A 70786-nucleotide genomic window follows, 5' to 3' on the forward strand; every position below is an offset into this window, starting at 1 on the left:
TCACTGTAACCTCCTCCAGCCCTACAACCCTCCTTATCTCTGTAACCTCCTCCAGCCCTACAACCCTCCCTATCACTGTAACCTCCTCCAGCCCCTACAACCCTGCCTATCGCTGTAATCTCCTCCAGCCCCACAACCCTCCCTATCTCTGTAACCTCCTCCAGCCCTACAACCCTCCCTATCTCTGTAACCTCCTCCAGCCCTACAACCCTCCCTATCTCTGTAACCTCCTCCAGCCCTACAACCCTCCCTATCTCTGTAACCTCCTCCAGCCCCTACACCCCTCCCTATCTCTGTAACCTCCTCCAGCCCTACAACCCTCCCTATCTCTGTAACCTCCTCCAGCCCCTACAACTCTCCCTATCTCTGTAACCTCCTCCAGCCCTACAACCCTCCCTATCTCTGTAACCTCCTCCAGCCACTACAACCCTCCCTATCTCTGTAACCTCCTCCAGCCACTACAACCCTCCCTATCTCTGTAACCTCCTCCAGCCCTACAATCCTCCCTATATCTGTAACCTCCTCCAGCCCTACAACCCTCCCTATCTCTGTAACTTACTCCAGCCCTACAACCCTCCCTATCTCTGTAACCTCCTCCAGCCCCTAGAACCCTCCCTATCTCTGTAACCTCCTCCAGCCCCTGCAACTCTCCATATCTCTGTAACCTCCTCCAGCCCCTCCAACCTTCCCTATCTCTGTAACCTTCTCCAGCCCTATAACCCTCCCTATCTCTGTAATGCCCTCCAGCCCCTACAACCCTCCCTATCTCTGTAACCTTCCCCAGCCCCTACAACCCTCCCTATCTCTGTAACCTCCTCCAGCCCTACAACCCTCCCTATCTCTGTAACCTCCTCCAGCCCTACAACCCTCCCTATCTCTGTAACCTCCTCCAGCCCCTACAACCCTCCCTATCTCTGTACCTCCTCCAGCCCCTACAACCCTCCGAGATCTCTGCGCTCCTCTAATTCTGGCCTCTTGAGCATCCCCCGATTTCCATTGCTCCACCATTGACGGCCGTGCCTTCAGCCGCCTGGGCCCCGAGCTCTGGAATTCCCTCCCTAAACCTCTCCGCCTCTCTCTCCTCCTTTAAGACGCTCCTTAAAACCGACCTCTTTGGCCAAGCTTTGGTCGCCTGTCCCAATATCACTTCATGTGGCTCGGTGTCAATTTTCTGTCTGTTTTACACTGCTGTGAAGCATCTTAAGACGTTTTTAAAAACGTTAAATACAAGTTGTTGTGTCTTGTCGCCGTCTGATTCTGGATTCCCCGATTACAGAGCAGCCTCCGTCGAAGCTGGGCCGGCCCGGTTTAAAACCCCGGTGAAGCAAGGCAGCACGAGCCTGTTGCTGCAAGCAAATCCCACCGGGCGCGCGCCTCCCGCCACGAGGAGAAGTGCGGCAGGAACACGGGGAGGCTCCCCTCGCGGCCCGCCGTTCCGTCACACGCGCAGAGGTCAAAGGTCCTCCTCCGCCTTTGACGCGCAGTCAGATATGGCCGCTTGGCTGATGGTTCCGTGGGAATAGAAACATAGAAGATAGGAGCATGAGTAGGCCATTCGGCCCCTCGAGCCTGCTCCGCCATTCAATGAGATCGTGGCTGATCATCCAAGTTCAGTACCCGGTCCCTGCCTTCTCCCCATATCCCTTGATCCCTTTAGCCTTAAGAAATATATCCAACTCCTTCTTGAATATATTTAATGAATTGGCCTCCACTGCCTTCTGTGGTAGAGAATTCCACAGGTTCACCACTCTCTGGGTGAAGAAATTCCTCCTCATCTCAGTCCTAAATGGCTTACCCCTTATCCTTAGACTGTGAACCCTGGTTCTGGACTCCCCCGCCATCGGGAACATCCTTCCTGCATCTAGTCTGTCTAGTCCTGTTAGAATTTTATAAGTTTCAATGAGGTCCCCTCTCATTCTTCTAAACTCTAGCGAATACAAGCCCAATCGACCCAATCTCTCCTCATATGTCATTCCTGCCATCCCAGGTATCAGTCTGGTGAATCTTCGCTGCACTCCCTCCATGGCAAGAACATCCTTCCTCAGATAAGACGACCAAAACTGCACACAATACTCAAGGTGTGGTCTCACCAAGGCCCTGTACAACTGCAGCAAGACATCCTTGTTCCTGTACTCAAACCCTCTCGCTATGAAGGCCAACATACCGGCGGCGGACCTGTGTGGAGCGAGGCGGCGGCGGTGATATAAAGAGGCGAGGAGCAGGTAGGTTTACCAATCTCCGAGCTCAGAGGGAGGGAGAGAAGTAAAAAGTAATCGAAGTGTGACGTCACCAGAAAGCAGGTAAGTGACTGGTTGGTGAGTATTTCTCTCTCCTTTTTTCCAAACTTAAATTTTGTGGTTTATAGTTTCTAGGGTCTCTGTGGTGTAGCAGGGACTGCTGGTAAACAAGGGCCCTTAAGTATATTATTTAATTGTAGTGTAATTGGTGGGATTGATTTGATTTAACTTAATTTGAATTAATTAAAGGGTAAGTCATGGCAGGAGAGCTCGGCCCCGTGGTATGCTCCTCCTGCGCTATGTGGGAAATCAGGGACACTTTCAGTGTCCCTGACGACTATGTGTGCGGGACGTGTATCCAGCTGCAGCTACTGACAGACCGCATTGCGGCACTGGAGCTGCGAGTGGATACATACTGGAGCATTCGCGATGCTGAGGACGTCGTGGATAACACGTTTAGGGAGTTGGTCACACTGCAGGTAAAGGCTGCACAGGCAGGAAGAGAATGGGTGACCACCAGGCAGAGTAGTAGGCACAGGCAGGTAGTGCAGGGGTCCTCTGTGACCATCCCCCTCTCAAACAGATATACCACTTTGGATATTGTTGGGGAGGATGGCTTATCAGAGGAAGGCAGCAGCAGCCAACTTCCTGGCACCATGGGTGGTTCTGCTGCACAGGATGGGAGGAAAAAGAGTGGGAGAGCTATAGTGATAGGGGATTCTATTGTAAGGGGAATAGATAGGCATTTCTGTGGCTGCAAACGTGACTCCAGGATGGTATGTTGCCTCCCTGGTGCAAGGGTCAAGGATGTCTCAGGACGGTTGCAGAACATTTTGGAAGGGGAGGGTGAACAGCCAATTGTCATGGTGCATATAGGTACCAACGATATAGGTAAAAAATGGGATGAGGTCCTAAAAGCTGAATATAGGGAGTTAGGAGGTAAATTAAAAAATAGGACCTCAAAGGTAGTAATCTCAGGATTGCTACCAGTGCCAGGTGCTAGTCAGAGTAGAAATAGAAGGATATTTCAGATGAATACGTGGCTAGAGGAATGGTGCAAGGGGGAGGGATTCAAATTCCTGGGACATTGGAACCGGTTCTGGGGGAGGTAGGACCAGTACAAACCGGACGGTTTGCACCTGGGCAGGACTGGGACCGATGTCCTAGGGGGAGTGTTTGCTAGTGCTCTGGGGGAGGGTTTAAACTAAAATGGCAGGGGGTTGGGAACCTGAGCAGGGAGACAGAGGAAAGGGAAACAAGGATAGAAGCAAAAGACAGGAAGGAGAAAAACAAAGGTGGCAGTCAGAGAAATCAAGGGTTTAAATCAAACATGGCCACAGTAAATAATAATTCTAAAAGGTGTAACAGTGTTAAAAAAACAAGCCTGAAGGCCTTGCGAGGAGCATTCATAATAAGGTGGATGAATTAGCTGCGCAAATAGAGGTAAATGGATATGATATGATTGGGATTATGGAAACATGGCACCAGGGTGACCAAGGCTGGGAACTCAACATCCAGGGGTATTCAATATTCAGGAAAGATAGGCAAAAAAGGAAAAGGAGGTGGGATAGCATTGCTGGTTAAAGAGGGGATCAACACAATTGAAAGGAAGGATATTAGCTCTGATGATGTGGAATCTGTATGGGTAGAACTGAGAAATACCAAGGGGCAGAAAACGTTAGTGGGAGTGGTATACAGACCTCCAAACAGTAATGCGGAGGTTGGGGATGGCATTAAACGGGAAATTAGAGATGCGTGCAATAAGGGCACAGCAGTTATCATGGATGACTTTAATCTACATATAGATTGGGCTAACCAAATTAGTAACAATACTGTGGAGGAGGAATTCCTGGAGTGTATACGAGATGGTTTCCTGGACCAATATGCCGAGGAACCAACTAGAGATCAGGCCATTTTAGACTGGGTATTATGTAATGAGAAAGGATTAATTAGCAATCTTGTTGTGCGAGGCCCCTTGGGTCGGAGCGATCATAATATGATAGAAATCTTCATTAAGATGGAGAGTGAAGTGGTTGACTCAGAGACTAGGGTAATGAATTTAAATAAAGGAGACTACGATGGTCTGAGGTGCGAGTTGGGTAGGATTGATTGGGGAATGTTACTCAAAGGGTTGATGGTGGATAGGCAATTGCAAACATTCAAAGATCGCATGGATGAACTACAGAATTTGTTAATCCCTGTTTGGCATAAAAATAAAACAAAAAAGGTGACTCAACCGTGGCTAACAAGGGAAATTAGGGATAGCATAAGATCCAAGGAGAGGACATATAAATTGGCCAGAAAAAGCAGCAAACCGGAGGATTGGGAGCAGTTTAGGATTCAGCAAAGGAGGACAAAGGGATTAATTAAGAGGGGGAAAATAGAGTATGAGAGAAAGCTAGCAGGGAACATAAAAACTGACTGTAAAAGCTTTTATAGATATGTGAAGAGAAAAAGATTGGTGAAGTCAAATGTAGGTCCCTTGCAGTCAGAATCAGGGGAATTTATAATGGGGAACAAAGAAATGGCAGACCAATTAAATACATACTTTGGTTCTGTCTTCACAAAGGAGGACACAAATAACCTCCCAGAGATGTCAGGTCTAATGAGAGGGAGGAACTGAAAGAAATCAGTATTTGTCGGGAAATGGTGTTAGGGAAATTGACGGGATTGAAGGCCGATAAATCCCCAGGGCCTGATAATCTACATCCTAGGGTACTTAAGGAAGTGGCCCTAGAAATAGTAGATGCATTGCTGGTCATCTTCCAAAATTCGATAGACTCTGGAACAGTTCCCATGGATTGGAGGGTAGCTAATGTTACCCCACTATTCAAAAGGTGGTAGAGAGAAAACGGGGAATTATAGACCGGTAAACCTGACATCGGTAGTGGGGAAAATGCTAGAGTCCATTATAAAAGATGTAATAGCAGAGCACTTGGAAAACAGTGACAGCGTCGGACAAAGTCAACATGGATTTACAAAAGGTAAAACCGTCGCGTTCTCTCTTTCCACCTGGCCGTTCCCCCGGGGGTTGTAGCTGGTGGTTCTGCTTGTTGCAATACCTCTCGTGAGCAGGTACTGACGGAGTTCGTCCCTCATAAAGGATGAGCCCCGGTCGCTATGGATATAGCTAGGGAAGCCGAACAAGGCGAAAAGGTCATTCAGACATTTAATGACCGTGGTACTGGTCATGTCTGGGCAAGGGATGGCAAACGGGAAACGGGAGTACTCATCAATTATGTTGAGGAAGTACACGTTGCGGTCAGAGGAGGGGAGGGGCCCTTTAAAATCGACGCTCAGGCGCTCGAAGGGGCGAGTGGCCTTGATCAGGCTTGCTCTGTCTGGCCTATAAAAATGCGGTTTGCACTCGGCACAGATCTGGCAGTTCTTGGTCATGGTCCTGACCTCCTCGATGGAGTAGGGCAGGTTACGGGATTTGATGAAATGGAAGAACCTAGTGACCCCCGGGTGGCAGAGGTCATTGTGGAGGGTCTGCAGTCTATCAACCTGCGCGTTGGCGCATGTACCATGTGATAGGGCATCTGGGAGCTCATTGAGTTTCCCGGGCTGGTACAAGATATCGTAATTGTAGGTGGAGAGTTCAATTCTCCACCTCAAGATCTTGTCGTTCTTGATTTTGCCCCTCTGCTTATTGTTAAACATAAAAGCTACTGAACGCTGGTCAATGAGCAGGGTAAATCGTTTTCCGGCCAGGTAATGCCTCCAATGTCGCACCGCTTCCACAATGGCCTGGGCCTCCTTTTCGACAGAGGAGTGTCGAATCTCGGGGCCTTGGAGGGTCCTTGAGAAAAAGGCCACGGGTCTCCCCGCCTGGTTAAGGGTTGCAGCTAGGGCAAAGTCGGATCCGTCGCTCTCCACTTGGAAAGGGATGGACTCATCCACTGCGTGCATTGTGGCCTTCGCAATATCTCTTTTTATGAGAGTGAAGGCTGCACATGCCTCTGCTGTCAGTGGGAAGGAGGTGGACTTGATGAGGGGTCTGGCTTTGTCCGCATAGTTGGGCACCCACTGAGCATCGTAAGAGAAAAACCCTAGGCATCTCTTCAGTGCTTTTTGGCAGTGGGGGAGGGGGAGCTCCATAAGGGGGCGCATTCTGTCGGGGTCGGGGCCGATGACTCCATTCTCCACTACGCAGCCAAGAATGGCGAGGCGCGTGGTGCGAAACATACATTTGTCCTTGTTGTATGTTAGATTCAGCCGCTGGGCCGTACGGAGGAATTTCTCTAGGTTAACGTCATGGTCCTGCTGGTCGTGGCAGCAGATGGTGACGTTGTCTAGATAGGGGAAGGTGGCCTGCAGCGCGTTCTGGTCAACCATTCGGTCCATCTCCCTTTGGAAGACCGAAACCCCATTGGTGACGCCGAAGGGGACTCGGAGGAAGTGGTAGAGACGACCGTCAGCTTCAAAAGCTGTGTACTGGCGGTCCTCAGCCCTGATGGGGAGCTGGTGGTATGCCGACTTCAGATCAATCGTCGAGAACACCCGGTATTGTGCTATCTGATTGACCATGTCAGATATGCGGGGGAGTGGGTATGCATCTAACTGGGTGTAGCGGTTGATCGTCTGGCTGTAGTCAATAACTAGGCGCTGTTTTTCGCCAGTCTTCACTACCACCACTTGTGCTCGCCATGGGCTAGTGCTACCCTCAATAATCCCTTCCTTCAGAAGTCTTGCTACTTCGGATTTAATGAAGCTCCTATCCCCGGCACTGTACCGCCTGCTTTTGGTAGCGATGGGCTTACAGTCGCGGGTGAGGTTAGCGAACAAGGGGGGGGGAGACTTTAAGCGTGGAGAGGCTGCAAATGGTGCGCGGCGGGCGATTTAAAAGCTGCTGGCTGCAGACTGTGAGTGGGGGGAGGGGTCCGCCGTACGCTAATGTGACACTTTTAAGGTGGCACTGAAAATCCAACCCCAGTAGAACGGCAGCGCAGAGATGGGGCAGGACAAGAAGTTTAAAATTTTTGTATTCTGTGCCCCTTACTGAAAGGGTCACTACACAGTAGCCACCGACGTCTGCTGAATGGGATTTGGAAGCCATAGAGATCCGATGGCGCATTGGCCGGACCGGGAGAGAGTAACTGCGCACCGTGTCGGGGTGGATAAAGCTCTCCGTGCTCCCGCTGTCGAAAAGGCAGGTAGTGGCGCGGCCGTTTACCGTAATGTCCATCATGGACCTGGACAGTTGGTGAGGGAGAGATTGGTCCAGCGTCACGGAGGCCAGCGTATGGTCGAGCGAGTCGCTGTGGTCGTCAGACGAGGCGGTGGTTGAGTCCGGGTCACCTGCGATTGGAGTTGGAGGCGTCCAAGATGGCGGACAAAATGGCTGCGCCCATGATCCCGATCCGCACGCGGCTGGAGGTGTCCAAGATGGCGGACAAGATGGCTGCCCCCATGGTTCACACGCGGCGCTGCTGGCGTTAGCGGTTTTACCTTTGCAGGCGCTGACGTAGTGTCCTTTCTTCCCGCAGCCAGAGCAGGTAGCGTTTTTCGCCGGGCAGCGTGCTCTGGGGTGTTTTGCCTGGCCACAAAAGTAACATTTCGGGCCCTTGGACATCGCTGCAGCAGTTGGTGCCGGGGGTGGCGGTCCCATGACCCAAGGTTGCGGCGTCCACGGTGCGGAGCGGTTAGGGGAGAAAGCGTCCATATTCCGGTGGGCCGCGTCTAGCGAGAGCGCGAGGGACACTGCCTTCTTCAGGTCGATTTCGCCCTTCTCCAGCAGTCTCTGCCGGGAGTAGTCGGACTTGAGGCCCGCAACGAAAGCATCTCGGATAAGTCCCTCCGTGTGTGTCGCGGCCGATACCTCTTTACAATCGCAGGCTCGGCCGAGTATCTGTAGTGCCCGTAGGAATGCCTCCACCGATTCCCCGGACTGCTGTTTGCAGGATCTCAGGAGGTGTCTGGCATAAACCGTATTTACCGGGCGTGTGTATTGTCCTTTTAGCAGATCGATAGCCGCTGCGTAGGTAGTCGCGTCCTGGATGAGCGTGTAGACTTGGTGGCCCACCTTGGAGGCCAGGATTTTTAGTTTGTTTCCATCTAGTTTCACAGCTGAGGCTTCCAGGTAAGCTTCGAAGCAACGCAGCCATTGTGCGAACTTGGTAGACGAACCCGCCTCTTGAGGGTCTAGGTCCAGGCATGTTGGTCTGAGGGCATGCAGCAGCGCCTGCTGCTCAGCGTTTGGTGCCGTCATTTGCTGCAGCGCCTGCTGCTCAGCGTTTGGTGCCGACATTTTGTTTTTGTTAATAAAATTGATGCGCTATTAATTACTCATAAAAGACGGAGAGTTAGGAGAGTAACTAAAAGGCTTTTATTAACAAAGAACAGAGCATGCCTCTCGTGGTTGACTGGTTTCCAAGAAGGCAGGGGGCTGCAGAGCAGTCACCTTTATACCTGGGCATGTGGGTGGAGCCAGGGGCGGAGCCAGCTGAGGCATGCATAGATACAACAGTGTGCAACAACAACAACAACAGTGAACAACAATAACAGTGGTTTACCACACTCATCGAAACTTATAAAATTCTAACAGGACTAGACAGACTAGATGCAGGAAGGATGTTACATAGATACATAGATACATAGAGATAGGAACAGGAGTAGGCCATTCGGCCCTTCGAGCCTGCTCCGCCATTCAATGAGATCATGGCTGATCTTACCAGTTCAGTACCCCGTCCCCGCCTTTTCTCCGTAACCCTTAATCCCCTTAGCCTTCAGAAATATATCCAATTCTCTCTTGAAAATATTTATTGAATTAGCCTTCACAGCCCTCTGTGGCAGGGAATTCCACAGGCTCACCACTCTTTGAGTGAAGAAATTCTTCCTCATCTCTGTTTTAAATGATTTGCCCGCTATTTTTAGACTGTGGCCCCTGGTTCTGTGCTCCCCGGCCATTGGAAACATTCTCTCTGAATTCAGCCTGTCCAGGCCTGCCATAATTTTATATGTTTCGATGAGATCCCCTCTCAATCTTCTAAACTCCAGTGAGTACAAGCCCAAACTATTTAATCTCTCTTCGTAGGTCATTCCCGCCATTCCAGGTATCAGCCTGGTGAATCGCCGTTGCACTCTTTCCATGGCAAGAACATCCTTCCGCAGATGGGGCGACCAAAACTGTACACAATACTCCAGGTGCGGTCTCACCAGCACCTTGTACAGCTGTAGTAAGGTATCCCTATTCCTATACTCGAACCCCCTTGATATGAAGGCCAACATGTTCCCGATGGCCGGGGAGTCCAGAACCAGGGGTCACAGTCTAAGGATAAGGGGTAAGCCATTTAGGACTGAGATGAGGAGGAATTTCTTCACCCAGAGAGTGGTGAACCTGTCGAATTCTCTACCACAGAAGGCAGTTGAGGTCAATTCATTAAATATATTCAAGAAGGAGTTGGATATATTTCTTAAGGCTAAAGGGATCAAGGGATATGGGGAGAAGGCAGGGACAGGGTACTGAATTTGGAAGATCAGCCATGACCTCATTGAATGGCAGAGCAGGCTCGAGGGGCCGAATGGCCTACTCCTGCTCATATCTTCTATGTATCTATGTATTTGCCTTCTTAACCGCCTGCTGCACCTGCATGCTTACCTTCAGCGACTGGTGCACAGTCGAATCCTCCCATTCCCTCTGTGAAGGGGACGAGAGGGAAAGGACGCGGGCTGCCAGTACGGTGTCTCGGGAGTCCTGCGTCCCGTGGTCGCGGCGCGTTTGCCTCCGGTATTTCTGTTGCCGTGCCTTTAGTAATAAAGACAGGAAGCGTCCAAAAACCGCTCAAGTGGGAGGGGGCCCTACCTTAAAATATTCCATCAGGTTTCTGCAGCTGACTTTGGATCCGCCGATCTCCTTCTCGACCAGGTTTGGAGGACTGAGCAGGAGGTGTACCAGGCTTTCCAGGTGAATCTTGAACTCTTCGTCGATATCTGAGAAGAGTTCAGAGTTCAGCACCACGGGCGGGGAGGGGCACGAGGGCAGGGCCACAGGAGCGGGAGACGGCGGGTTATTATGACCTCCTTTTCCCCACAGCTGGCAGACTGGCGGGGTGGGTTGGGGGTCACAGACAGCAGAGAGGGCGAGGGAGCGGTAGGGTGGGGGGGGTGTGTTTAAATTGGCAGTTGCAGTCAAACACAATGGTGGGCACCTGGACTCCACCTGAGCTGTTTCTGTGGGACTCGCTGATGAACAGCAAGCTCTCTGCAAGCACCAGGCTCCAGTCATCGGGACAGGAGGGGGCCATTCAGCCCCTCGAGCCTGTTCCGCCATTCAATTAGATTGGGGCTGATCTGCGACCTAGCTCCATCTACCCGCCTTGCTTCCATGTCGCTTTTCTAACAAGAATCTATCGACCTCTGTATCTAACCCGTGCTGTACCTGCCCTGGGAGTGTTTGATGGGACAGTGTAGAGGGAGCTTTACTCTGTATCTAACCTGTGCTGTACCTGCCCTGGGAGTGTTTGATGGGACAGTGTAGAGGGAGCTTTACTCTGTATCTAACCCGTGCTGTACCTGCCCTTGGAGTGTTTGATGGGACAGTGTAGAGGGAGCTTTACTCTGTATCTAACCCGTGCTGTACCTGCCCTGGGAGTGTTTGATGGGACAGTGTAGAGGGAGCTTTACTCTGTATCTAACTCGTGCTGTACCTGCCCTTGGAGTGTTTGATGAGTCAGTACTGAGGGAGTGTCGCACTGTTGGAGGGGCAGTACTGAGGGAGCGCCGCACTGTCAGAGGGGCAGTACCGAGGGAGCGCTGCACTGTCGGAGGGGCAGTACTGAGGGAGCGCCGCACTGTTGGAGGGGTAGTACCGAGGGAGCGCTGCACTGTCGGAGGGGCAGTACTGAGGGAGCGCCGCACTGTCGGAGGGGCGGTACTGAGGGAGTGCCGCACTGTCAGAGGGGCAGTACTGAGGGAGCGCTGCACTGTCAGAGGGGCAGTACCGAGGGAGCGCCGCACTGTCGGAGGGGCAGTACTGAGGGAGCGCTGCACTGTCGGAGGGGCAGTACTGAGGGAGCGCCGCACTGTCAGAGGGGCAGTACTGAGGGAGCGCTGCACTGTCGGAGGGGCGGTACTGAGGGAGCGCCGCACTGTCGGAGGGGCGGTACTGAGGGAGCACTGCACCATCGGAGGGGCAGTACTGAGGGAGCGCTGTACTGTCGGAGGGGCAGTACTGAGGGAGCGCCGCACTGTCGGAGGGGCAGTACTGAGGAAGCGCCGTACTGTCGGAGGGGCAGTACTGAGGGAGCGCTGCACTGTCGGAGGGGCCGTCTTTCAGATGAGACGTTAAACCGAGGCCCCGTCTGCTCTCTCAGGTGGACATAAAAGATCCTACGGCCACTATTGGAAGAAGAGCAGGGGGAGTTCTCCCTGGTGTCCTGGAGCCAATATTTATCCCTCAACCAACATCACTAAAACAGATGATCTGGTCATTATCACATTGCTGTTTGTGGGAGCTTGCTGTGCGCAAATTGGTGGCTGGGTTTCCCACATTACAACAGTGACCACACTTCAAAAACAAATTACTTCATTGGCTGTGAAGGGCTTTGGGACGTCCTGAGGGACAGTATAAATTGTTCGCACAAGATACCCGGTGCGAATACTGGAGCTTCCCTTCGATGCCGGCACCTACCTCGCAGCTTGCCGTCGAAGGTGGGGTTGGTGGCCACCTTGAGCCCCGGGTGGGGCATGACGAAGCAGTAGATGTTGCTGAAGCAGGAGTGGATGTGCCTCCGCACCAGCTGCAGCTCCTCGTGCTGGTGGGCTCTGACCTGAGGGCGATAAAGGAGCATGCAGCGTGTCAGCGACCGGGCGGGCGAGGTCCCACCTATCCCGCCCCACATCGCGGGCGGGGTCCCACCCATCCCCCGCCCCACATCCCGCCCACCCACACCGCCCCACATCGCGGGCGGGGTCCCGCCCCACATCCCGCCCACCCCGCCCCACATCGCGGGCGGGGTCCCACCCATCCCGTCCCACATCCCGCCCACCCACCCTGCCCCACATCCCGCCCACACATCCCGCCCCACATCCCGCCCACCCACACCGCGGGCAGGTTCCCCACCCATCCCGCCCCACATCCAGCCCCACATCACGGGCGGGGTCCCACCCATCCTGCCCCCACATCCCGCCCCACATCGCGGGCAGGGTTCCACCCATCCCGCCCCACATCCCAACCTCCCCCCGCTATGGACTGGCTCGTGGAGGACACTCGCTAACTGAGCTCTCCCAGGTTCCACTTCCTACCACGAGCTGATCAAACTCACTGACGTAAGAAAACTACTAGGCACTTGGTCTAAGCGTTAAACAAAGCTTTAATCAACTGTTTTACAACATGGAGGTCTAGTTGTGTCCTTCACTAGTTCCTGTTAAGAATGTCCTGAGCAAGCTGGGCCTGTGCCCGAGTATTTATACTCTCCCTGGACAGCGCCACCAGCAGGCCACCCAGTATTATTTCATAAGTCATTCTTTCATGAATGACTGATTCATATAACTTAGTTTTGACATTTTCAATTGATCCCACCCTCCCACCCCCGCCCAGCCTCCACAGCTCTTTGCGGGGGGAGAGAGCTCCAGGTTTCCAATCCCCTTTGTGTGACGTTATCCCTGAACAGCCTGGCTCTAATTTTAAGGTTTATTAAGGTTAACCTAGTACACTGTATTCGCTGCTCACGATGCAGTCTCCTCTACATTGGGGAGACCAAACGCAGATTGGGTGACCGCTTTGCGGAACACCTCCGTTCAGTCCGTAAGGGTGACCCTGAGCTTCCGGTTGCTCATCACTTTAATTCTCCGCTCCACTCCCACTCTGATCTCTCCGTCCTCGGCCTCTTACACTGTTCCAATGAAGCTCAGTGTAAGCTCGAGGAACAGCACCTCATCTTTCGATTAGGCACTTTACAGCCTTCTGGACTCAACATCGAGTTCAACAATTTCAGGCCATAACCTCTGCCCCTATCTTGTTTTCATTTTCTTTCTCTCTCTCACATGGCAGCTGTCGATCATTCTGCCATTGCCATTTACATTTCATCTAGAGTCATCTTTTGTTTCTTAACTTGTCCCATTACCATCTCCTTTTGCCTCACACCATCATCCCTTTTGTCTCTTAATCTCTCCTGCCTTCCACCCTATCACAGACCTTCCCTTTTGTTCTTTCCTCCCCTCCCCCCTCTCCCGGCCCCTACACTTGCTTAAAAACCTGTTCCATCTCCAACTTTTTCCAGTTCTGACGATGAAACGTTAACTCTGTTTCTCTCCCCACAGATGCTGCCTGACCTGCTGAGTATGTCCAGCATTTTCTGTTTTTAGTTCAGATTTCCAGCATGCGCAGTATTTTGCTTTTGTATTAAGGTTCTGCCCCCTTGTTCTGGACTCCCCCCACGAGAGGAAATAGTTTCTCTCTATCGACCCGATCGAGTCCTTTAATCAGTTCAAACGGGCTTGGAGGCTGGTAGCTGTCTGCACCGGACAATCAGGTGGGAAGAGCAGAATGTAGGGAATGAATGTATCTGATCCTTACCTCTAGTCGCCTCTCCAGGAATCTCTTGCCTCCTTCCAATCCGTACGGAAACTCGTAGGGAAAGCTCCAATCCCGCACCAGGAACAGCAGCGTCTACAGGACAGAGTGAGCGCCGCGTTAAAATGGCTTCAGATGTCAGCCGTGGCTCAATGGATTGCACTCTCTCCCTCTCTCTTGCTTCAGACTCAGAAGGTCGTGGGTTCAATCCCCCACTCCAGAGACTTGAGCACATAATCCAGGCCGACACTCCCGGTGCCAGTACTGAGGGAGCGCCACACTGTCGGAGGGGCGGTACTGAGGGAGCGCCGCACTGTCGGAGGGGCAGTACTGAGGGAGCGCCGCACTGTCAGAGGGGCAGTACTGAGGGAGCGCCGCACTGTCGGAGGGGCAGTACTGAGGGAGCACTGCACTGTCAGAGGGGCAGTACTGAGGGAACGCCGCGCAGTCGGAGGGGCGGTACTGAGGGAGCGCTGCACTGTCGGAGGTGCCGTCTTTCGGATGAGACGTTAAACCGAGGCCCCGTCTGCTCTCTCGGGCGGATGTAAAAGATCCCACAGCCACTATTGGAAGAAGAGCAGGGGAGTTCTCCCCTGGTGTCCTGGGATCAATATTTATCCTTCAACCCACATCATGAAAACAGATGATCTGGTCATTATCACATTGCTGTTTGTGGGAGCTTGCTGTGCGCAAATTGGCTGCCGCGTTTCCTACATTACAACAGTGAGCACACTTCAAAAAGTACTTCATTGGCTGTAAAACGGCTTTGGGACGTCCTGAGGTGGTGAAAGGTGCGGGAGAAATGGGAGTTCCTTCTTTCTTTACTGGCCACACATCTCTTGATGCTGAGAGGACAACCTGTCGCCAAACCTCCCTAAACCAAAGCCACTGAAGGGAGTGATCAAACCCAGGGAAGAGCCTTGTTAACACCTCTGCCCAACTGGCTCTGCACTCGACCCGAGGGACAGAGCGCTGAAAACCTAAAGTGGGGGGGAGAAATTAGGAACATTAACACTGCCTGCAAACATAAACGAGGGAGTGACTGGGGATTGAGGTAACTGAAGGTTGGTTTTTGCTGTTTATTGTCCCTGAGGCTGCGGTCCTCTTACCTGGAAAGGTTTTAGCGATGTCTCATCCAAGGCCAGGCGCCCGTACTCCGTGAAGAGCTGGAACAGAAGAGGAGACGGAGGTTACAGCTTTACCGTGACCAGCACCTGCTGTCTGAGAGAAAATGGGAGTGGTGGTGAATGTCTCAAGTTGTTAAGCTTCCTACATAGGCCCTTTACAGCCTTCCAGTCTCGTTATCACCCTCTTTTGCCTTGTACAGTGGGTGGTAGTCTCGCCTCTGAGTCAGACGGTTGTGGACTCAAGTCCCACTCCAAGAGACTTGAGCCCATAATCCAGGCTGACAGTCACAGTGCAGTACTGAGGGAGCGCCGCACTGTCGGAGGGGCAGTACTGAGGGAGCGCCGCACTGTTGGAGGGGCGGTACTGAGGGAGCGCCGCACTGTCGGAGGGGCAGTACTGAGGGAGCACCGCACTGTCGGAGGGGCGGTACTGAGGGAGCGCCGCACTGTCAGAGGGGTGGTACTGAGGGAGCGCCGCACTGTCGGACGGGCGGTACTGAGGGAGCGCCGCACTGTCGGAGGGGCAGTACTGAGGGAGCGCCGCACTGTCGGAGGGGCGGTACTGAGGGAGCGCCGCACTGTCGGAGGGTCAGTACTGAGGGAGCGCCGCACTGTCAGAGGGGCAGTACTGAGGGAGCGCCGCACTGTCGGAGGGGCAGTACTGAGGGAGCGCCGCACTGTCGGAGGGGCAGTACTGAGGGAGCGCCGCACTGTCGGAGGGGCAGTACTGAGGGAGCGCCGCACTGTTGGAGGGGTGGTACTGAGGGAGCGCCGCACTGTCGGAGGGGCAGTACTGAGGGAGCACCGCACTGTCGGAGAGGTGGTACTGAGGGAGCGCCGCACTGTCGGAGGGGCGGTACTGAGGGAGCGCCGCACTGTCGGAGGGGCGGTACTGAGGGAGCGTCGCACTGTCGGAGGGGCAGTACTGAGGGAGCGCCGCACTGTCGGAGGGGCGGTACTGAGGGAGCGCCGCACTGTCGGAGGGTCAGTACTGAGGGAGCGCCGCACTGTCGGAGGGGCAGTACTGAGGGAGCGCTGCACTGTCGGAGGTGCCGTCTTAGGCATGAGACATTAAACCAAGGCCCCGCCTGCCCTCTCAGGTGGACATAAAAGATCCCACGGCCACTATTGGAAGAAGAGCAGGGGAGTTCTCCTCGGTGTCCTGGGCCCAATATTTATCCTTCAGAGATGATCTGGTCTTTTACACATTGCTGTTTGTGGGATTTTGCTGTGCTCAAATTAGCTGCCGTGTTTCCTACATTACAACAGTGAGCACCATTCAACAAAAGTACTTCATTGGCTGTAAAGCGCTTTGGGAAGTCCTGAGGCCGTGAAAGGCGCGGGAGAAATGCAAGTCTTTCTGTGCACCATCATCCCTTGTGTCATTTAATCACTCCTGCCCTCCACCCTATCACAGACCTTTTGTTCTTTCCCTGCACCAGCCCCCCCTTTCCCTGCCTCTGTACTCACTTCAAAACTGTTAAATCTCTACCATCTTCCAGTTCCGACGAAAGGTCATCGAGCTGAAACGTTAACTCTGTTCCTCTCTCCGCAGATGCTGCCTGACCCGTCCTTTTCCGTATGTTCGTAAAGGGGGGATCCCGTACATTTCAGGTCAGTCGAATCAGCTGGGAATGTGAGCGCTCCGGGGTGATGTTCCTGCTAAGGCACACGCACGCCCGGCCGCACGGTGATCTCAAAGGTCCCGCACAGGCCGCTCACCGGCTTTTGCACTGTAAATACCGGGCGGGCGCAGAAATTTAAAGGGACCGCGCACTAAAAGAAACAGGCCGCCCGCAGCAAAGCGCAGCTCACAGGAAACGGTCTGGGGGCAGAAGGTTACAAACAGGACACCTGTTACACATAAGAACATAAGAAATAGGAGCAGGAATAGGCCACTTGGATCCTCGCGCCTGCTCCACCATTCAATAAGATCATGGCTGATCTTGGGCTCAAAGCCACTTCCCTGCCCGCTCCCCATAACCCTTCACTTCCTTATCTTGCAAAAATCTGCCTATCTCCACCTTAAATGTATTTAATGACCCAGCCTCCACGGCTCTCTGGGGCAGAGAATTCCACAGATTTACGACCCTCTGAGAGAAGAAATTCCTCCTCATCTCAGTTCTAAAAGGGCGACCCTTTATTCTGAAACTGTGCCCCCGAGTTCTAGATTTCCCCACGAGGGGAAACATCCTCTCTGCATCTACCCTGTCAATCCCCCTCAGTATCTTATATGTTTCAATAAGATCACCTCTCATTCTTCTAAACTCCGAGTACAGGCCCAACCTGCTCAACCTTTCTTCATAAGACAACCCTCTCATCTCTGGAATTAACCTCGTGAATCGTCTCTGAACTGCCTCCAATGCAAGTATATCCTTCCTTAAATAAGGAGACCAAAACTGTACGCAGTCCTCCAGGTGTGGTCTCACCGATACCCTGTACAGTTGTAGCAGGACTTCCCTGCTTTTATACTCCATCCCCCTTGAAATAAAGGCCAACACTCCATTTGCCTTTTTGATTACTTGCTGTACCTGCATGCTAGCTTTTTGTGTTTCGTGCACAAGGACCCCCAGGTCCCTCTGAACTGTAGCATTTTGTAATCTCTCCATTTAAATAAAAATTTGCTTTTTTATTTTTCCTGCCAAAGTGGATAACCTCGCACTTTCCTACATTATACTCCATCTGCCAAATGTTTGCCCACTCACTCAGCCTGTCTATATCCCTTTGCAGATTCTTTGAGTCCTCTGCACAACTTGCTTTCCCGCCCATCTTTGTATCATCCGCAAACTCGGCTACATTACACACGAGCCATACTGACCCACCTGAAGATGCTGTAGATCATCCTCCTGAATGTTGTTTGTTAAATTATAGACCTGAAATAAAGCGGAAAGACCTGTTAGCAAAATTAAATCCCTCGGGAATAAAGGGACAGCGGCAGCGTGGATACGAAACTGGCTCAGGGACGGAAAGCAGAGAGTAGTGGTGGTGAACGGTTGTTCTTCAGACTGGTGGGAGGTGTGCAAGTGGTGTCCTCCAGGGGTCGGTGTTGGGAACACTGCACTTTTAAACATATATTAATGATGTGGACTTGGGTGTACAGGGCACCATTTCAAAGTTTGCAGATGATACGAAACTCGGAAATGTAGTAAAAAGTGAGGAGGATAGCAACAGACAGTGAACTGGGCAGACACATGGCAGATACAGTTTAACGCAGTGAAGGGTGAAGTATTTCATTTTGGTAGGAAGAATGCGGAGAGGCAATATAAACTAAATGGAACAATTTTAAAGGGGGTGCAGGAACAGAGAGACCTGGGGGTGTACGTACACGAGTCTTTGAAGGTGGCAGGACACATTGAGAAGGCTGTTAAAAAGCACACGGGATCCTTGGCAAGGAAGTTATGCTAAACATAAGAACATAAGGAATCGGAGCAGGAGCAGGCCATTCGGCCCCTCGAGCCTGCTCCGCCATTTAATGAGATCGTGGCTGTTGTGTATGTAATATGTGTGCTACTTTGAATCTATGGACAGGACTGCACTACTTGTTGGGCGTAGTGATACGCAGTACCACTCCTGGCCATAGGGGTATAAATAGTACTGTGGGTACTGATCTCCCCTCAGTTCCCGCCTGTGGGCATGAAGTAAAGACCTATGTATAGTCCCTACCTCCAACCAGTAAAGACCTGTTTGAGTTATACGTTTAAGTCTTTGTGTTAATTGTTCAATACAATACACATACTTAACACTGGCGACGAGTCAGGTTCTTACCCTGCGGCAGTTGAAGAGAGGTTTCAAACATCACCACCCCACTAGAAGCGACAGGCTTTAGGACTCTGAAGCCTCCATCAGCGACTGAGCACTGGAGTGCAGCAAACATCCTGACAGCTTCCAGCGACTGACAGAAGTCTTTCTGCAGTTTCCTTGTTCAACCTAGGTGGTGGGGTAAGCCGTGCAGTGTTGGCTGCAAAGACAGGGCTGGGGAAGTTGGAGAAGATAAGGGCGATCGCAATCCCTGATAAGAGCCGCGGTGAAACGCGCGAGCGGGTAAGCCAGAGCCCGGGAGGGAGCGAGCAAGAGCCGCGCGAGCGGGTGAGCCAGAGGCCGGGAGCCGCTTCAAGTGCGAGGCGCAGCGCGGGCCAGCGATCGGAACCAAAGATAAGGGCCGCACTCGGGGGCTGAAGGGAGACGGCGTCGGGGGACGGGTGAAGACCGCCAAGCGCGGGAAAACCGCCATTTTGTGGGCGGAGGACGACGGCAAGAGCGGGAAGCCGCCATCTTTGATAACAAGTAAACAAAATAAAATCTGAGAAATTGCAAATCTACAATGCCTAAACACGGGAATATTAGCACCTTTGATAGTGACCTCGAAGATTGGGCCATATATGTTGAAAGAGTAAAAAATTATTGTAAGGCCAATAAAATTCATGACCAAGATAAAGCTCTAACATTATTAAATTTAATGGGTGCGAAGACATACGGGCAATTGAAACACCTGTTATCACCAGATGAACCGGCGGATAAGACGTTCGATGAGATTGTTACTGTCCTGAAAGATCATCTAAACCCCACGCCGCTGATGCTAGCGGAACGATTTAAATTTTACGACATCGGCAGCTACAGCATGAAAGCAATGCTGATTATTTGCTGGAATTGCGTAAATTAGCGAAATATTGCCAGTTTGGAACGGGACTGACAGAGGCACTTCGAGACAAATTTGTGTGTGGTTTATTTAAACAGGATACACAAAAGCGACTGCTCGAGGAGAATGAGCTGACGCTTGAGAAGGCGGTCACTATGGCAGCAGCATACGAAGCCGCAGCGAGAGGCACGGCAGTAATGCAGCTACGGTCACCGGAGCTCAGTGCACACAAATTGGGTGTGAGTTCTGGCAAATGTTATCGTTGTGGAAAGACAACGCATGATCAGAACCAGTGTTGGTTTAAAAACCAAGAATGTAGAACTTGTGGTAGGCTTGGACATATAGCTAGAGTATGCAGGTCAGGGAAGAAGACCAGCAACAAGAAGTCACCGCAAGGAAAATACGCAAAGGTACACAAGGTGACCGAACAGGAGTCCGATTCAGACGCTAGCAGTAATGAACTGGCTAGCTTAAGCTGTAATGAACTGGCTAGCTTAAGAGTACTCAACGCTGGTAAGGGTGCAGACCTCCAGACAATTTGGGTCACTCTTCAGATAGAAGGAGTCCAAGTAAAACTGGAATTGGACACTGGATCGGCATTGACGGTCATAAATAAGAAAGATTACGGAAAGTTATTCCAACATATTCCCCTACAGGATACGGGGATTATATTGAAAACATACACGGGGCAAAGAGTGTACCCCATCAGGAAAATAGAGGTTGCAGTGGTCCACAAGGGCGAAGACAGTCAAATAATGGACTTATATGTGATATCTGAAGGAGGTTCTCCACTACTAGGACGGGAGTGGATTAGGAAAATGAATATGGACTGGCATTTCCTACAAACAATAACGAGTGAGAACTCGGTGAAGATAGTCGGCCCAGACTCTGGAACGGATGATGGTAAGCCCAACTCAGGTGCAAAAGACAAAGTTTCAGCACAGAATTCCACTGAGCAACAACAACATAGTTTAACTGTGGATTCTGAGTCTGGCAAGTCTACTGATGTGCCCATTTCTGAGGGACACCGGGCTCGAACTCAACTCCATTTCAAACTACAACAGCAATTAGAACAAATGCTTCGCCGTTGTGAGCAAGAGTTGAATGCAACGAAAGAGTTCTTTGATATAGAGTTGGAGAATCTGGAAAGACAACAGAAGCAGCTGATGGAGAAAATGGAGCAGGAGCACACAAAACGTCTGATGTCAGAGGAGTTAACGGTCAGCCAACTCCTGCATATGCTGAAGGACAGGACTCTGAAATGGGAAAAACTTGAACACGAACTTCAATATTCAAACGAAAGGGGTTCGGAGCTCTCAAAGGTTATTGGAAGAGCTGAGGTGGCAACACAGACTGAGATGACTGCAACAGAGCAGCCCTTGGATGCCAAAGGTACGCTGACTCACGTCAACGTAGAACAACAGACCGCTGAAACAGCTGCTCCGGTAGAGGGATTGAATAGTCCGATCAATCAATCTCCAAAAGAAGTTGAAGTAGTAAAATCTCAAATGAGGTCATTAGTAAACGACTTGCTGAAAGCCCAGAAAAAGCTGGATGAAGAGGTACGCATGAAGAAGTCTCTTCAGGAAAGATGTCTGGACTTGGAACAAAAGCTGGCTAACGCCCAGCTGGGTATGGAGGAAATAGAAGACCCTCTCGCTGGCCTAGATCAGGACGACACCGAATATTACTATGTCCTGTCCTGCCCAACTTGTAACTTCGACTCCCACCATACAGAAATCATGGAGGAGCACCGAAAGTCTACGGAACATCGGGAGAAGGTGGCTCTACTACGGAAAAAGGAGGGAGAGAAGGAGGAACTGCGCATGCAGCTGGCAGCTGACAGTGGAGCCCAGAGAGTCTCCAAGAAGCAAAAAAGGAAAAGTCGAAACAGAAGATGACCCATCTGAACCATTATTACCTCTACCAGATCACACACGTGGTCCCTCCGAACGGAGCCAATTCAGTTCGGAAGTTCAAACTGTTAAATCCATGGAAGGACTATTGAATGAGTCACTCCAGCAACGTGAACCGACTCCACCACAGAGATTGAATCTGTGAACTGTTTTCCGCAGAGACTGAATCTGTGATCTGTTTTGACATGACGTTATCTATGTATCTATGTTATTCTGTTATGTAAACCTGAAGTTATATATGTATATATGTTATTACGTTATGTTAAATGGGGAGATGACTGTAAAGCTAGGAAGGGAGGAATGTTGTGTATGTAATATGTGTGCTACTTTGAACCTATGGACAGGACTGCACTACTTGTTGGGCGTAGTGATACGCAGTACCACTCCTGGCCATAGGGGTATAAATAGTACTGTGGGTACTGATCTCCCCTCAGTTCCCGCCTGTGGGCATGAAGTAAAGACCTATGTATAGTCCCTACCTCCAACCAGTAAAGACCTGTTTGAGTTATACGTTTAAGTCTTTGTGTTAATTGTTCAATACAATACACATACTTAACAGTGGCTGATCTGATCTTGGCCTCAACTCCACTTCCTCGCCTGCTCCCCCATAACCCTCGACTCCCCTGTAGCTCAAATGTCTGTCTATCTCAGCCTTGAATATATTCAATGACTCCGCCTCCACAGCTCTCTGGGGAGGAGAATTCCACAGATTCACGACCCTCTGAGAGAAGAAATTCCTCCTCATCTCCGTCTTAAATGGACGACCCCTTATTCTGAAACTATCCCCTCTATAAAACTCTGGTTAGGCCCCAGCGTGAGAATTGTGTCCAATTCTGGTCACCGCACTTTAGGAAGGATGTCAAGGCCTTGGAGAGGGTGCGGAGGAGATTTACTAGAATGGTCCCAGGGATGAGGGACTTAAGTAACGTGGAGAGACTGGAGAAGCTGGGGTTGTTCTCCTTAGAGCAGCGAAGATTAAGGGGAGACTTAATAGAGGTGTTCAAAATCATGCAGGGTTTTGATAGAGTAAATAAGGAGAAACTGTTTCCGGTTGCAGGAGGGTGGGTAACCAGAGGACACAGATTGAAGATAATCGGTAAAAGAACCAGAGGGGAGATGAGGAGAATGTTTTTACGCAGCGAGTTGTTGTGATCTGGAATGCGCTGCCTGAAAGGGCGGTGGGAGCAGATTCAATAGTAACTTTCAAAAGGGAATTGGAGAAATACTTGAAGGGAAAAAATGTGCAGGGCTGTGGGGAGAGAGCAGGGGGGAGTGGGACTAAGTGGAGAGCTCTTTCAAAGAGCCGGCACAGGCACGATGGGCCGAATGGCCTCCTCCTGTGCGGTATCGTTCTGTGAATCTAATTAATGCTAACACAAGACAGTTCCTGTGCCCAATCCTCTCCTGAACGTGAATCAACTCAAAGCACTTGTGCTGGTGGGCCACGGCCTCTCTCAGCTCAGATGCCCCTTTCCCAACGCGTTTCCTTCCCCCCCACCGTATCTCCCTCGCTCCCTGCCCTACCTGGACCGAGCTCGTCATGGTGCTGAGGGCAAAGATGGTGGCGCAGTCCTTCACGGTCGATTGGCTGTCAAAGGCTCCCTGAGTGTCCAACAGCAACACAGCGACCTGGAGGCGAAAGACAGGGTTAAAACTCATGGGTAAACGGAGCACTCTCGGCAAACCGCTCCCGCTAACGAGGTGTCGGCCTGTAAACTCAGAGCCATGGGTGGGGGGGGGGGGCTCCTGTGCGAACTCAGCGGGTAAATGCTTGTTGAAACTTACAGAAATAGCTGAATTCCACGTTAAGATAGGCAGGATGAGATCACTGACACATCCTGAAGAAAGACAGAATGAAATAAAGTCAGAGAGAAGGAAAGAGAGAAAGAAAGAATGAAAGAAGGACAGAGAGAAAGAAAGACTTGCATTTCTACACTGCCTTTCACGTCCTGAGGCAGCCAATTTGCGCACAGCAAGCTCCCACAAACAGCTATGTGATAATGATCGGATCATCTGTTTTTATTGATGTTGGTTGAGGGATAAATATTGGCCCCAGGACACCGGGGAGAACTCCCCCCTGCTCTTCTTCCAATAGTGGCCATGAGCCGTGGGATCTTTTACATCCACCTGAGAGGGTAGATGGGGCCTCGGTTTAACGTCTCATCCGAAAGACGGCACCTCTGACAGTGGGGGGCTCCCTCAGTACTGCTCCTCCGATAGTGCGGCGCTCCCTCAGTACGGCCCCTCCGACAGTGCGGCGCTCCCTCAGTACTGCCCCTCCGACAGTGCGGCGCTCCCTCAGTACTGCCCCTCCGACAGTGCGGCGCTCCCTCAGTACTGCCCCTCCGACAGTGCGGCGCTCCCTCAGTACTGCTCCTCCGATAGTGCGGCGCTCCCTCAGTACGGCCCCTCCGACAGTGCGGCGCTCCCTCAGTACTGCCCCTCCGACAGTGCGGCGCTCCCTCAGTACTGCCCCTCCGACAGTGCGGCGCTCCCTCAGTACTGCCCCTCCGACAGTGCGGTGCTCCCTCAGTACCGCCCCTCCGACAGTGCGGCGCTCCCTCAGTACCGCCCCTCCGACAGTGCGGCGCTCCCTCAGTACTGCACCTCCGACAGTGCGGCGCTCCCTCAGTACTGCCCCTCCAACAGTGCGGCGCTCCCTCAGGACTGCCCCTCCGACAGTGCGGCGCTCCCTCAGTACTGCCCCTCCGACAGTGCGGCGCTCCCTCAGTACCGCCCCTCCGACAGTGCGGCGCTCCCTCAGTCCTGCCCCTCCGACAGTGCGGCGCTCCCTCAGTACTGACCCTCCGACGTGCGGCACTCCCTCAGTACTGCCGCTCCGACAGTGCGGCGCTCCCTCAGTAACGCCCCGCCCCGCCGACAGTGCGGCGCTCCCTCAGTACTACCCCTCCGACAGTGCGGTGCTCCTTCAGTACTGCCCCCTCTGACAGTGCGGCGCTCCCTCAGTACTGCCCCTCCGACAGTGCGGCGCTCCCTCAGCGCTGCCCCTCCGACAGTGCGGCGCTCCCTCAGTACCGCCCCTCCGACAGTGCGGCGCTCCCTCAGTACTGCCCCTCCGACAGTGCGGCGCTCCCTCAGCACTGCCCCTCCGACAGTGCGGCGCTCCCTCAGTACCGCCCCTCCGACAGTGAGGCGCTCCCTCGGTACTGCCCCTCCGACAGTGCGGCGCTCCCTCAGTAACGCCCCTCCGACAGTGCGGCGCTCCCTCAGTACTGCCCCTCCAACAGTGCGGCGCTCCCTCAGTACCACCCCTCCGAGAGTGCGGCGCCCCCTCAGTACCGCCCCTCCGACAGTGCGGCGCTCCCTCAGTACTGGCATTGGGAGCATCGGCCTGGATTATGGGGCTCAAGTCTCTGGAGTGGGGGATTGAACTCACGACCTGCTGACTCAGAGGCGAGAGAGAGTGAGCGAGAGTGCTACCCACTGAGCCACAGCATAGGAATGAAGTAAGGTCATGAGTGAAAGGTACCTGGGGCGAGGAACCTTTAAAAGGAGAGACTGACAGGGAGACTGTGCCCAGTGATGGAGAAGGGAAGGCCCCAAGGAGACAAAGTCAACGGGACTCTGTACCTTTGTTCCGTTTGGCTTCTGCACGACGAACACTTCTGTCCACATCTGGATGCCGTTGGTGTCTGGATCCGAGCCGCCTCGCCAGGAGAATCCGGTCAGGGGCTTGTCATCCCTGCCCATCCAGTTTGACGTCGATCCTGTTTTCTGGAATGGCAAACCAGGCTGAACTGTTACTGGGCAGACTCCAGTGCGTCCAGGCCCCGGGGGGGGGGGGGGCGGGGGCGGGGGATGCTCTTACACTCTCGGTAAACTTCAGCTCATCCCAAACTCTGCCTCTGCCCCGTGTTCTAACTCGCACCCAGTCCCGTTCGCCCATCACCCCCCCTGTGCTCGCTGACTTACACTGGCTCCCGGTCCGGCAACACCTTAAAATTCTCATCCTCGTTTTCAAATCCCTCCGTGGCCTCCTCGCCTCCCCTCCCTATCACTGTAACCTCCTCCAGCCCCTACAACCCTCCCTATCTCTGTAACCTCCTCCAGCCCTATAACCCTCCCTATCTCTGTAACCTCCTCCAGCCCCTACAACCCTCCCTATCTCTGTAACCTCCTCCAGCCCCTACAACTCTCCCTATCTCTGTAACCTCCTCCAGCCCCTACAACCCTCCCTATCACTGTAACCTCCTCCAGCCCCACAAACCTCCCTATCTCTGTAACCTCCTCCAGCCCTATAACCCTCCCTATCTCTGTAACCTCCTCCAGCCCCTACACCCTCCCTATCTCTGTAACCTCCTCCAGCCCCTACAACTCTCCCTATCTCTGTAACCTCCTCCAGCCCCTACAACCCTCCCTATCTCTGTAACCTCCTCCAGCCCCTACAACTCTCCCTATCTCTGTAACCTCCTCCAGCCCCTACAACCCTCCCTATCACTGTAACCTCCTCCAGCCCCACAAACCTCCCTATCTCTGTAACCTCCTCCAGCCCTATAACCCTCCCTATCTCTGTAACCTCCTCCAGCCCCTACACCCTCCCTATCTCTGTAACCTCCTCCAGCCCCCTACAACCCTCCCTATCACTGTAACCTCCTCCAGCCCCCCACAAACCTCCCTATCTCTGTAACCTCCTCCAGTCCCTACAACCCTCCCTATCACTGTAACCTCCTCCAACCCCCTACAACCCTCCCTATCACTGTAACCTCCTCCAGCCCCCTACAACCCTCCCTATCTCTGTAACCTCCTCCAGCCCTACAACCCTCCCTATCTCTGTAACCTCCTCCAGCCCTACAACCCTCCCTATCTCGTAACCTCATCCAGCCCTACAACCCTCCCTATCACTGTAACCTCCTTCAGCCCCTACAACCCTCCCTATCTCTGTAACCTCATCCAGCCCCTACAACCCTCCCTATCTCTGTAACCTCCTCCAGCCCTACAACCCTCCCTATCTCTGTAACCTCCTCCAGCCCTACAACCCTCCCTATCTCTGTAACCTCCTCCAGCCCTACAACCCTCCCTATCTCTGTAACCTCATCCAGCCCTACAACCCTCCCTATCTCTGTAACCTCCTCCAGCCCCTACACCCCTCCCTATCACTGTAACCTCCTTCAGCCCCTACAACCCTCCCTATCTCTGTAACCTCCTCCAGCCCCTACAACCCTCCCTATCATTGTAACCTCCTCCAGCCCTACAACCCTCCCTATCTCTGTAACCTCCTACAGCCCCTACACCCCTCCCTATCTCTGTAACCTCCTCCAACGCTACAACCCTCCCTATCTCTGTAACCGCCTCCAGCCCTACAACCCTCCCTATCTCTGTAACCTCCTCCAGCCCTACAACCCTCCCTATCTCTGTAACCTCCTCCAGCCCTACAACCCTCCCTATCTCTGTAACCTCATCCAGCCCCACACCCCTCCCTATCTCTGTAACCTCCTCCAACGCTACAACCCTCCCTATCTTTGTAACCTCCTCCAGCCCCTACACCCCTCCCTATCTCTGTAACCTCCTCCAGCCCCTACACCCCTCCTTATGTCTGTAACCTCCTCCAGCCCTACAACTCTCCCTATCTCTGTAACCTCCTCCAGCCCTACAACCCTCCCTATCTCTGTAACCTCCTCCAGCCCTACACCCCTCCCTATCTCTGTAACCTCCTCCAGCCCAACAACCCTCCGAGATAGGGGCAGAGATTTAAAGTAATTGGTAGAAGGATTAGAGGGGAGTTGAGGATAAATGTTTTCGCCCAGAGGGTGGTGGAGGTCTGGAACTCGCTGCCTGAAAGGGTGGTGGAGGCAGAGACCCTCATCGCATTTAAAAAGTACTTGGATATGCACTTGAAGTGCCATAACCCACAGGGCTACGGACCGAGAGCTGGAAAGTGGGATTAGTCTCTTAGTCGGCCGGCACAGACACGATGGGACAAATGGCCTCCTTCCGTGCTGTAAATTTCTATGATTCTATGAGATCTCTGCGCTCCTCCAATTCTGGCCTCTTGCGCATCGGACATCAGAGAAAGCATAATAAGGCGCCATGCTGACCAAATCATAAAGTCATCCGAAAAGGGACAACCTACACCACCACTCTATACATCTAACGATGAAGTAGAGATACCCATATCTACCTCCGATTTCCATCGCTCCACCATTGGCGGCCGTGCCTTCAGCCGCCTGGGCCCCTAAACTCTGGGATTCCCTCCCTAAACCTCTCCACCTTTAAGTCAGCCATTTGGGACTGAGATGAGGAGAAATTTCTTCACTCAGAGGGCGGTGAATCTTTGGAATTCTCTACCCCAGATGGCTGTGGAGACTCAGTCGTTGAGAATATTCAAGACAGAGATCGATAGATTTTTGGACTCTGGGGGAATCGAGGGATATGGGGATCGGGCGGGAAAGTGGAGATGAGGTCGAAGATCAGTCATGATCTTATTGAATGGCGGAGCAGGCTCGAGGGGCCGAATAGCCGACTCCTGCTCCTATTTCTTATGCTCTTATGTAAGTCGCGATGAGTACCCCTTGTAAGCAGAAACGCCTATATTGGGAGATAATACCTGCTTGTACATGAATCGTAGCAAGAAGTCCAGCAAGAAGGATTTTCCCTTGCGGAAGGCACCAGCGACCGACAGCACCATCACGTTGAGGTCGCGAATGGTGTCCCGCAGCAGGATGCTCTCCAGGGCCTTCTCGTCGAGCGCGAAGCTGTGGTCCTCCTTGCGGACGTGGATGATCTGCACAGACTTGGCCCCCGGGCACGTCATGTCGTCGCCGGCTGCAGAAAGGGGACAGAGTGGGGCCCTGAGTTACTCTCCAGTGTAGCGGGACGGGACGGGGGCCGCAGTCTCTAGCGGGCCTGTCGAACGGTGACGTTTATATCGCGCCTTTAAAAGAAAGAATTTGCATTTCTCCCGCGCCTTTCACCGCCTCAGGACGTCCCAAAGCGTTTCACGGCCAATCAATCACTTTTTTTGAAGTGTGCTCACAGTTGTAATGTGGGAAACGCGGCAGCCAATTTGTGCACAGCAAGCTCCCACAATCATAAATGTGATAAAGACCAGATCATCTGTTTTTGGTGATGTTGGTTGAGGGATAAATATTGGCCCCAGGACACCGGGGAGGACTCCCCCTGCTCTTCTTCCATTAGTGGCCGTGGGATCTTTTACATCCACCCGAGAGGGCAGACAGGCCTCGGTTTAACGTTTCATCCGAAAGACGGCACCTTCGACAGTGCGACGCTCCCTCAGTACCGCCCCTCTGACAGTGCGGCGCTCCCTCAGTACCGCCCCTCCGACAGTGCGGCGCTCCCTCAGTACCGCCCCTCCGACAGTGCGGCGCTCCCTCAGTACCGCCCCTCCGACAGTGCGGCGCTCCCTCAGTACCGCCCCTCCGACAGTGCGGCGCTCCCTCAGTACAGCCCCTCCGACAGTGCGGCGCTCCCTCAGTACCGCCCCTCCGACAGTGCGGCGCTCCCTCAGTACCGCCCCTCCGACAGTGCGGCGCTCCCTCAGTACCGCCCCTCCGACAGTGCGGCGCTCCCTCAGTACCGCCCCTCATACAGTGCGGCGCTCCCTCAGTACCGCCCCTCCGACAGTGCGGCGCTCCCTCAGTACTGCCCCTCCAACCGTGCGGCGCTCCCTCAGTACTGCCCCTCCGACAGTGCGGTGCTCCCTCAGTACTGCCCCTCCGACAGTGCGGCGCTCCCTCAGTACTGCCCCTCCTACAGTGCGGCCTTCCCTCAGTACTGCCCCTCCGACAGTGCGGCGCTCCCTCAGTACTGCCCCTCCGACAGTGCGGCACTCCCTCAGTACAGCCCCTCCGACAGTGCGGCGCTCCCTCAGTACTGCCCCTCATACAGTGTGACATTCCCTCAGTACTGCCCCTCTGACAGTGCGGCGCTCCCTCAGTACTGCCCCTCTGACAGTGCGGCGCTCCCTCAGTACTGCCCCTCCGACAGTGCGGCGCTCCCTCAGTACTGCCCCCCCGACAGTGCGGCGCTCCCTCAGTACTGCCTCTCCGACAGTGCGGCGCTCCTTCAGTGCTGCCCCTCCGACAGTGCGTCGATCCCTCAGTACTGCCCCCCCCGACAATGCGGCGCTCCCTCAGTACTGCCCCCCCTGACAGTGCGGCGCTCCCTCAGTACTGTCCCTCCGACAGTGCACGCTCCCTCAGTACTGCCCCTCCGACAGTGCGGCGCTGCCTCAGTACCGCCCCTCCGACAGTGCGGCGCTCCCTCAGTACTGGAGCCGGGGAGTGTCGGCCTGGATTATGGGAGTCGGGTCTCTGGAGTGGAAGAGGATCGTAGCACAAAACCTCCTCACGTTGCGTGGCGGAGTGTGTAGATCCTGTGCCCTGGCTGTACTTTAACAGGAGGATAAGGGAGATGCTTTGAGATGGGTCCTTGTGTGGTGCATCGTAGGGTATGGTACCTACCATTGCAGACCCGGGATGGACCCAGCTTCGATCCCCTGCCCGTGCTAAGTTAACCAGTCTTGGCCAGGGCCGGAGTGGGGTTGTTACAACTGGTCTCAGTGTGGCTAGGCTGCGGGAGGGTAAAAATTAGCTGGGGCTCCTGCTCTCGGTCCGCTGACCCCCTGGGTTAAAGCGCCCGAGTGCAGAGGACAGCTTCAGGCTCAGCTCTAGTGCCCTCCCTGGAGGAATAGGCTGCTGCTGCTCACTGTGGTGTTCGGTCGGTGGCGTCTACCAGAGTCGAATAGCTCGCCGACGCTAAAGGTCCAGACGCCAATGGCCAATGGCCAGGCACTTGAGGGCAGCTGGAGTCTGTGGAATCCGCACTCCAACACCCACACACCCTCCCCCCCTCCCCACCAGCAAGCAGTTTGCATCTTTAGAAGAGGTATGCGGGAAATGGAGGCAAAACACATGGGGAGGGAGAGACAACACGGTCACACGATCAGCCGAGGGTCATTCTCGGAGCCAACGGCTGCGGCAGCTTGAATCCGCGCACCGGTTTCCCGTTTTAAAATCGAAGGGGCGGAAGTAAACTCCCAGACCTCAAGTCCTTGCAAGTGACAGGGCGCCGCGGAACCTTGGAGAGGCAGCGAACTGTGCAAATCCACCACCGCTGGGATTCTCCTCAAGGCACTGGCCGGAGATTCAGCCGCGACCCCGCTGCCTGCAATAATCTGACATCAGGAAACCTGTAATTAAAAAGGGTGCAGCAATAAAACGAAGGCAGCACTGAAAACAAAACTGTGGGACAATTACTTTGGTGTTGGACTTATTTAAGCAATATTACTTTCCGGGAAGTCATTCAGAGATTTTTATGTAATTACTTAACCTATTAAAAACCCTCAAATATTTATTTACAATCAGACTGCACAGGAGGAGGCCATTCGGCCCATCGTGCCTGTGCCGGCTCTTTGAACGAGCTCTCCAATTAGTCCCACTCCCCCCTGCTCTCTCCCCACAGCCCTGCACATTCGTCCTTTTCCAGTATTTCTCCAATTCCCTTTTGAAAGTTACTATTGAATCTGCTTCCACCGCCCTTTCAGGCAGCGCATTCCAGATCACAACAACTCGCTGTAAAAACATTCTCCTCATCTCCCCTCTGGTTCTTTTCCCGATTCTCTTCAATCTGTGTCCTCTGGTTACCGACCCTCCTGCCACGGGAAACACTTTCTCCACATTTAGTCTCATCTCTTAATCCTATAAGCTGACAAATCATTCGAATATATTATTAAATTACTGTTTAAATATCTTTCGGAAAAGTTATTCTCATTATTTTCCTTACTTTGCAATCCATACGGACTCCAGCCCATTAAAAATCGCTAAAATATTACCTGTTTGCCATTATTTTGTTTATAGAATCCAAGGGACTCAATCATTCATCAAACTATATTTTGCGGTCGCTGTTTAAAATCGGACGTTAAAAATTTATCCTGGGTTTTTCCTAACCTAAAATTGTGATCTAATTAATGGAGTTTGTTAATGCACTGGATATGTTATTTTTAAATATATAATAAATTTACTGTTTAAACTCTAATTGAGCAATTATCCTCCTTAGAGTTCGTACCAATTTCAACCCATTTCAAACCCCTAAAATGTGTATTGCTTCTGTCCGGTAAAAGTGACTTGAGTTATTAACACAGAAGATCATTTTTAAAATGAAAATAAATGAATTTAGTGTCTCACAAACGAGATAAAATCAATTCTGGGGCTTTGATCATATTCTGTATGATGACATAACCCAATGAATGAGAAATATCGACTTTCTTTGCTGCTGTCCTGTGTATAAAGCAAATTAGTGATCCAGCACAAAAATGATTCCTTTTACAATAATACATCTCTCAAATCTATTTCAAAGTTATTGATCTTTTAAAGTTATCGATTTTAAGTTATTAATTTGAAGTGATTCCATTTAAATTAATTAAAAGTTATTAATTTTACATATTGATGTTAAGTTAATCATTTCAAGTTATTAATTGTAAGTTATTGATTTTGATTATTTATTTCAAGTTATTGATTTTAATTATTCATTTTAAGTGATTGACTTTAAACTGAGATGTTGAATAATTGATATACAGTAATCACACTCCAGCCCATCACCCTCACTCCAATCCCACTCCGGCCCATCACCCTCACTCCAATCCCACTCCGGCCCATCACCCTCACTCCAATCCCACTCCAGCCCATCACTCTCACTCCAATCCCACTCCAGCCCATCACTCTCACTCCAATCCCACTCCAGCCCATCACCCTCACTCCAATCCCACTCCAGCCCATCACCCTCACTCCAATCCCACTCCAGCCCATCACTCTCACTCCAATCCCACTCCAGCCCATCACCCTCACTCCAATCCCACTCCAGCCCATCACCCTCACTCCAATCCCACTCCGGCCCATCACCCTCACTCCAATCCCACTCCAGCCCATCACTCTCACTCCAATCCCACTCCAGCCCATCACCCTCACTCCAATCCCACTCCAGCCCATCACCCTCACTCCAATCCCACTCCAGCCCATCACCCTCACTCCAATCCCACTCCGGCCCATCACCCTCACTCCAATCCCACTCCAGCCCATCACTCTCACTCCAATCCCACTCCAGCCCATCACCCTCACTCCAATCCCACTCCAGCCCATCAACCTCACTCCAATCCCACTCCAGCCCATCACCCTCACTCCAATCACACTCCAGCCCATCACCCTCACTCCAATCCCACTCCGGCCCATCACTCTCACTCCAATCCCACTCCAGCCCATCACCCTCACTCCAATCCCACTCCAGCCCATCACCCTCACTCCAATCCCACTCCGGCCCATCACTCTCACTCCAATCCCACTCCAGCCCATCACTGTCACTCCAATCCCACTCCAGCCCATCACTCTCACTCCAATCCCACTCCAGCCCATCACCCTCACTCCAATCCCACTCCAGCCCATCACCCTCACTCCAATCCCACTCCAGCCCATCACCCTCACTCCAATCACACTCCAGCCCATCACCCTCACTCCAATCCCACTCCGGCCCATCACTCTCACTCCAATCCCACTCCAGCCCATCACCCTCACTCCAATCCCACTCCGGCCCATCACTCTCACTCCAATCCCACTCCAGCCCATCACCCTCACTCCAATCACACTCCAGCCCATCACCCTCACTCCAATCCCACTCCGGCCCATCACTCTCACTCCAATCCCACTCCAGCCCATCACTCTCACTCCAATCCCACTCCAGCCCATCACTGTCACTCCAATCCCACTCCGGCCCATCACCCTCACTCCAATCCCACTCCAGCCCATCACCCTCACTCCAATCCCACTCCAGCCCATCACCCTCACTCCAATCCCACTCCAGCCCATCACTGTCACTCCAATCCCACTCCAGCCCATTACCCTCACTCCAATCCCACTCCAGCCCATCACTGTCACTCCAATCCCACTCCGGCCCATCACCCTCACTCCAATCCCACTCCAGCCCATCATCCTCACTCCAATCCCACTCCAGCCCATCACTGTCACTCCAATCCCACTCCAGCCCATCACTCTCACTCTAATCCCACTCCAGCCCATCACTGTCACTCCAATCCCACTCCAGCCCATCACTGTCACTCCAATCCCACTCCAGCCCATCACCCTCACTCCAATCCCACTCCAGCCCATCACCCTCACTCCAATCCCACTCCAGCCCATCACCCTCAATCCAATCCCACTCCAGCCCATCACCCTCACTCCAATCCCACTCCAGCCCATCACTCTCACTCCAATTCCACTCCAGCCCAGCACCCTCACTCCAATCCCACTCCAGCCCATCACTCACTCCAATCCCACTCCAGCCCATCACCCTCACTCCAATCCCACTCCAGCCCATCACTCTCACTCCAGTCCCACTCCAGCCCATCACCCTCACTCCAATCACACTCCAGCCCAACACACTCACTCCAATCCCACTCCAGCCCATCACCCTCACTCCAATCCCACTCCGGCCCATCACTCTCACTCCAATCCCACTCCAGCCCATCACTGTCACTCCAATCCCACTCCGGCCCATCACCCTCACTCCAATCCCACTCCAGCCCATCACCCTCACTCCAATCCCACTCCAGCCCATCACCCTCACTCCAATCCCACTCCAGCCCATCACTGTCACTCCAATCCCACTCCAGCCCCCCACTCCAGCCCATCACTCTCACTCCAATCCCACTCCAGCCCATCACCCTCACTCCAATCCCACTCCAGCCCATCACTCTCACTCCAATCCCACTCCAGCCCATCACCCTCACTCCAATCCCACTCCAGCCCATCACCCTCACTCCAATCCCACTCCAGCCCATCACTCTCACTCCAATCCCACTCCAGCCCATCACTCTCACTCCAATCCCACTCCAGCCCATCACTCTCACTCCAATCCCACTCCAGCCCATCACTCTCACTCCAAACCCACTCCAGCCCATCACCCTCACTCCAATCCCACTCCAGCCCATCACTCTCACTCCAATCCCACTCCAGCCCATCACCCTCACTCCAATCCCACTCCAGCCCATCACCCTCACTCCAATCCCACTCCAGCCCATCACTGTCACTCCAATCCCACTCCAGCCCATCACTGTCACTCCAATCCCACTCCAGCCCATCACCCTCACTCCAATCCCACTCCAGCCCATCACCCTCACTCCAATCCCACTCCAGCCCATCACCCTCACTCCAATCCCACTCCAGCCCATCACCCTCACTCCAATCCCACTCCAGCCCATCACTCTCACTCCAATCCCACTCCAGCCCATCACTCTCACTCCAATCCCACTCCAGCCCATCACCCTCACTCCAATCCCACTCCAGCCCATCACTCTCACTCCAATTCCACTCCAGCCCATCACCCTCACTCCAATCCCACTCCAGCCCATCACTCTCACTCCAATCCCACTCCAGCCCATCACCCTCACTCCAATCCCACTCCAGCCCATCACTCTCACTCCAATCCCACTCCAGCCCATCACCCTCACTCCAATCCCACTCCAGCCCATCACCCTCACTCCAATCCCACCCCAGCCCATCACCGTCACTCCAATCACACTCCAGCCCATCACCCTCACTCCAATCCCACTCCAGCCCATCACGGTCACTCCAATCCCACTCCAGCCCATCACTGTCACTCCAATCTCACTCCAGCCCATCACCCTCACTCCAATCCCACTCCAGCCCATCTCTCTCACTCCACTCCAGTCCATCATTTTCACTCCAATCCCACTCCAGCCCATTACGTTCACTCCAATCCCACTCCAGTCCATCATTTTCACTCCAATCCCTCTCCAGCCCATCACTTTCACTCCAATCTCACTCCAGCCCATCAGTGTCACTCCAATCCCACTCCAGTCCATCACTCTCACTCCAATCCCACTCCAGCCCATCAGTCACTCCAATCCCACTCCAGCCCATCACTTTCACTCCAATCCCACTCCAGCCCATCACTTTCACTCCAATCTCACTCCAGCCCATCAGTGTCACTCCAATCCCACTCCAGCCCATCACTCTCACTCCAATCCCACTCCAGCCCATTACCCTCACTCCAATCCCACTCCAGCCCATCACCCTCACTCCAATCCCACTCCAGCCCATCACCCTCACTCCAATCCCACTCCAGCCCATCACCCTCACTCCAATCACACTCCAGCCCATCACCCTCACTCCAATCCCACTCCAGCCCATCACCCTCACTCCAATCCCACTCCAGCCCATCACTCTCACTCCAATCCCACTCCAGCCCATCACCCTCACTCCAATCACACTCCAGCCCATCACCCTCACTCCAATCCCAGAAACATTAACTGAGTTTAGGGTTGAATTCTCTGTTTATCCCCTGCCAGCCTCACCCTCTGCCTCTCCCTCCACACCCTATTCCACTCTAACAACAGCCATGATCAGTATTATTAAGATGAATATCCCCACATTGCTGCTCCCTGGTTGCCATCCAACTATGTTACCTCCGTTGCTGTGGAAACCTCCTGGCCCCGCCCCCAGACCCAGACCCCTGGCTTCGCCCACAGACCCCGCCCCCGGCCGCAGCGCCCTCTGGGAGTTGCAGTCCCTCCCCTGGACTACAGCTCCCGGCACGCCCCGCGCCGCAAGCAGGCGCCGCTTTGCCGAGGAGGGTGCGGCCGAGCACCAAGAGTCGCCCCTGCCTGGTCCTCCCAACCTGCCTTAGCGCCCCTTATGACCTAGATAGGAATTGCAGCCCTCAAATCACTCCTATTGTACAATACACATCTATCTATACGTATATATATTCATATTTATACTATTTTTAGACAGATATATGTGTCTATGTATATATATAAAAATGTATATATATTTATCCTATATTTATGCATAAATATGTATATATTTTTAAACTAGATTTATGCATATTTATATAAATTTACTAGATTTATGCATAAATATGTATATGTACTTATATTTTTATTAGATTTATGCATAAATATGTATTATGTACTTATATTTTTATTAGATTTTTGCATAAATATGTATATATTTTTTAACTAGATTTATGCATAAATATTTATATAAATTTACTAGATTTATGCATAAGTATGTATATGTACTTATATTTTTACTAGATTTATGCATAAATATGTATATATTTTTATCCTACATTTATACATAAATATGTATATATCTTTGTATTTTTACTCTATACATATATATGTATATATATTTATATTTATACATTTTTTTTTACATGTGCCGTTCCCCCCTCCCATGGCCTATTTTCTCACTGTGCTGCCTGCGGTGGCAGTGAGTCACACAGATCGGGAGACTCCAGGTTCAGTTTTCAGTCGGCGGTGAGCTTGCTTGGGGCTCGCTGGGTTACAGAGGGCAAATCCATCCTGGGTTCCTGCTCTTCATCACGCTGCAGTCACCCATCTGGAAACTGAGGCAGGTGGGCATTGGGTGAGGGTGGGATTGGACCGGGCTGTGATGCCCCCCACAGTTGAATAGCCAGCCAAGAGGCGCTGTCTTGGCTCAGACATAAAGAATGGCCAATTGGGTGCGGTTGTGGCAGCTATGGAATTCTAACTCAGCAAGAAAATTAGCAAGAAAAGCGCAAAAAGTATTTGCAATTACACCACACCTTTCGTGTGCTCATTGACTCATAGAATGGTTACTGCACAGGAAGAGGCCATTCAGCCCCTCGAGCCTGTTACAGTGTGTTAGGGTATCACAGGCCAACATAATTAAACGCAGAGAGCGCTGGGAAACTTGACCTAAACTGCTAAAATGCTGAGCAAAATAACGATCTAAATGGAATATTGTGACCCAAATAACAAAACCACAGAAGCATTTCATACAGCCCAGGTTCAGACACACGACTGTCACAGGCAGGTTGAGCTCAAGGAGTGTTAAGAACCACAAACAAAGCGATGTCTGCAGTTTTTCTAAGTAAGATGTATACATGCAAAATAACGTGTTCGTTTTTGTGGTTTTCGAGCATAAAAGCAGCTGTCGCTTGCTGTAAAATCAATCCTCTTGGCCTTTGATGGAAGAGGGATTTCTCCCTGTGTGTACTTGAATAAAGCGATCTTTGTACCGTACCGAATTCTCATCTGAGTCCTTATCAACCACAACACACAGGAACAGGAGGAGGCCATTCAGCCCCCTTGAGCCTGTTACACAGGAACAGGAGGAGGACATTCAGCCCCCTCGAGCCTGTTACACAGGAACAGGAGGCCATTCATCCCCCTCGAGCCTGTTACACAGGAACAGAAGGAGGCCGTTCAGCCACTCGAGCTTGTTACACAGGAACAGGAGGCCATTCATCCCCCTCGAGCCTGTTACACAGGAACAGGAGGAGGCCATTCAGCCCCTCGAGCTTGTTACACAGGAACAGGAGGAGGCCATTCAGCCCCTCGAGCCTGTTACACAGGAACAGGAGGAGGCCATTCAGCCCCTCGAGCGTGTTACACAGGAACAGGAGGAGGCCATTCAGCCCCTCGAGCCTGTTACACAGGAACAGGAGGAGGTCATTCAGCCCCTCGAGCCTGTTATGTGGGAACAGGGGGAGGCCATTCAGCCCCCTCGAGCGTGTTACACAGGAACAGGAGGAGGCCATTCAGCCCCTCGAGCCTGTTACACAGGAACAGGAGGAGGCCATTCAGCCCCTCGAGCCTGTTACACAGGAACAGGAGGAGGCCATTCAGCCCCTCGAGCCTGTTATGTGGGAACAGGGGGAGGCCATTCAGCCCCTCGAGCCTGTTACACAGGAACAGGAGGAGGCCATTCAGCCCCTCGAGCCTGTTACACAGGAACAGGAGGAGGCCATTCAGCCCCTCGAGCCTGTTACACAGGAACAGGAGGAGGCCATTCAGCCCCTCGAGCCTGTTATGTGGGAACAGGGGGAGGCCATTCAGCCCCTCGAGCCTCTTACACAGGAACAGGAGGAGGTCATTCAGCCCCTCGAGCCTGTTACACAGGAGCAGGAGGAGGCCATTCAGCCCCTCGAGCCTGTTACACAGGAACAGGAGGAGGCCATTCAGCCCCTCGAGCCTGTTACACAGGAACAGGAGGCGGCCATTCAGCCCCTCGAGCCTGTTACATTAGGAGCAGGAGGAGGCCATTCAGTTTGAGAATTTGAATTGTTTAAAAACCCATCTGTTTCACAGACGTCCCCTTTAGGGAAGGAAACCTGCTGTCCTTACCCGGTCTGGGCCTATACGTGACTCCAGTCCCACACCAACATGGTTGACTCTTAACCGCCCCCGGAAGCGGTCAAGCGAGACCCTCGGATACATCGAAGCAGCCAAGGGACGGGCTGTAAATGCCAACCGCCCTCATCCCGAGAATGCATTAAAAAAATACCCTTACCCAACAAAAATACCTCGCTCTCAGTCTTTCAATTGTCCCACCATTTGTGCAGGTCCTTTTTGTGTGAAGAAGTGCTTCCTGACATCACCCCTGAATGGCCTGGCTCTAATTTGAAGGTTCTGCCCCCTTGTTCTGGACTCCCCCCACCAGAGGAAATAGTTTCTCTCTCTATCGACCCGATCGAATCCTTTAATCATCTTCAACACCTCGATTAGATCACCCCTTAATCTTCTAAACTCCAGGGAATACAAGCCCAGTCTGTGCAACCTGTCCTCGTAATTTAACCCTTTTAGTCCCAGGTATCGTTCTGGTGAATCTGCGCTGCTCCCCCTCCGAGGCCGATAGATCCTTCCTGAGGTGCGGGGCCCAGAACTGATCGCAGTCACTCTTTCTCTCTGCATGTTACTGCGCGAAGAATCAGTCGACGATTAAAAAGGAATCTTTATTTCGCTTCGTTACAAAAGTGCGACTGTTGCTGCGGTTAATTGTCGCAGTTCGGCCAGAGAGAGAGAGGGGGGACACTCCGGGATGTGCCGCCGCCTCAGGTTTCTCCTGAAGCTGTCCGATATTCACGTTCAAAAGCCGTACGCAAACGCGTTAAAACATCATTCAATGGCGGTCTGAAGGAGGGAGGCTGGGAGGCAGCGCCTGCGAGCTCGCTAACCTCCGCGCAGTGCACCCGCTTCCCCGTGGAGGCGCCTTGAGGTCGCTGATAAAAGGCGCGTCGCTAATGCGGACGGACCGGAAGGGGCTGACAGCTCCCGTTTCTGCCCTCCCCACCCTCCTAGTCTCTACCGAGTTATCTGCCCTCAGCTCAGGCAGGAGGTCGGGAGCCTCAGCACCCTCTGAGGGGGGGGCGGGGGGTTTGAGCAGGAGGGCGATCGGAGTCCAGCGTGCTGCCGTGGATGGGGGTCGTGCGATGCCCCCCGTAGCCGAATATCTCGCCAGCGGTAGAGGTCCAGGCCACCGGGGCCCCTTCAGCTGGACTCGGCACCTCCGGGACATGGTGAGCAAGGGGGAAGGTTGAGAGTTTGGGGCTCACTGCCCCGACCAGACGCCGGCTGCCGGGATTGGCCACGGTGGGGTGAATGAGCCGTCAGGTACCGAGCCTTAGCGGCCAGGAGGGTCCTAGCCTGAATTGCTGGTGGGTACCGAGCGAGCTGACCGCAGCCAGGCCCAGGCTGGGGCGGTGGTGGGGGGCGGCTGGGTGAACGCAACACACGGTACTGAGCCCCAGAGGCCAGGCCAGGGGCTGGGGTGTGCTGGGGGGCAGGGGAGCGTGATACCGTTAGACTCACGGCTGTGGGTGGGGCGTTGAGAATCCAAATCCGCCGGCGTGAATGTCAGGGCTCTGGCCGTGGCGTCCCGCGTTCCCCACATGGTCGAATAGCTGGCGCCTGGGGGGGGGGGTGGGGGCTCGGGGAGACTGGCAGCTTGGGGAGAACACCCACGGAACCCTCTGCCTTCCGGGTGTGAACAGAGTGAGGGAAAAACGAGGAGCAAAGGGAGACAGATTTTTGAACGATAAGGGAGTCGCGGGTTATGGGGAGCGGGCAGGAAAGTGGAGTTGAGGTCAAGATCAGATCAGCCATGATCTCATTGAATGGCGGAGCAGGCCCGAGGGGCCGAATGGCCGACTCCTGCTCCCATGTCTCATGTTTTAAATCAAGTAAGGGGCGATTGCAGAACTCAATTAAAAACACAAGTCCCTTTTATTGAAAGAATAGAAAGGGGGGGGGGATTTACTGAAAGGAGTGTGGAGTGGGAGGTAAGGGGAGTAAATCGGAGCCCTAAAGCGGGGAGGAAAAAGCAAGTTCCAATATATCCAAGTGTTGCCCAGTACAGTCTCTCGGACTCCCGGCTCCTCCGCTCATTCAGACAGCTCCCTCTCGGTTACGTGCCTCACCCCCACCCCTCCCTTGGTCCCTCTCCGCTGGGCTTACAATCAACTAGGTTGTGCAGGGGGATCGAGGGACGTCAGCACGATTGACGTGGCCGCCTCCCCGCCCCCCGTCACTCCTGGTGCTTCTCCTTCTTCTTCAGAATCTGGTAGAAGAGGCCAGCGACCGCGCCGACCGCGAAGACGCCCGCGGCAACTTTCGACGCAAAAAGCACATCATCCACCTGGGGAGGGAACAAGGGGTCAACGTGAGGTGGTGGAAAAAAATAGAACAGACAGTCGTAATTACTAAATACCTTATCATCGAACACTCCCAGAGCAGGTACAGCACGGGTTAGATACAGAGTAAAGCTCCCTCTACACTGTCCCATCAAACACTCCCAGGGCAGGTACAGCACGGGTTAGATACAGAGTAAAGCTCCCTCTACACTGTCCCATCAAACACTCCCAGGGCAGGCACAGCACGGGTTAGATACAGAGTAAAGCTCCCTCTACACTGTCCCATCAAACACTCCCAGGGCAGGTACAGCACGGGTTAGATACAGAGTAAAGCTCCCTCTACACTGTCCCATCAAACACTCCCAGGGCAGGCACAGCACGGGTTAGATACAGAGTAAACCTCCCTCTACACTGTCCCATCAAACACTCCCAGGGCAGGTACAGCACGGGTTAGATACAGAGTAAAGCTCCCTCTACACTGTCCCATCAAACACTCCCAGGGCAGGTACAGCATGGGTTAGATACAGAGTAAAGCTCCCTCTACACTGTCCCATCAAACACTCCCAGGGCAGGTACAGCACGGGTTAGATACAGAGTAAAGCTCCCTCTACACTGTCCCATCAAACACTCCCAGGGCAGGAACAGCACGGGTTAGATACAGAGTAAACCTCCCTCTACACTGTCCCATCAAACACTCCCAGGGCAGGTACAGCACGGGTTAGATACAGAGTAAAGCTCCCTCTACACTGTCCCCATTAAACACACCCAGGGCAGGTACAGCACGGGTTAGATACAGAGTAAAGCTCCCTCTACACTGTCCCCATCAAACATTCCCGGGCAGGTACAGCACGGGTTAGATACAGAGTAAAGCTTCCTCTACACTGTCCCATCAAACACTCCCAGGGCAGGTACAGCACGGGTTAGATACAGAGTAAACCTCCCTCTACACTGTCCCATCAAACACTCCCAGGGCAGGTACAGCACGGGTTAGATACAGAGTAAAGCTCCCTCTACACTGTCCCCATTAAACACACCCAGGGCAGGTACAGCACGGGTTACATACAGAGTAAAGCTCCCTCTACACTGTCCCCATCAAACATTCCCGGGCAGGTGCAGCACGGGTTAGATACAGAGTAAAGCTTCCTCTACACTGTCCCATCAAACACTCCCAGGGCAGGTACAGCACGGGTTAGATACAGAGTAAAGCTCCCTCGACACTGTCCCATCAAACACTCCCAGGGCAGGTACAGCACGGGTTAGATACAGAGTAAAGCTCCCTCTACACTGTCCCATCAAACACTCCCAGGGCAGGTACAGCACGGGTTAGATACAGAGTAAAGCTCCCTCTACACTGTCCCATCAAACACTCCCAGGGCAGGTACAGCACGGGTTAGATACAGAGTAAAGCTCCCTCTACACTGTCCCATCAAACACTCCCAGGGCAGGCACAGCACGGGTTAGATACAGAGTAAACCTCCCTCTACACTGTCCCATCAAACACTCCCAGGGCAGGTACAGCACGGGTTAGATACAGAGTAAAGCTCCCTCTACACTGTCCCATCAAACACTCCCAGGGCAGGTACAGCATGGGTTAGATACAGAGTAAAGCTCCCTCTACACTGTCCCATCAAACACTCCCAGGGCAGGTACAGCACGGGTTAGATACAGAGTAAAGCTCCCTCTACACTGTCCCATCAAACACTCCCGGGGCAGGTACAGCACGGGTTAGATACAGAGTAAAGCTCCCTCTACACTGTCCCATCAAACACTCCCAGGGCAGGTACAGCACGGGTTAGATACAGAGTAAAGCTCCCTCTACACTGTCCCATCAAACACTCCCAGGGCAGGTACAGCACGGGTTAGATACAGAGTAAAGCTCCCTCTACACTGTCCATCAAACACTCCCAGGGCAGGTACAGCACGGGTTAGATACAGAGTAAAGCTCCCTCTACACTGTCCCATCAAACACTCCCAGGGCAGGTACAGCACGGGTTAGATACAGAGTAAAGCTCCCTCTACACTGTCCATTCAAACAGTCCCAGGGCAGGTACAGCACGGGTTAGATAAATGGAAGAGCAGGGGGAGTTCTCCCCGGTGTCCTGGGGCCTATGTTTATCCCTCAACCAACATCACTAAAACAGATGATCTGGTCATTATCACATTGCTGTTTGTGGGAGCTTGCTGTGCGCAAATTGGCTGCCGCGTTTCCTACATTACAACAGTGACTACATTCCAAAAAGTACTTCATAGGCTGGAGAAATGAGAGTTCTTTATTGCTTTTCTTGGAGAGGAACGGAGTACATTACATCGAATCTACGGCGCAGAAACAGGCCATTCGGCCCATCTGCTCCGTGCCGGTGTTTCAGCTCCACTCGAGCCTCCTCCCACCCTCTTCATCTCACCCCATCAGCACATCCTTCTATTCCAAACCCACGACCTCTTCCACCTAGAAGGACAAGGGCAGCAGGCGCACGGGAACACCACCACCTCCAAGTTCCCCTCCAAGTCACACACCATCCTGACTTGGAAATATATCGGCCGTTCCTTCATCGTCGCCGGGTCAAAATCCTGGAACTCCCTCCCTAACAGCGCTGTGGGAGCACCTTCACCACACGGACTGCAGCGGTTCAAGAAGGTGGCTCAGCACCGCCTTCTCAAGGGGCGATTAGGGATGGGCAATAAATGCTGGGCCTCGCCAGCGACGCCCACATCCCAGGAGCGAATTTAAAAAATCCTTTCTCCCTCATGTGTTTATCCAGCTTCCCCTTAAATCCATCTCTGCTATTCGCCTCAGCCCCTCCCTGTGGGAGCGAGTTCCACATTCTCCCCACTCTCTGGGTAAAGGAGTTTCTCCTGAATTCCCGATTGGATTTATTAGTGACGATCTTATATTGACGGCCCCTAGGACGGAAGTGGGGTGGAATAAATGGAGATGGACACAGTGAGCTGTGAGGGTCAGGAACTCACCTGGGCCGACTTGGCCACCCCGTAGCGCAGCTCTGTGACGAAGTGCTCGCAGTTGGCGGAGGTGACGCTGTAACAGACCTCCTCCCCCACCAGACTCTCCGCCTCCTTGATGATCTCGTTGATGGGCCGCACGGGCAATGTCCCATCGAACTTGTTGTTGACGCGGTAACGGTGGCCGCCCACCACCTTGTGCAGAGGGTCCTTCTGAATGTAGGCCTTTTCCGTGAAAACGGACATGAGACTGGAGGCCCCGGCGTCGCACACCTCGCCTGGATGGCAAGAGGGAGGAACAACATATGGCGAGGTTACCCAGAGGGTGCAACGAACCAGGGGAGACCCGGGGCTAACAGGGTACAATCATGAGCGCAGGTTGCATAGACTCGGCTTGCAGTCCCCAGGAGAGGGGGGAAGGAGGAGAGGGGGGGGAGGAGGAGGAGAGGGGGGGGAGGAGAGGAGGAGGAGGAGGGGAGAGGGTGGAGGAGGAGAGGGTGGAGGAGGAGGAGGGGGAGGAGGAGAGGAGGAGGAGGAGAGGGGGAGGGGAGAAGAGAGGGGGTCTGTAGACTGTGGAGGGAGAGGGTCTGTAGACTGCGGAGGGAGAGGGTCTGTAGACTGCGGAGGGAGAGGGTCTGTAGACTGCGGAGGGAGAGGGTCTGTAGACTGCGGAGGGAGAGGGTCTGTAGACTGTGGAGGGAGAGGGTCTAGACTGCGGAGGGAGAGGGTCTGTAGACTGCGGAGGGAGAGGGTCTGTAGACTGTGGAGGGAGAGGGTCTAGACAGTGGAGGGAGAGGGTCTGTAGACTGTGGAGGGAGAGGGACTGTAGACTGTGGAGGGAGAGGGTCTGTAGACTGTGGAGGGAGAGGGTCTAGACTGTGGAGGGAGAGGGTCTGTAGACTGCGGAGGGAGAGGGTCTGTAGACTGCGGAGGGAGAGGGTCTGTAGACTGCGGAGGGAGAGGGTCTGTAGACTGCGGAGGGAGAGGGTCTGTAGACTGCGGAGGGAGAGGGTCTGTAGACTGCGGAGGGAGAGGGTCTGTAGACTGCGGAGGGAGAGGGTCTGTAGACTGCGGAGGGAGAGGGTCTGTAGACTGCGGAGGGAGAGGGTCTGTAGACTGTGGAGGGAGAGGGTCTAGACTGCGGAGGGAGAGGGTCTGTAGACTGTGGAGGGAGAGGGTCTGTAGACTGTGGAGGGAGAGGGTCTGTTGACTGTGGAGGGAGAGGGTCTAGACTGTGGAGGGAGAGGGTCTGTAGACTGTGGAGGGAGAGGGTCTGTAGACTGTGGAGGGAGAGGGTCTGTAGACTGTGGAGGGAGAGGGTCTGTAGACTGTGGAGGGAGAGGGTCGGTAGACTGCGGAGGGAGAGGGTCTGTAGACTGTGGAGGGAGAGGGTCTGTAGACTGTGGAGGGAGAGGGTCTAGACTGTGGAGGGAGAGGGTCTGTAGACTGCGGAGGGAGAGGGTCTGTAGACTGTGGAGGGAGAGGGTCTGTAGACTGTGGAGGGAGAGGGACTGTAGACTGTGGAGGGAGAGGGTCTGTAGACTGTGGAGGGAGAGGGACTGTAGACTGTGGAGGGAGAGGGTCTGTAGACTGTGGAGGGAGAGGGTCTGTAGACTGTGGAGGGAGAGGGTCTGTAGACTGTGGAGGGAGAGGGTCTGTCGACTGTGGAGGGAGAGGGTCTGTAGACTGTGGAGGGAGAGGGTCTGTAGACTGTGGAGGGAGAGGGTCTGTAGACTGTGGAGGGAGAGGGTCTGTAGACTGTGGAGGGAGAGGGTCTGTAGACTGTGGAGGGAGAGGGTCTGTAGACTGTGGAGGGAGAGGGTCTGTAGACTGTGGAGGGAGAGGGTCTGTAGACTGTGGAGGGAGAGGGTCTGTAGACTGTGGAGGGAGAGGGTCTGTAGACTGTGGAGGGAGAGGGTCTGTAGACAGCGGAGGGAGAGGGTCTGTAGACTGTGGAGGGAGAGGGTCTGTAGACTGTGGAGGGAGAGGGTCTGTAGACTGTGGAGGGAGAGGGTCTGTGGACTGCGGAGGGAGAGGGTCTGTAGACTGTGGAGGGAGAGGGTCTGTAGACTGCGGAGGGAGAGGGTCTGTAGACTGTGGAGGGAGAGGGTCTGTAGACTGTGGAGGGAGAGGGTCTGTAGACTGTGGAGGGAGAGGGTCTGTAGACTGTGGAGGGAGAGGGTCTGTAGACTGCGGAGGGAGAGGGTCTGTAGACTGTGGAGGGAGAGGGTCTGTAGACTGTGGAGGGAGAGGGACTGTAGACTGTGGAGGGAGAGGGTCTGTAGACTGTGGAGGGAGAGGGTCTGTAGACTGGAGGGAGAGGGTCTGTAGACTGCGGAGGGAGAGGGTCTAGACTGCGGAGGGAGAGGGTCTGTAGACTGTGGAGGGAGAGGGTCTGTAGACTGTGGAGGGAGAGGGTCTGTAGACTGTGGAGGGAGAGGGTCTGTAGACTGTGGAGGGAGAGGGTCTGTAGACTGTGGAGGGAGAGGGTCTGTAGACTGCGGAGGGAGAGGGTCTGTAGACTGTGGAGGGAGAGGGACTGTAGACTGTGGAGGGAGAGGGTCTGTAGACTGCGGAGGGAGAGGGTCTGTAGACTGTGGAGGGAGAGGGACTGTGGACTGTGGAGGGAGAGGGTCTGTAGACTGTGGAGGGAGAGGGTCTGTAGACTGTGGAGGGAGAGGGTCTGTAGACTGTGGAGGGAGAGGGTCTGTAGACTGCGGAGGGAGAGGGTCTGTAGACTGTGGAGGGAGAGGGTCTGTAGACTGTGGAGGGAGAGGGTCTGTAGACTGTGGAGGGAGAGGGTCTGTAGACTGTGGAGGGAGAGGGTCTGTAGACTGCGGAGGGAGAGGGTCTGTAGACTGTGGAGGGAGAGGGTCTAGACTGTGGAGGGAGAGGGTCTGTAGACTGTGGAGGGAGAGGGTCTGTAGACTGTGGAGGGAGAGGGTCTGTAGACTGCGGAGGGAGAGGGTCTGTAGACTGTGGAGGGAGAGGGTCTGTAGACTGTGGAGGGAGAGGGTCTAGACTGTGGAGGGAGAGGGTCTGGAGACTGTGGAGGGAGAGGGTCTGTAGACTGTGGGGGGAGAGGGACTGTAGACTGTGGAGGGAGAGGGTCTAGACTGCGGAGGGAGAGGGACTGTAGACTGTGGAGGGAGAGGGTCTGTAGACTGTGGAGGGAGAGGGACTGTAGACTGCGGAGGGAGAGGGACTGTAGACTGTGGAGGGAGAGGGTCTGTAGACTGTGGAGGGAGAGGGTCTAGACTGTGGAGGGAGAGGGTCTGTAGACTGTGGAGGGAGAGGGTCTGTAGACTGTGGAGGGAGAGGGTCTAGACTGTGGAGGGAGAGGGTCTGTAGACTGTGGAGGGAGAGGGTCTGTAGACTGTGGAGGGAGAGGGTCTGTAGACTGCGGAGGGAGAGGGTCTGTGGACTGCGGAGGGAGAGGGTCTGTAGACTGTGGAGGGAGAGGGTCTGTAGACTGCGGAGGGAGAGGGTCTGTAGACTGCGGAGGGAGAGGGTCTGTAGACTGCGGAGGGAGAGGGTCTGTAGACTGCGGAGGGAGAGGGTCTGTAGACTGCGGAGGGAGAGGGTCTGTAGACTGCGGAGGGAGAGGGTCTAGACTGTGGAGGGAGAGGGTCTGTAGACTGCGGAGGGAGAGGGTCTGTAGACTGTGGAGGGAGAGGGTCTGTAGACTGTGGAGGGAGAGGGTCTGTAGACTGGAGGGAGAGGGACTGTAGACTGCGGAGGGAGAGGGTCTGTAGACTGTGGAGGGAGAGGGTCTGTAGATTGTGGAGGGAGAGGGTCTGTAGACTGTGGAGGGAGAGGGTCTGTAGACTGTGGAGGGAGAGGGTCTGTAGACTGTGGAGGGAGAGGGTCTGTAGACTGTGGAGGGAGAGGGTCTGTAGACTGCGGTGGGAGAGGGTCTGTAGACTGCGGAGGGAGAGGGTCTGTAGACTGTGGAGGGAGAGGGTCTGTAGACTGCGGAGGGAGAGGGTCTGTAGACTGCGGAGGGAGAGGGACTGTAGACTGTGGAGGGAGAGGGACTGTAGACTGCGGAGGGAGAGGGTCTGTAGACTGTGGAGGGAGAGGGTCTAGACTGTGGAGGGAGAGGGTCTGTAGACTGTGGAGGGAGAGGGTCTGTAGACTGTGGAGGGAGCGGGTCTGTAGACTGTGGAGGGAGAGGGTCTGTAGACTGCGGAGGGAGAGGGTCTGTAGACTGTGGAGGGAGAGAGTCTGTAGACTGCGGAGGGAGAGGGTCTGTAGACTGTGGAGGGAGAGGGTCTGTAGACTGCGGAGGGAGAGGGTCTGTAGACTGCGGAGGGAGAGGGTCTAGACTGTGGAGGGAGAGGGACTGTAGACTGTGGAGGGAGAGGGTCTGTAGACTGCGGAGGGAGAGGGTCTGTAGACTGCGGAGGGAGAGGGTCTGTAGACTGTGGAGGGAGAGGGTCTGTAGACTGCGGAGGGAGAGGGTCTGTAGACTGTGGAGGGAGAGGGTCTGTAGACTGTGGAGGGAGAGGGTCTGTAGACTGTGGAGGGAGAGGGTCTGTCGACTGTGGAGGGAGAGGGTCTGTAGACTGCGGAGGGAGAGGGTCTAGACTGTGGAGGGAGAGGGTCTGTAGACTGTGGAGGGAGAGGGTCTGTAGACTGCGGAGGGAGAGGGTCTAGACTGTGGAGGGAGAGGGTCTGTAGACTGTGGAGGGAGAGGGTCTGTAGACTGCGGAGGGAGAGGGTCTGTAGACTGTGGAGGGAGAGGGTCTGTAGACTGTGGAGGGAGAGGGTCTGTAGACTGCGGAGGGAGAGGGTCTAGACTGTGGAGGGAGAGGGTCTGTAGACTGTGGAGGGAGAGGGTCTGTAGACTGCGGAGGGAGAGGGTCTAGACTGTGGAGGGAGAGGGTCTGTAGACTGTGGAGGGAGAGGGTCTGTAGACTGCGGAGGGAGAGGGTCTGTTGACTGTGGAGGGAGAGGGTCTGTAGACTGTGGAGGGAGAGGGTCTGTAGACTGCGGAGGGAGAGGGTCTGTAGACTGTGGAGGGAGAGTGTCTGTAGACTGGAGGGAGAGGGTCTGTAGACTGCGGAGGGAGAGGGTCTGTTGACTGTGGAGGGAGAGGGTCTGTAGACTGTGGAGGGAGAGGGTCTGCAGACTGTGGAGGGAGAGGGTCTGTAGACTGTGGAGGGAGAGGGTCTGTAGACTGGAGGGAGAGGGTCTGTAGACTGCGGAGGGAGAGGGTCTGTTGACTGTGGAGGGAGAGGGTCTGTAGACTGTGGAGGGAGAGGGTCTGTAGACTGTGGAGGGAGAGGGTCTGTAGACTGCGGAGGGAGAGGGTCTGTAGACTGTGGAGGGAGAGGGTCTGTAGACTGTGGAGGGAGAGGGTCTGTAGACTGTGGAGGGAGAGGGTCTGTAGACTGTGGAGGGAGAGGGTCTGTAGACTGTGGAGGGAGAGGGTCTAGACTGCGCAGCGGAGAGGGTCTGTAGACTGTGGAGGGAGAGGGTCTAGACTGTGGAGGGAGAGGGTCTGTAGACTGTGGAGGGAGAGGGTCTGTAGACTGGAGGGAGAGGGTCTGTAGACTGCGGAGGGAGAGGGTCTGTAGACTGCAGAGGGAGAGGGTCTGTAGACTGGAGGGAGAGGGTCTGTAGACTGGAGGGAGAGGGTCTGTGGACTGCGGAGGGAGAGGGTCTGTAGACTGGAGGGAGAGGGTCTGTAGACTGGAGGGAGAGGGTCTGTAGACTGGAGGGAGAGGGTCTGTAGACTGCGGAGGGAGAGGGTCTGTAGACTGCGGAGGGAGAGGGTCTGTAGACTGCGGAGGGAGAGGGTCTGTAGACTGCGGAGGGAGAGGGTCTGTAGACTGTGGAGGGAGAGGGTCTGTAGACTGTGGAGGGAGAGGGTCTGTAGACTGTGGAGGGAGAGGGTCTGTAGACTGTGGAGGGAGAGGGACTGTAGACTGTGGAGGGAGAGGGTCTGTAGACTGTGGAGGGAGAGGGACTGTAGACTGTGGAGGGAGAGGGTCTAGACTGCGCAGCGGAGAGGGTCTGTAGACTGTGGAGGGAGAGGGTCTGTAGACTGTGGAGGGAGAGGGTCTGTAGAGGGAGAGGGTCTAGACTGCGCAGCGGAGAGGGTCTGTAGACTGTAGAGGGGAGAAGTCTCACAGCTATGCGGACCTAGAGCAGAATGGGTTAAGAGTACCTCGAGGAAATATTTATGTTTTAAAAAGGTGGCTCTATCTTTGCGGAGGGAGGGAATGTTTTGAGAACAGGTTTGTCTGCTCCGGGAGTCTTGCGAAAGGCCGAGTCTTTGGCAATGTGCTATTCCAAACACAAGGGCAAACCAGTTTAGTTAAAGTCATGGGGAGACCCTGGCACCGCGCCCGGACACCTCCTGAAACAGGGGTAGGAAGGTGCGAGGAAACAGGGCACCTGGTCAGAGACACCAGGGCCCTCAGTAGGGCACTGGACTCTCTTTCCTTCCCCTCGCGTTTCCCTCCCCCCTTTCGCAGTGCTCTGTCGCTCTCACTGTCGATAGTGAGGTGGAATTATCTGTCAGTCAGATCGGAGACTGACATTTCTACAGTGCCTGGTCACCACCTCAGTGATTCACAGCCAGTGAAGTACTTTTTTTGAAGTGCGGTCACTGTTTTAATGCAGGAAATGCGGCAGCCATTTTGCGCACAGCAAGCTCCCACAAACAGCAATGTGATAATGACCAGAAAATCTGTTTTAGTTATGTTAGTTGAGGGATAAATATTGGCCCCAGGACACCGGGGAGAACTCCCCCTGCTCTTCTTCCAATAGTGGGCGTGGGATCTTTTACATCCACCTGAGAGGGCAGACGGGGCCTCGGTTTAACATCTCATCCGAAAGATAGCACCTCCGACAGTGCGGCGCTCCCTCAGTACTGCCCCTCCGACAGTGCGGCGCTCCCTCAGTACTGCCTTTCCGACAGTGCGGCGCTCCCTCAGTACTGCCCCTCCGACAGTGCGGCGCTCCCTCATTACTGCCCCTCCGACAGTGCGGCGCTCCCTCATTACTGCCCCTCCGACAGTGCGGCGCTCCCTCAGTACTGCCCCTCCGACAGTGCGGCGCTCCCTCAGTACTGCCCCTCCGACAGTGCGGCGCTCCCTCAGCACTGCCCCTCCGACAGTGCGGCGCTCCCTCAGTACTGCCCCTCCGACAGTGCGGCGCTCCCTCAGCACTGCCCCTCCGACAGTGCGGCGCTCCCTCAGTACTGCCCCTCCGACAGTGCGGCGCTCCCTCAGTACCGCCCCTCCGACAGTGCGGCGCTCCCTCAGCACTGCACTGGGAGTGTCCGCCTAGATTTTTGTGCTCAAGTCTCTGGAGTGGGATTTGGACCCACAACCTTCTGACTCCGAGGTGAGAGAGAGAGAGAGAGAGAGACACCCACAGAGCCATGGCTGACATTGCGGTGGGGAGAGCGGATATCAGCCTCCACTTGTTTCACTTCGGAGCCTGATGATAGGGAACATTGTTTTGCCGGAGAGCTACATTGTGAGGTGATACACTGAGAGGTAGCAGATTGTGGCCGGAGGTTAGAGAATCGGTACTCACTCGGAGGTGCTACGTGAATCACGTATCCATTGCCCACATACAGGGCCCAGTGCTTGTAACCTGTGCGAAATATTTCAATCAAATCGCCGGCCTTCAGTTCATCGCAACACTGGAAATTAAACAGACACAGAGATTGAGAGTCAAGCGAGCGCACGAGAGAGAGAGAGACGTGCACAGACAGTGAGAGTGGGAGATACGTGGGAGAGAGATAGCAAGGTAGGAGAGAGGGAGAGAGAGAGATATTGGAGAGAAAGAGAGAGAGCGAGACGTGCACAGACAGTGCCAGAGTGGCTAACAGGGGAAAAGCGACCCGCACTCCCCCCAACATTGACAACTTACCAGGAGGAAATCAGCCTGGTCAGGAGGTGAACGAGCCACACCGTTCAAACCAGACACTAACCCCGGGGACCCACAGCCACATGATACAACTGACAAACCCCAGCATAACTACCAGGGAGGAAGCCACACATAGTCCCCCTACCAATTCCAGCTCACCAAGAGAAGAGCAGCATAGCCAGGAAGTGAGTGAGCCTTCCAGGGTCGACCAGACACATACCCCGGGATCACACAGCCAGATACAACTAAAAGATAAATTTAATCAATTAGAGATAGAGATGGTTAAACTTAGAGAGGAGTTCCTTAAAATGAATCACGAACAAAAGCAAGAGAGGGAGAGACACAAGAGAGAGCTGAATCTACTTGAGAACCAGGTGAATCTACTTGGGAATCGGGTGAAAGAGCTGCAGGGAAAAGAAGAGAGCCATAGAGGAGAGATAACACCATTAGACCAGCAACCAGAGACTAGAGATAAGACAAGACAGAGCCGGACGGAACGGTTGCACTCCCACACGGAACAAAAGCAGCAGACACACAATACAAGGGGTGCCACACAGACCGACCAGCATACTGAATCTCAATCTTCCCCCACCACCGTGGAACCACAAGCGAGCCGCTCACAAGAGGAATGCACACACCAGACACCCCAGCCCAACACACACACTATGAGTCCAGGCGAAAGCCACCAGACAGTAAACACAAACAAGGCTGACATCGTAATACTCATAGACTCAAATGGGAAATTTCTATGGGAGAAAAAGCTCTTCCCTAGAAGTAAAGTAGACCCTTAGTGTTAGGGGGATTAAATACGTGGGGTTACAGGGGTAGGGTGGGATATGTGTTGGTGTTGGTGTAGGGGTTACGGGGATTGGGTGGGATATGTGTCGGTGCAAGCTCGATGGGCCAAAATGGCCTCTATCTGCACTGTGGGATTTCTGTGATTCTGTGAAAAGATCTGGTGCCCAACAACAGACAGAGCCATGGGATGGCTGACCAAAACCCGATTAGGCTCCCCCCAACACATAATAATACACACAGGCACAAATGACCTAAAGGCCCAACAGAAAGAGGTAGCAACATCGCTCAGAGCAGTGATTAGGAAGGCAAGCAGTACATTTCCAAACACTAGAATCACTGTTTCCACAATATTGCCGAGAACAGACTTCAACAACAACACAATTCATGAGATAAATGCCAGCATAGCAAGAGACTGCGAATCAAAACACAACGTGCACCTGGCCCAACACCCCACCCTCGATGAGGAATGTCTTTACGACCACGTCCACATCCAAAGGAAAAGAATATCGATCTTTGCTAAAGCCCTGAAGGACGTCGCTTTTAACCGGGTCCATACCCAGACTCCAAGAGGACCCCCCCCCCGACCACCAGAGATCAGCGGGGTACATATCAGGACCACTACAAAGACCACCACCACACCAACCGAGACCAGAGAGGGTCCCCATGCACAACAACAATATCAGACCTGCACCACTCCTGTCCCACAGGGGAACAGGACCGCTCCCAGCCAGGCAGAGGGAGAGATGCACAGGACGTACGCAATACCTCAGACAGAAACAATCCATTAAGAGACAATAAGCAGATGTGCAGCATTTACTTCCGCCTTATGGATCAAGGACTAATTAATAGAAAGAACTGTAACCAAATAGTATTAACTTTTATAGACAACTGAGATGATCTTTTTTTCCCACACTTAGACACGACAAACACGTACCACTCTTTAACCTATCATAGTAAAAGGTCAAACTTAACATGAAATCCTTATGTATTTCGACCTGGAATATCCAAGGTCTACGCTCTTCAGTGCTCGACGTGAAGAGTAGGACCCCAGAGTTCATAGATGAAACTAAAGATCTAGATATTATCATTTTACAGGAAACTTGGTATAAAGGAAAAGGACACACTGGCTGTCCCCAAGGGTACACTGAGCTAGTGGTCCCCTCCAATAAATTACCAAGAGTAACCCAAGGCAGAGACTCCGGAGGCATACTGATCTGGTTTAAAACAGAACTTAAGAATTACATCAAATTTATAAAAAAGGGCGAAAACCACATGTGGCTCAAAATTGAGAGGGAGATTATCTCTAACACCCAAGATGTTTACATTTGCGCACTTTATATCCCCCCAATGGATTCCCCGTACTTTAAAGAGGACACCTTCTCCAACATAGAGGGGGAAATTATCCAATACCAGGCCCAGGGGAACGTGTTGATCTGCGGGGACCTCAATTCAAGAATGGGCGAAGAACCAGACTTCACCAATAATCAGGGAAACAATTACGTATTCGGGAATAACCACTTTGATATCCCATCCCTTCCATACAGGCATAACTGCGACAAGCAGACAAATACCAACGGAAAACAGCTCCTACAGCTCTGTCGAAGCCTGGGTCTGTACATTGTCAATGGTAGGTTCATAGGAGACCTCCTAGGAAGATCGACCTATTGCTCACCTCTTGGCTGCAGCACAGTAGACTATATGATTACAGATTTGGACCCATCCTCTTTCAGAGCATTCACAGTCAAACCACAAACAACACTGTCAGATCACAGTCAAATTGCTATGTATCTCAAAAAGACAGAAACAAACAACATAGAAACACAACCCAGTAAACTGTACAACACCAAGAAATCGTACAGATGGGCCAAAAACGACACGGAAAAATACCAGAAAACAATTAGCAATGCATCAACTCAAGCTCTCTTGGACACCTTTCTGGATAACATATACACTCACAATAAAGAAGGCGTAAACCGGGCAGTAAATAACCTAAACAATATTTTCGATAATTTGGCAACAAGTGCAAACTTGAAAGCTCGCAAGAACAAACCCAAAACAAAAAACTATGAAAAATGGTTTGACCCAGATTGCCATAACATGAGGAAAAAACTTAGAAAAATATCAAACCAAAAACAGACATCCAGAAAACGAGGAATTACGCCTTAGTTATTGTCAGACACTAACACAATACAGAAACACACTCAGAACCAAAAAAGAGCAATTTATTAAGAATACACTCAGCTCCGTGGAGGAATCCATTGATTCCAATTGTTTCTGGGACAACTTGAATACACTACACAAAAACCAACACGACGAATTGGCCATTCAAAATGGGGACACATGGGAAAACCACTTTGAAAAATTATACCAGAAAAACACACTAAGGCCAGAGCAACACCAAATATGCAAAAAACTGGAAAAGCTAGAAATGGCCATAAAAGATAACCAAAACCCGCTAGACTCCACAATAACAGAAAAAGAACTTTCTGAAAAACTCAAGGACCTGCGACCAGGAAAAACTTGCGGGACAGACGGCATACTAAACGAGATGATTAAACACACAGACGACAAAATGAAACTGGCTATCCTAAAACTCTTCAACTTGGTTCTGAGTGTCGGTTACTTCCCTGATATCTGGAACAAAGGACTCATAACGCCCATATACAAAAGTGGGGACAAAGTCGACCCAAATAACTATCGAGGCATCTGTGTAAACAGTAACCTGGGGAAGGTATTCTGTAGCATCATAAACAAAAGACTTATAAACTTCCTTGAGGAGCACAATGTCTTGAGTAAAAGCCAAATTGGATTCCTGCCAAACTATAGAACATCAGATCATATCTTCACCCTACAGACCCTAATTGACAAACACGTTCACCATAACAAAAGCAAAATCTACGCATGCTTTATAGATTTCCAGAAGGCTCTCGACTCCATCTGGCATGACGGTTTATTCCTGAAACTTATCGAAAGCGGGGTAGGGGGAAAAACATATGATGTAATTAAATCAATGTATACAAACAACAAATGTGCAGTTAAAATTGGAGACAAACGAACAAAATACTTCCCACAGGGGCGGGGGGTGACGCAGGGCTCGCCAATCTCACCGACACTCTTTAATATTTACATAAATGAATTAGCAAAACTACTTGAACAATCTACAGCACCCGGCCTCACCCTATATGAATCCAAGGTTAAATTCCTCCTCTATGCAGACGACCTGGTTCTGCTGTCACCAACTAAGGAGGGTCTACAGCAGAACCTGGATCTGCTGGAGTCGTACTGCCAGACTTGGGCCCTGACAATAAATCCCAAAAAAACCAAAGTCGTTGTGTTCCAGCAAAGATCCAGACCTCAGGGACCCAAAATAAATTTCACAATAGGAACAACCAAAATTGAACAAACCACTAACTACACATACTTGGGCTTAAAAATCAGTTCTACGGGAAACTTCAAACTGGCTGTGAATGAACTGAAAGAGAAAGCAAGAAGGGCTTTCTATGCCATCAAAAAATCAATCCAAATAGAAATCCCAATTAGCAATTGGCTAAAAATTTTCAAATCAGTAATTGAACCAATTGCACTCTATGGCAGTGAGGTATGGGGACCGCTAACACAACAAGAATTTGCAAAATGGGACAAACACCCAATTGAGATCCTACATGCAGAATTCTGTAAAAGTATCCTCCGGACTCAAAGGAAAACAGTAAACAATGCATGCAGGGCGGAACTAGGCCAATATCCATTAATAATCACTATCCAAAAAAGAGCCACCAAATTTTGGAATCACCTACAAATGAGCAACCCCCAATGCTATCACTATGACGCCCTGAAATGCCAAGAGCTGACCATAAAGAAGAATACCCTCAGTCAACTAGTCCTGGGACTCAGTGAAGTAACTACTAACACTACTAACAATAACCAGCCACAGGACAGTGACAGCGTAACACAAAGAATTCGACCCAACACAATCGTCGCTAAGCAAAAGGAAAAATATCTGACATATTGGGCAGAAACAACAAAAACCCAAAGCAAACTCAATTGCTACTTGGCCCTAAACAGACAATACAACATAGCTGATTACCTGACCATGGTAAAGGACAGCAAACTGAGAAAAATCCTGACAATGTACAGACTTAGTGAACATAGCCTGGCGATCGAAAAAGGTAGACACAGGCAGACCCGGCTACCAAGGGAGGACAGGATATGCTCTCACTGCAGTCAGGGAATGGTGGAGACAGAGATGCACTTCCTCACAGCTTGTAGAAAATATCAGGGCATAAGGGAGAATTTCTACCCAAAATTTACAAAAATATGCCCGGAATTCAGAAAATTGAATGACGACCAAAAACTCCCATATCTACTAGGGGAAGAGAGAAATTGCATAACACTGACGGCACACTATGTTACAGCTTGCCATAAACAGAGGGACAACCACTAAATATAAGATAAGAGTATATATAAATTATATGAAAGTATATTATACACTCAGGGATATATCTGTTTATACACTGTATGGATAGATCTGTATTTTTGTGAACAAACATGAACGTTTTCCGATGCTTTGGCAACATAAGATGTAACTTGTCATGCCAATAAAGCGATTTGAATTGAATTGAATTGAGCGAGAGAGAGAGAGTCCAGCAGTGTGTGCCTGAGCACAAGAGAGGACAAAAAGACACAGACCCACAGACCTACACACAGACCTACACACACACAGACACACAGACCCACCCACACACAGACACCGACCCACCCCCACACACAGACCCACACACACAGACCTACACACACACAGACCCACACACACACAGACCCACACACACACACAGACACCGACCCACCCACACACACAGGCCCACACACACAGACCCACACACACCCACCCCCACACACACAGGCAGACCCCCACACACAGGCAGACCCACACACACAGAGACCCCCACACACACAGAACCCCACACACACAGACCCCCACACACACAGACCCCCACACACACACACCCCCACACACAGACCCCCAAACACAGACCCCCCCCACACACACAACCCCACACACACAGGCAGACCCCCACACACAGGCAGACCCACACACACAGAGACTCCCACACACACAGAACCCCACACACACAGACCCCCACACACACACCCCCCCACACACACACACCCCCACACACACAGACCCCCACACACACAGACCCCCACACACACAGACCCCCACACACACAGACCCACACACACACAGACCCACACACACACAGACCCACACCCACACAGACCCACACACACACACAGACCCACACACACACAGACCCACACACACAGACCCACACACACACAGACCCACACACACACAGACACACACCGACCCACACACACACACCGACCCACACACACACACCGACCCACACACACACACTGACCCACACACACACACCGACCCACACACACACACAGACCCACACACACACACAGAACCACACACACACAGTCCCTGAGTTACCATCTCCCCCAGTCCCTGATTGACCATCTCCCTCAGTCTCTCAGTTACCATCTCCCCCAGTCCCTGAGTTACCATCTCCCCCAGTCCCTGAGTTATCATCTCCCCCAGTCCCTGAGTTACCATCTCCCCCAGTCCCTGAGTTACCATCTCCCCCAGTCCCTGATTTACCATCTTCCCGAGTCCCTGAGCGACCATCTCCCCCAGTCCCTGAGCTACCATCTCCCCCAGTGGCTGAGTGACCATCTCCTCCAGTCCCTGAGTTACCATCTCACCCAATCCCTGAGTTACCATCTCACCCAGTCCCTGAGTTACCATCTCACCCAGCCCCTGAGCGACCATCTCCCCCAGTCTCTGAGTGACCATCCCCCCCAGTCCCAGAGTTACCATCTCCCTCAGTCTCTCTGTTACCATCTCCCCCAGTCCCTGAGTTACCATCTCCCCCAGTCCCTGAGTTACCATCTCCCCAAGTCCCTGAGTTACCATCTCCCCAAGTCACTGAGTTACCATCTCCCCCAGTCCCGGAGCAACCAGCTCCCTCATTTCCTCAGCAAACATCTCCCCCAGTCCCTGAGCGACCACCTCCCCCAGTCCCTGAGCGACCATCTCCCCCAGTCCCTGAGCTACCATCTCCCCCAGTCCCTGAGCAACCATCTCCCCCAGTCCCTGAGTTACCATCTCCCCCGGTCCCTGAGTTACGCTCTCCCCCAGTCCCTGAGTTTCCATCTCCCCAGTCACTGAGTTACCATCTCCCCCAGTCCCTCAGCGACCATCTCCCCCAGTCCCTGAGTTACCATCTCCCCCAGTCCCTGAGTTACCATTTCCTCCAGTCCCTGACCGACCATCTCCCCCAGTCCGAGTTACCATCTCCCCCAGACCCTGAGTTACTATCTCCCCCAGTCCCTGAGTTCCCATCTCCCCCAGTCCCTGAGTTACCATCTCCCCCAGTCCCTGAGTGACCATCTCCCCCAGTCCCTGAGTTACCATCTCCCCCAGTCCCTGAGCGACCATCTCCCCCAGTCTCCGAGCGACCATCTCGCCCAGTCCCTGAGTTACCATCTCCCCCAGTCCCTGAGTTACCATCTCCCACAGTCCCTGAGCGACCATCTCCCCCAGTCTCTGAGTTAACATCTCCCCCAGTCCCTGAGTTACCATCTACCCCAGTCCCTGAGTTACCATCTCCCTCAGTCCCTGAGTTACCATCTTCCCCAGTCCCTCAGCGACCATCTCCCCTAGTCCTGAGTTACCATCTCCCCCAGTCTCTGAGTTACCATCTCCCCCAGTCCCTGAGTAACCATCTCCCCCAGTCCCTGAGTTACCAAACACCCACTCCCTGAGTTACCATCTCACCCAGTCCCTGAGTTACCATCTCCCCCAGTCCCTGAGCTACCATCTCCCCCAGTCCCTGAGTGACCATCTCCCCCAGTTCCTGAGTTACCATCTCATCCAGTCCTTGAGTTACCATCTCACCCAGTCCCTGAGTTACCATCTGCCCAAGTCCCTGAGTTACCATCTCCCCCAGTCTCTGAGCGACCATCTCCCCCAGTCCCTGAGTTGCCATCTCCCCCAGTCCCTGAGCGACCATCTCCCCGAGTCCCTGAGCGACCATCTCCCCCGGTCACTGAGTTACTCTCTACGGCATTCCCTGAGCGACCATCTCACCCAGTCCTGAGTTACCATCTCACCCAGTCCCTGAGTTACCATCTCACCCAGTCTCTGAGCGACCATCTCCCTTAGTCCCTGAGCTACCGTCTCCCCCAGTCCCTGAGTGACCATCTCCCCCAGTCCCTGAGTTACCATCTCACCCAGTCCTTGAGTTACCATCTCACCCAGTCCCTGAGTTACCATCTCCCCCAGTCCCTGAGCGACCATCTCCCTCAGTCTCTGAGTTACAACCTCTGCCAGTCCGTGAGTTACCATCTCCCCCAGTCCCTGAGTTACCATCTCCCCCAGTCCTTGAGTTACCATCTCCCCCAGTCCCTGAGTTACCATCTCCCCCAGTCCCTGAGTTACCATCTCCCCCAGTCCCTGAGTTACCATCTCCCCCAGTCTCTGAGTTACCATCTCCCCCAGTCCCCGAGCGATCATCTCCCTCAGTGTCTGAGTTACCATCTGCCCCAGTCCCTGAGTGACCATCTCCCCCAGTCCCTGAGTTACCATCTTCCCCAGTCCCTGAGCGACCATCTCCCTCAGTCTCTGAGCGACCATCTCCCCCAGTCCCTGAGTTACCATCTCCCCCAGTCCCTGAGTAACCATCTCCCCCAGTCTCTGAGTTACCATCTCCCCCAGTCCCTGAGTTACCATCTCCCCCAGTCTCTGAGTTACCATCTCCCCCAGTCCCTGAGTTACCATCTCCCCCAGTCCCTAAGTTACCATCTCCCCCAGTCCCTGAGCGACCCTTTCCCCCAGTCCCTGAGTTACCATCTCCCCCAGTCTCTGAGTTGCCATCTCCCCCAGTCCCTGAGTTACCATCTCCCCCAGTCTCTGAGTTACCATCTCCCCCAGTCCCTGATTGACCACCTCCCTCAGTCTCTCAGTTACCATCTCCCCCAGTCCCTGAGTTACCATCTCCCCCAGTCCCTGAGATACCATCTCCCCCAGTCCCTGAGTAACCATCTCCCTCAGTCTCTGAGTTACCATCTCCCCCAGTCCCTGATTGACCATCTCCCTCAGTCTCTCAGTTACCATCTCCCCCAGTCCCTGACTTACCATCTCACCCAGTCTCTGAGCGACCATCTCCCCCAGTCCCTGAGCTACCATCTCCCGCAGTCCCTGAGTTACCATCTCACCCAGTCCCTGAGTTACCATCTCACCCAGTCCCTGAGTTACCATCTCCCCAAGTCCCTGAGTTAACATCTCCCCCACTCTCAGAGCGACCATCTCCCCCAGTCCATGAGTTACCATCTGCCCCAGTCTCTGAGCGACCATCTCCCCCAGTCTCTGAGTTAACATCTCCCCCAGTCCCTGAGATACCATCTCCCCCAGTCCCTGAGTAACCATCTCCCCCAGTCCCAGAGTAACGATCTCCCCCAGTCTCTGAGTTACCATCTTCCCCAGTCCCTGAGCGACCAACTCCACTAGTCCTGAGTTACCATCTCCCCCAGTCCCTGAGTTACCATCTCCCCCAGTGCCTGAGTTACCATCTCCCCCAGTCCCTGAGTTATCATCTCCCCAGTCCCTGAGTTACCATCTCCCCCAGTCCCTGATTTATCATCTCCCCCAGTCCCTGAGTTACCATCTCCCCCAGTCCCTGAGTTACCATCTCCCTCAGTCACCCAGTTACCATCTACCCCAGTCCCTGAGTTACCATCTGCCCCAGTCCCTGAGTTACCATCTCCCCCAGTCCCTGAGTTACCGTCTCCCCCAGTCCCTGAGTTACCAGCTCCTCCAGTCCCTGAGTTACCATCTCCCCCAGTACCAGAGTTACCATCTCCCCCAGTCCTTGAGTTACCATCTCCCCCAGTCCATGAGCTACCATCTCCCCCAGTCCCTGAGTTACCATCTCCCCCAGTTCCTGGGTTACCAGCTCCCCCAGTCCCTGAGTTACCATCTCCCCCAGTCCCTGAGTTACCATCTCCCCCAGTCCCTGAGTTACGATCTCCCCCAGTCCCTGAGTGACCATCTCCCTCAGTCTCTCAGTTACCATCTCTGCCAGTCCCTGAGTTACCATCTCCCCCAGCCCCTGAGTTACCATCTCCCCCAGTCCCTGAGTTACCATCTCCCCCAGTCCCTGAGTTACCATCTCCCCCAGTCCCTGAGTTACCATCTCCCCCAGTCTCTGAGTTACCATCTCCCCCAGTCCCTGAGCGACCATCTCCCTCAGTGTCTGAGTTACCATCTCCCCCAGTCCCTGAGTTACCATCTCCCCAGTCCCTGAGTTACCATCTCCCCCACTCCCTGAGTTCCCATCTTCCCCAGTCCCTGAGCGACCATCTCCCTCAATCTCTGAGCGACCATCTCCCCCAGTCCCTGAGTTACCATCTCCCCCAGTCCCTGAGTAACCATCTCCCCCAGTCTCTGAGTTACCATCTCCCCCAATCCTAGAGCGACCATCTCCCCCAGTCTCTGAGTTACCATCTCCCCCAGTCCCTGAGTTACAATCTCCCCCAGTCCCTGAGTTACCATCTCCCCCAGTCACTGAGTTACCATCTCCCCCTGTCCCTGAGTTACCATCTCCCCCAGTCCCAGATCGACCATTTCCCCCAGTCCCTGAGTTACCATCTCCCCCAGTCTATGAGTTACCATCTCCCCCAGTCCCTGAGTTACCATCTCCCCCACTCCCTGAGTTACCATCTCCCCCAATCCCTGAGTTACCATCTTCCCCAATCCCTGAGTTACCATCTCCCCCAGTCCCTGATTGACCATCTCCCTCAGTCTCTCAGTTACCATCTCCCCCAGTCCCTGAGCTACCATCTCCCCCACTCCCTGAGTTACCATCTCCCCCAGTCCCTGAGTTACCATCTCCCCCAGTCCCTGAGTTACCATCTCCCCCAGTCCCTGAGTCACCATCTCCCCCAGTCCCTGAGTTACCATCTCCCCCAGTCCCTGAGCGACCATCTCCCTCAGTCTCTGAGTTACCACCTCTGCCAGTCCGTGAGTTACCATCTCCCCCAGTCCCTGAGTTACCATCTCCCCCAGTCCTTGAGTTACCATCTCCCCCAGTCCCTGAGTTACCATCTCCCCCAGTCCCTGAGTTACCATCTCCCCCAGTCTCTGAGTTACCATCTCCCCCAGTCCCTGAGCGATCATCTCCCTCAGTGTCTGAGTTACCATCTGCCCCAGTCCCTGAGTTACCATCTCCCCCACTCCCTGAGTTACCATCTTCCCCAGTCCCTGAGCGACCATCTCCCTCAGTCTCTGAGCGACCATCTCCCCCAGTCCCTGAGTTAACATCTCCCCCAGTCCCTGAGTAACCATCTCCCTCAGTCTCTGAGTTACCATCTCCCCCAGTCCCTGAGTTAGCATCTCCCCCAGTCTCAGAGTTACCATCTCCCCCAGTCCCTGAGTTACCATCTCCCCCAGTCCCTAAGTTACCATCTCCCCCAGTCCCTGAGCGACCCTTTCCCCCAGTCCCTGAGTTACCATCTCCCCCAGTCTCTGAGTTGCCATCTCCCCCAGTCCCTGAGTTACCATCTCCCCCAGTCTCTGAGTTACCATCTCCCCCAGTCCCTGATTGACCACCTCCCTCAGTCTCTCAGTTACCATCTCCCCCAGTCCCTGAGTTACCATCTCCCCCAGTCCCTGAGATACCACCTCCCCCAGTCCCTGAGTAACCATCTCCCTCAGTCTCTGAGTTACCATCTCCCCCAGTCCCTGATTGACCATCTCCCTCAGTCTCTCAGTTACCATCTCCCCCAGTCCCTGAGTTACCATCTCACCCAGTCCCTGAGTTACCATCTCACCCAGTCCCTGAGTTACCATCTCCCGAAGTCCCTGAGTTACCATCTCCCCCACTCTCAGAGCGACCATCTCCCCCAGTCCATGAGTTACCATCTGCCCCAGTCTCTGAGCGACCATCTCCCCCAGTCTCTGAGTTAACATCTCCCCCAGTCCCTGAGTTACCATGTCCCCCAGTCCCTGAGTAACCATCTCCCCCAGTCCCAGAGTAACGATCTCCCCCAGTCTCTGAGTTACCATCTTCCCCAGTCCCTGAGCGACCAACTCCCCTAGCCTTTGTTACCATCTCCCCCAGTCCCTGAGTTACCATCTCCCCCAGTGCCTGAGTTACCATCTCCCCCAGTCCCTGAGTTATCATCTCCCCCAGTCCCTGAGTTACCATCTCCCCCAGTCCCTGATTTATCATCTCCCCCAGTCCCTGAGTTACCATCTCCCCCAGTCCCTGAGTTACTATCTCCCTCAGTCACCCAGTTACCATCTCCCCCAGTCCCTGAGTTACCATCTGCCCCGGGGCTGGAGCTGCCCTCAATAATCCCCTCCTTCAGGAGCCGTTCCACTTCGGTTTTGATGAAAACCCTGTCCCCGGCACTGTATCGCCTGCTCTTTGTGGCGATGGGCTTACAGTCGGGGGTGAGGTTAGCAAACAGTGGGGGGGGTGGGACTCTGAGTGTGGAGAGGTTGCATCTAGTGCGCGGCGGGCAATTTGGAGGCTGCTGGCTGCGGACTGTGAGTGGGGGGAGGGGGCCACCGTACGCCATCGTAACGCTTTTGAGGTGGCACTGGAAATCCAACCCCAGTAGAACGGCAGCGCAGAGGTCGGGCAGGACCAGGAGTTTAAAATTATTGAACACAGTCCCGTCTACTACTAGTGTCACCACGCAGTAGCCGCCAATGTCCGCTGACTGGGACTCGGAGGCCATAGAAATCCGCTGGTGCGCAGGCAGGACTGGGAGAGAGCAACGCCGCACCGTGTCGGGGTGGATGAAGCTCTCTGTGCTCCCGGAGTCAAAAAGGCAGTTTATTGCATGGCCGTTTACCTTAACGTCCATTTTGGACCGAGCTAGCTGGTGCGGTCTCGTTTGGTCCAGCGTCACAGAGGCCAGCGTAGGGGTCGGTGTGTCGCTGCGAGTATCAGATGCGGGGGGGTTGGCGGTCTGCTGCGTCCCGGCTGGTGTCCAAAATGGCGGCGCCCATGATTCCCATGTGGCTGGAGTCGTCCAAGATGGCTGCTGCTGCGGTGGTTCGCACATGGCTGGGGAGGCCCAAGATGGCGGCTCGCACGGCCCACACGCGGCGCTGCTGGCGTTCGGGGTGGCTTTGGCCTTGCAGACGCTGGCGTAGTGTCCCTTTTTCCCGCAGCCCGAGCAGGTTGCATTCTTCGCCGGGCAGCGCGCTCTGGGGTGTTTGGCCTGGCCACAGAAGTAGCATTTCTGGCCTTGGGATACTGCTGTCTGGCTTTGGGACACTGCTGCGGTAGTTGGGCCGTTGTTGGGCTGTGGCTGGGGTGGCACGGTGCTATGGGGCTGTCCTACCGTGTCCCAGGTTGTCGTTCCCCGCGGCGTCCACGGTGCAGAGGAGTAGGCATCCATGCCCCGGAAGGCTGCGTCCAGCGTTAGTGCGATGTCGGAGGCTTTGTCGAGGGTGAGGTCACTCTGCTCCAGCAGTCGCTGTCTGGTGTAGTTGGACCTGTGGCCCGCTACGAAGGCATCCCGGATCAGTTCCTCCGTGTACTTAGTGGGCGTTACCGCCTTACACCCACAGGCCCGGCCAAGCACGGACAGTGCTTGGAGGTATTCCTCAGTCGATTCCCCAGGTTGTTGCTTGCGACTCCCCAGAAGGTGCCTAGCGTATACTTCGTTCACAGGGCGCGTGTACTGGGTCTTGAGGAGCTGGAGGGCGGCTGTGTACGAGGTCGCATCCCGGATGACTGAGTACACTCGGTGGTTCACCTTGGAGAACAGGACAGACAGTTTGTCCGCATCCGTTTCGACCGCAGTGGAGGCAGTCAGGAATGTCTCGAAGCACGTGAGCCAGTGAGCAAACTTGGTGGAAGCGTCCGCTTCCCGACTGTCCAGGTCCAGGCATGCTGGTGTGAGGATCTTCTCCATTATAAAAAATTTAGTTAATAAAATTGATGCGCCATCAATTACTCAAAAGACTGAAGTTGAGCGAGTAACAATCAGGCTTTATTAACTAAAGAATGAAGGTCTTGTCTCGAGTGGTCGACCCGTCCAGAATACTAAGGGACTGGGAGGTAGTCACTTATATACATGGAATAGTGGGAGGAGTCAGCCGAGGCATGTCCAGACCTGTACCTAGTGGAATACACATACAGACACAGACAGGTATGACAGTGGTTTACCACACCCAGTCCCTGATTTATCATCTCCCCCAGTCCCTGAGTTACCATCTCCCCCAGTCCCTGAGTTACTATCTCCCTCAGTCACCCAGTTACCATCTCCCCCAGTCCCTGAGTTACCATCTGCCCCAGTCCCTGAGTTAACATCTCCCCCAGTCCCTGAGTTACCGTCTCCCCCAGTCCCTGAGTTACCAGCTCCTCCAGTCCCTGAGTTACCATCTCCCCCAGTACCTGAGTTACCATCTCCCCCAGTCCTTGAGTTACCATCTCCCCCAGTCCATGAGCTACCATCTCCCCCAGTCCCTGAGTTACCATCTCCCCCAGTTCCTGGGTTACCAGCTCCCCCAGTCCCTGAGTTACCATCTCCCCCAGTCCCTGAGTTACCATCTCCCCCAGTCCCTGAGTTATGATCTCCCCCAGTCCCTGAGTGACCATCTCCCTCAGTCTCTCAGTTACCATCTCTGCCAGTCCCTGAGTTACCATCTCCCCCAGCCCCTGAGTTACCATCTCCCCCAGTCCCTGAGTTACCATCTCCCCCAGTCCCTGAGTTACCATCTCCCCCAGTCCCTGAGTTACCATCTCCCCCAGTCTCTGAGTTACCATCTCCCCCAGTCCCTGAGCGACCATCTCCCTCAGTGTCTGAGTTACCATCTCCCCCAGTCCCTGAGTTACCATCTCCCCCAGTCCCTGAGTTACCATCTCCCCCACTCCCTGAGTTACCATCTTCCCCAGTCCCTGAGCGACCATCTCCCTCAATCTCTGAGCGACCATCTCCCCCAGTCCCTGAGTTACCATCTCCCCCAGTCCCTGAGTAACCATCTCCCCCAGTCTCTGAGTTACCATCTCCCCCAGTCCTAGAGCGACCATCTCCCCCAGTCTCTGAGTTACCATCTCCCCCAGTCCCTGAGTTACAATCTCCCCCAGTCCCTGAGTTACCATCTCCCCCAGTCACTGAGTTACCATCTCCCCCTGTCCCTGAGTTACCATCTCCCCCAGTCCCTGATCGACCATTTCCCCCAGTCCCTGAGTTACCATCTCCCCCAGTCTTTGAGTTACCATCTCCCCCAGTCCCTGAGTTACCATCTCCCCCACTCCCTGAGTTACCATCTCCCCCAATCCCTGAGTTACCACCTTCCCCAATCCCTGAGTTACCATCTCCCCCAGTCCCTGATTGACCATCTCCCTCAGTCTCTCAGTTACCATCTCCCCCAGTCCCTGAGCTACCATCTCCCCCACTCCCAGAGTTACCATCTCCCTCAGTCCCTGAGTTACCATCTCCCCCAGTCCCTGAGTTACCATCTCCCCCAGTCCCTGAGTTACCATCTCCCCCAGTCCCTGAGTTACCATCTCCCCCAGTCCCTGAGTTACCATCTTCCCGAATCCCTGAGCGACCATCTCCCCTAGTCCTGAGTTACGATCTCCCCCAGTCTCTGAGTTACCATCTCCCGCAGTCCCTGAGTTACCATCTCTCCCTGTCCCTGAGTTACCATCTCCCCCAGTCCCTGAGCTACCATCTCCCCCAGTGCCTGAGTGACCATTTCCCCCAGTCCCTGAGTTACCATCTCACCCAGTCCCTGAGTTACCATCTCACCCAGTCCCTGAGTTACCATCTAACACAGCCCCTGAGCGACCATCTCCCCCAGTCCCTGAGTTACTATCTCCCCCAGTCCCTGAGTTGCCATCTCCCCCAGTCCCTGAGATACCATCTCCCCAAGTCCCTGAGTTACCATCTCCCCAAGTCACTGAGTTACCATCTCCCCCAGTCCCGGAGCAACCAGCTCCCTCAGTCCCTCAGCAACCATCTCCCCCAGTCCCTGAGTTACCATCTCCCCCAGTCCCTGAGCGACCAACTCCCCCAGTCCCTGAGCGACCATCTCCCCCAGTCCCTGAGTTACCATCTACCCCAGTCCCTGAGTTACCATCTCACCCGGTCCCTGAGTTACGCTCTCCCCCAGTCCCTGAGTTTCCATCTCCCCCAGTCACTGAGTTACCATCTCCCTCAGTCCGTGAGTTACCATCTCCCCCAGTCTCTGAGTTACCATCTCCCCCAGAACCTGAGTTACTATCTCCCCCAGACCCTGAGTTACCATCTCCCCCAGTCCCTCAGCGACCATCTCCCCCAGTCCCTGAGTTACCATCTCCCCCAGTCCCTGAGTTACCATTTCCTCCAGTCTCTGAGCGACCATCTCCCCCAGTCCGAGTTACCATCTCACCCAGTCCCTGAGTTCCCATCTCCCCCAGTCCCTGAGTTACCATCTCCCCCATTCCCTGAGTGAACATCTCCCCCAGTCCCTGAGTTACCATCTCCCCCATTCCCTGAGCGACCATCTCCCCCAGTCTCTGAGCGACCATCTCCCCCAGTCCCTGAGTTACCATCTCCCCCAGTCCCTGAGTTACCATCTCCCCCAGTCCCTGAGCGACCACCTCCCCCATTCTCTGAGTTACCATCTCCCCCAGTCCCTGAGTTACCATCTCCCCCAGTCCCTGAGTTATCATCTCCCTCAGTCCCTGAGTTACCATCTTCCCCAGTCCCTGAGCGACCATCTCCCCTAGTCCTGAGTTACCATCTCCCCCAGTCCCTGAGTTACCATCTCCCCCAGTCCCTGAGTTAACATCTCCCCCAGTCCCTGAGTTACCATCTCACCCACTCCCTGAGTTACCATCTCCCCAAGTCCCTGTGTTACCATCTCCCCCAGTCTCTGAGCGACCATACCCCCCAGTCCCTGAGTTGCCATCTCCCCCAGTCCCTGAGCGACCATCTCCCCGAGTCCCTGAGCGACCATCTCCCCCAGTCACTGAGTTACCCTCTACGGCATTCCCTGAGCGACCATCTCCCCTAGTCCTGAGTTACCATCTCCCCCAGTCCCTGAGTTACCATCTGCCCCAGTCCCTGAGTTAACATCTCCCCCAGTCCCTGAGTTACCATCTCACCCACTCCCTGAGTTACCATCTCCCCAAGTCCCTGAGTTACCATCTCCCCCAGTCTCTGAGCGACCATACCCCCCAGTCCCTGAGTTGCCATCTCCCCCAATCCCTGAGCGACCATCTCCCCAAGTCCCTGAGCGACCATCTCCCCCAGTCACTGAGTTACCCTCTACGGCATTCCCTGAGCGACCATCTCCCCCAGTCCTGAGTTACCATCTCACCCAGTCCCTGAGTTACCATCTCACCCAGTCTCTGAGCGACCATCTCCCCCAGTCCCTGAGCTACCATCTCCCCTAGGCCTGAGTTACCATCTCCCCCAGTCTCTGAGTTACCATCTCCCCCAGTCTCTGAGTTACCATCTCCCCCAGTCCTAGAGCGACCATCTCCCCCAGTCTCTGAGTTACCATCTCCCCCAGTCCCTGAGTTACAATCACCCCCAGTCCCTGAGTTACCATCTCCCCCAGTCACTGAGTTACCATCTCCCCCTGTCCCTGAGTTACCATCTCCCCCAGTCCCTGATCGACCATTTCCCCCAGTCCCTGAGTTACCATCTCCCCCAGTCTATGAGTTACCATCTCCCCCAGTCCCTGAGTTACCATCTCCCCCACTCCCTGAGTTACCATCTCCCCCAATCCCTGAGTTACCATCTTCCCCAATCCCTGAGTTACCATCTCCCCCAGTCCCTGATTGACCATCTCCCTCAGTCTCTCAGTTACCATCTCCCACAGTCCCTGAGCTACCATCTCCCCCACTCCCTGAGTTACCATCTCCCCCAGTCCCTGAGTTACCATCTCCCCCAGTCCCTGAGTTACCATCTCCCTCAGTCCCTGAGTTACCATCTCCCCCAGTCCCTGAGGTACCATCTCCCCCAGTCCCTGAGTTACCATCTTCCCGAGTCCCTGAGCGACCATCTCCCCTAGTCCTGAGTTATGATCTCCCCCAGTCTCTGAGTTACCATCTCCCGCAGTCCCTGAGTTACCATCTCTCCCTGTCCCTGAGTTACCATCTCCCCCAGTCCCTGAGCTACCATCTCCCCCAGTGCCTGAGTGACCATTTCCCCCAGTCCCTGAGTTACCATCTCACCCAGTCCCTGAGTTACCATCTCACCCAGTCCCTGAGTTACCATCTAACACAGCCCCTGAGCGACCATCTCCCCCAGTCCCTGAGTTACTATCTCCCCCAATCCCTGAGTTGCCATCTCCCCCAGTCCCTGAGTTACCATCTCCCCAAGTCCCTGAGTTACCATCTCCCCAAGTCACTGAGTTACCATCTCCCCCAGTCCCTGAGTTACCATCTCCCCCACTCCCTGAGTTACCATCTCCCCCAATCCCTGAGTTACCACCTTCCCCAATCCCTGAGTTACCATCTCCCCCAGTCCCTGATTGACCATCTCCCTCAGTCTCTCAGTTACCATCTCCCCCAGTCCCTGAGCTACCATCTCCCCCACTCCCAGAGTTACCATCTCCCTCAGTCCCTGAGTTACCATCTCCCCCAGTCCCTGAGTTACCATCTCCCCCAGTCCCTGAGTTACCATCTCCCCCAGTCCCTGAGTTACCATCTCCCCCAGTCCCTGAGTTACCATCTTCCCGAATCCCTGAGCGACCATCTCCCCTAGTCCTGAGTTACGATCTCCCCCAGTCTCTGAGTTACCATCTCCCGCAGTCCCTGAGTTACCATCTCTCCCTGTCCCTGAGTTACCATCTCCCCCAGTCCCTGAGCTACCATCTCCCCCAGTGCCTGAGTGACCATTGCCCCCAGTCCCTGAGTTACCATCTCACCCAGTCCCTGAGTTACCATCTCACCCAGTCCCTGAGTTACCATCTAACACAGCCCCTGAGCGACCATCTCCCCCAGTCCCTGAGTTACTATCTCCCCCAGTCCCTGAGTTGCCATCTCCCCCAGTCCCTGAGATACCATCTCCCCAAGTCCCTGAGTTACCATCTCCCCAAGTCACTGAGTTACCATCTCCCCCAGTCCCGGAGCAACCAGCTCCCTCAGTCCCTCAGCAACCATCTCCCCCAGTCCCTGAGTTACCATCTCCCCCAGTCCCTGAGCGACCAACTCCCCCAGTCCCTGAGC

The 70786-nt window shown here is 53.8% G+C and overlaps 2 protein-coding genes across 4 annotated transcripts; both read right to left on the reverse strand.

The window, feature by feature from the left end:
* Positions 1-9966: 9966 nt before the first annotated feature.
* LOC147092955 (atlastin-3-like) lies at positions 9967-38908 on the reverse strand. Of its 3 annotated transcripts, none has more exons than XM_085976286.1 (10): positions 38762-38908; positions 30454-30600; positions 27997-28214; positions 25023-25166; positions 22956-23060; positions 17702-17752; positions 14862-14918; positions 13756-13848; positions 11869-12007; positions 9967-10169 (listed from the first exon to the last, which is right to left on the reverse strand). In XM_085976286.1, exons 3-10 carry the CDS (start codon positions 28201-28203, stop codon positions 10021-10023), a joined length of 945 nt encoding a protein of 314 aa, XP_085832412.1. In that variant the 5' UTR covers positions 28204-28214; positions 30454-30600; positions 38762-38908; the 3' UTR covers positions 9967-10020. The 3 variants fall into 3 exon arrangements, with proteins under 3 accessions (XP_085832412.1, XP_085832411.1, XP_085832413.1); XM_085976285.1 differs by lacking the exon at positions 38762-38908 and adding an exon at positions 35849-35911; XM_085976287.1 differs by lacking the exons at positions 30454-30600; positions 38762-38908 and having other exon boundaries at positions 27997-29039.
* A 281-nt stretch (positions 38909-39189) lies between these two features.
* Positions 39190-51720, reverse strand: LOC147092956 (phospholipase A and acyltransferase 3-like). The gene is made up of 3 exons (XM_085975710.1): positions 51393-51720; positions 43848-44116; positions 39190-40885 (listed from the first exon to the last, which is right to left on the reverse strand). Exons 1-3 carry the CDS (start codon positions 51718-51720, stop codon positions 40775-40777), a joined length of 708 nt encoding a protein of 235 aa, XP_085831836.1. The 3' UTR covers positions 39190-40774.
* Between the last annotated feature and the right edge of the window lie 19066 nt (positions 51721-70786).

Source organism: Somniosus microcephalus, unplaced genomic scaffold (assembly GCF_052327205.1).
Source record: "Somniosus microcephalus isolate GS21.2 unplaced genomic scaffold, FLI_Smic_1.0 unresolved_chr2, whole genome shotgun sequence".
NCBI classification, from domain to species: domain Eukaryota; kingdom Metazoa; phylum Chordata; class Chondrichthyes; order Squaliformes; family Somniosidae; genus Somniosus; species Somniosus microcephalus.

Excerpts from the sequence above, each read along its gene's own strand:
- LOC147092955 (XM_085976286.1), bottom strand. The coding sequence starts at position 28,203 with ATGACGTGCCCGGGGGCCAAGTCTGTGCAGATCATCCACGTCCGCAAG. Across the intron at positions 25,167-27,996 it reads TACGATTCATGTACAAGCAG|AAAACAGGATCGACGTCAAA; the intron begins GTATTATCTCCC and ends TTGCCATTCCAG. Across the intron at positions 17,753-22,955 it reads CCATGACGAGCTCGGTCCAG|GTCTATAATTTAACAAACAA; the intron begins GTAGGGCAGGGA and ends GCTTTATTTCAG.
- LOC147092956 (XM_085975710.1), bottom strand. The coding sequence starts at position 51,720 with ATGTTGGGGGGAGTGCGGGTCGCTTTTCCCCTGTTAGCCACTCTGGCA. Across the intron at positions 44,117-51,392 it reads GATTCACGTAGCACCTCCGA|GCGAGGTGTGCGACGCCGGG; the intron begins GTGAGTACCGAT and ends CTTGCCATCCAG. Across the intron at positions 40,886-43,847 it reads GGGTGGCCAAGTCGGCCCAG|GTGGATGATGTGCTTTTTGC; the intron begins GTGAGTTCCTGA and ends TTCCCTCCCCAG.